General features: G+C 41.3%; 2 protein-coding genes and 1 pseudogene across 3 annotated transcripts; all 3 read left to right on the forward strand.

Moving 5' to 3' along the window:
* The first annotated feature begins 10,757 nt into the window (after nucleotides 1–10,757).
* Nucleotides 10,758–15,739, forward strand: LOC120571502 (CMP-N-acetylneuraminate-beta-galactosamide-alpha-2,3-sialyltransferase 1-like). Of its 2 annotated transcripts, none has more exons than XM_039820481.1 (7): nucleotides 10,758–11,527; nucleotides 11,780–12,050; nucleotides 12,191–12,387; nucleotides 12,575–12,754; nucleotides 14,578–14,623; nucleotides 14,722–14,841; nucleotides 14,997–15,739. In XM_039820481.1, exons 2-7 carry the CDS (start codon nucleotides 11,823–11,825, stop codon nucleotides 15,162–15,164), a joined length of 939 nt encoding a protein of 312 aa, XP_039676415.1. In that variant the 5' UTR covers nucleotides 10,758–11,527; nucleotides 11,780–11,822; the 3' UTR covers nucleotides 15,165–15,739. The 2 variants fall into 2 exon arrangements, with proteins under 2 accessions (XP_039676415.1, XP_039676414.1); XM_039820480.1 differs by having other exon boundaries at nucleotides 12,010–12,050.
* Nucleotides 15,740–32,998: 17,259 nt separating this feature from the next.
* Nucleotides 32,999–36,103, forward strand: LOC120571503 (annotated as a pseudogene).
* A 27,671-nt stretch (nucleotides 36,104–63,774) lies between these two features.
* Nucleotides 63,775–70,421, forward strand: LOC120571783. The gene is made up of 8 exons (XM_039820871.1): nucleotides 63,775–64,514; nucleotides 66,222–66,515; nucleotides 66,798–66,961; nucleotides 67,249–67,345; nucleotides 67,860–68,204; nucleotides 69,253–69,403; nucleotides 69,879–69,988; nucleotides 70,092–70,421. Exons 1-8 carry the CDS (start codon nucleotides 64,476–64,478, stop codon nucleotides 70,419–70,421), a joined length of 1,530 nt encoding a protein of 509 aa, XP_039676805.1. The 5' UTR covers nucleotides 63,775–64,475.
* Nucleotides 70,422–72,089: the final 1,668 nt, after the last annotated feature.

Consider the following 72,089-nt stretch of genomic DNA (forward strand, 5'->3'; position numbering starts at 1 on the left):
GCCACTTACTTGTACTCTTACCTACATCTCCTTTTACCTAATAATGTAGGAAGTAGGCCAAAGCATGTTGGTGGAATTGTTACATCAATACAATGTTGGTACGGATGTATACATTTTAAGTCTTTAAAGCCTGTTAAAAACGAATTTCTAGTGTGTGAGTGCCCCCTAGTGGATATATTGCATTATGTTTGGATTGTGGCTCTTCAAATCAACTGGATGGTTCTATTGGTTCTATTATGTTAATAAAAGTAGGGGGAAACACAGACATTATTTAATTAATATGTAGCTACAATACAGTGATATCAATCAAAACTAGCTCATTCATTTTGCTAGATGAAAGTCAGTGGTTTTAATTATTGGAGGTTGGTGCACTTATTTTACCAAGAGTGAGTTAGGACAATATCAGTGGCCTTTGGTTAATTATAGCTGCAGAAAACCTTCCACAAATGATAACCTATTCAATGAAAACACAATTCAGTTTATCTGCCAAACTAATAGAAAAATAGACTGAAAAAAACAACAACTCCCAAATCCACTGAGCTTTGTTCATACTTGTGCTGGGTTGGATTCATGTGGTCTGTTGTTGTTCTTTACTGATTGGGTGATTAACAGTCCAAATGTATTGGCTTTGGAAAAGACAGGGTGGAACTCATTATCATATATACTGTTGAGTAAAATAAAGTTGTAACAGTGCTGATTCTAATATCCATGTATGCTTTATGTTTTAAGTAATAAATTGTATGCTGCAACCGGGTTATGAAAATAGAATGAATCTGACTGTTAATGTCAAGACTGATCTGGTTATCACAATCACCACCTTTTGTCTCTGTAAACAATAGGTAAAGACAGACCCTTTCTCTCCCCCTCTCTTCCTGTCTTTTATCAAATTGATTAGGTTAAAACCAACTAATGTAGCTCAGCGCAAATTCTTTCAGGAAGACCTAACAAGTAATCAGTCCCTCCTAAGCGAATCAGGGCTGGAGGCGTTCACCTTCTGATAATCCAATCAGGATCAGCCAAGGATCCCATAGGCCAATCACAGCGTTACATCACTGTTTTAAAAGCTGTTTCTCTCCCTGTGCTATCAGCTGTCATTTCAGGAAGACGTCGTGTTGTCAGTCGGACGGCTGTATGGCAAGCGTTCCTGTGCTGTTCTGTATTTTGCTCTGCGGTCTCTCCATGTCGGATTTCGAGTCTGATCCCGCATCGGACCCAGGTCCTTATCCCTTCTCTTCACCGGCGGCTATTCCTGCTTCTTCGGACAGCGTACGCAGGAGCTCTCGCCTGGCTACTCTAAACAGTCCCTGCTCACAGGCTGACAGGCTCATTCTGCACCTTCGGAATCGTGGCGGCTTCAGGCTTACCTTCTCCGGACCTCCTCGAGCTGGCTGCCCAGGCGGGCTGTATTTCACCGGTTCCCTCGCCTCCTGCTCCCGCGGCGGGTCGAGGTTGGAAGCGGTCGCCGAAGGCGGTCGCCCCTACCCGTGCCCCGCCGAAGAGGCGCGGTGCGGCCCCTCTCAGCCAGGCGGCTGCTGCGGGCGTCCCAAGTGGGTCATCCGAAACAAGTCTTATCCTTGCTTCTCTTCAATCCCTGTCCAGCTCTCTTTAGTCCATGGACGCGAGGCTGCAGTCCATCGAAGCTTCGCCCGCTTTCGTCGGGTCCACGACCGCCGCCACCGCTGTGGCCTCTGTCTCTGCCGGCGCACGGGTATCCTCTGCCTGCGCCTACAGCCCCGGGAGATGCCGAGTTTTCCCTGGCCACCTCTGCTCCGGCGCCGTTTTTAGGTAGGCCGTATATTCCCGCAGCCGCCAATATCTCTGCCCGCTTGCGGGCAAAAATCTTGCAGGGCAAGGACGTGAATTTGGTGATCCTGATTCTGCCTTCCCCAGAATGCGAGAGGAATAAGGTGACCGGGGATGGGTTCTCAGTGGTGTTCAAGTCCGCAGACCCCAGGCTGTGCAAGGAGCTGTCCATAGGACGGTTCCTGGTTGCTTTCGGGTTGTTTCGGGATGTTATCTGCTCCGTGTACCCGGGCCGGAGGCCTGAACTGGATTCCTATTTGGCGCTGATTGGCGACCTAAACCTGAAGTAGGGAAGGAATATTTTCTTCCAATACCATAAGCCGTTTTCTAGCAAGGCTGCGTTGCATCTCCCACGGTTTAACGTCCGGGTGGACTGGTCGGTGGTGGATCTCAAGCTCCTCGTGATGCTCGTGGGCAGCGCGCTGGTCATTGCTTGCTCCGCCTGCGGCGCTCAGGGCCACATGGCCTCCCTGTGCCCCGTGGCGGCATTTCGCCCGGTCCCCGGTGCCGCCTCTCAGCCCCCTCTCCGTGGTTCCCCGCCCGGCGGCCCCTCCCGCAGACGACAGGTTCCTCAGAATCAGGGGCGGATCTACAGGGGGGCAAGGGGGGGCAGCTGCCCCCCCACTGTAGGGCCTTGCCCCCCCAGCTGCCCCCCTAACTTTGGCATTCAAAAAACTTTGCTTGTAAAAACAAACTGCCACTATGTGCACAGGCTTCTTAAAACATTGAAACAAACAATTAATTTATATTAATTCATAATAAATAATAATTGTAGATGTAATCTTAGCCCCTGCCCCTCAAATACTTTGCTACGTCCCTGCATCGAACGCGCAGCGCGCGTTCGCACATTCAAGGCTCTCGCACACCGAGTCTGCTGCCGGTGTGGGGCCCTGCATCCCGGCAAAGACTGGAGCGACTGAGCTGCCCCCTCCCTGAGCCTCTCAAAGTGAAGTCTGTTTCCCCAGGTGAAGTTAAAACACACGTTTCATCTAAAGTTAAATTTGTAATAATTATAATGTCTGCTAAAGGCGAGTCAGTATCAACAACAGCGCGTCTGTTAGCCAAAAGTCAAATTGCTCCCTCGTGGGTTGTAAGCGCATTCTGCTGTTTGATTAGTTTGATTTCAGTAAAGACAAGAAGAGCATAATACAGAATATTACAAACTGGCATGTTTGAATTCATAACGTTTACAGAGGGTCGCCGTTTCGGTGGCGTTACGTTACAACACACTACACAGTGCTTGCTGAGACCGATCATTTGTATATGAGTAGTTAAGGAGTAGGCTACTATAAAATCAACTTCCTCTCACATAATTTACTGTCAAACTGGGAAAACAACAAATACAACGGGATTAAGAAGGCTAGTCTAAACATAACTGATGTGTGCATGTAATAAATCTCGTCTGATGTTATGTTTTTTAGGCTACTTATTAGCTACAGGGCCCTACAGTGTAATGTAATACAAGAATAACAAGAGCTTTTCACATCTTGACTTTTGCAGGCCAGAGTAGCTGGAGATATTAGCTGAAGCCTAAAAGTGGGGATATTGCCAGCCAAGAAAATCCTGAGTAGTGCACAGGAGGAAGAGGAAGAGGGAAATGAAGAGGAGAAGACAGTAAACTGGAGAGACCAGGCAGGTCAGAGCAGGAGAAGACCACAGAAGGAGATGCAGAAATGAGTGAAAGAGAAGAGGGAAAGGAAGAATTGACTGTGAGGGATGAAGAGGAGGCTGCAGGTTCAGAGAGAGGGACAGAGGCAGAGAGTGATCAGGAGGATGAAGATGACAGAGAGGAAGAGGAGGCTGCAGTAACCCCTGGACCATATGGTTGGTTTATATTCTCCTTACATATAAATTGCAGTACAGTAACATAACATGTCCTGTGACATGATGTGTTTTCAGTTTTTGGCTATTTCCATTCTGTTGTATATGTTATAGGGTTAGATATGTAAATATTTAAATATACAACAACAGTTCACTCTTCTCAAGACACTTTACAGATAGAGTAGGTCTAGACCACACTCTTTAAGTTACAATGACCCAACAATTCTCCCAAGAGCAAGCATTTGGTGCAACAGAAACATCAGACATATCCAGGGTCTTGGTGGTCGCTGGTTACATACAGATGGATACAGATATAGAGAATTATGATTCATAATAATGGTAATTATAGTAACAAAAAAGATAATGGAACTATGAATAGAAATAATAGTTGTAGCAGTTTAGGGCGTAGCAGTTTAGGGCATAGCAGGGCGTTGCGGGGCGTAGTAGGGCATATCAGTTTATGTATGAGGGTTTCCATGTACCGTCTTCCCCTGCCACCCTACCAAGATCTCTTGCTACCCCTTTGCCCCCCCATGTAAAATTTTCTAGATCCGCCACTGCTCAGAATTACAATCCTCCCATTTGCAATAACTTTAACGAAGGTGTATGTTCTTTTCCCAATTGCATTTTTCTCCATGTCTGCAGCGCTTGCCGGGACGCGCAGCCCCGGTCGGTCTGCCCCCGGTGGGCGGGCCCACCCCGGGCCGCCCTGAACAATGGAGTTCAATCTCCAAAACATTGTACACTACATGCTGTTGTACATTAAACCTTTTGCATATCTGCAAACAAGTCTCTCCTGATTGAATTATCATATAAAGAGAAACCTTCTGCTACAAAGCAGGAAATAATCTTCTGCCTCTATCAGTCTCCAACCCCTGGTACTTTAGTCTGGGTTAGGACAATAGAATGTTAATTCCTGTAAACTTGTAAAGACTTGAAATCTGCATGATAGAACATATTGATGCAAATGACCCCTAGGGGGCAGAGTTTAGGGCATGTCCTTCCTAATTGGACAGCGAAGAAACCAACAAGATGCGTCCAACCTGTCACCATGCCAACAAAGAGCCTATGAGGAAGGCTCTTACTCACGAAGGAGAAAAGTAACCGCCCCTGGGATTGGAGGAATAAAGCAGGGGGGCGACAGGGGTTCGGGGCGAAAATAAATGTGGGAACTTTAGGGTTAAGCAACTATTATCAAGGCCCGCTGCAGTGTAATTCTCTGTATTTTGACTTATCATTTTTATTAATAAATCTTTGTGTCAACCCTTCATTTGGACCATGCCTCTCCTTCTTCAGAGATTCTAAAACACGTAAATTCTCTACAATACTACGTGTCTTTTGACGCATTATGTTACATGTACTGAGCCACATTAAAAGCGGCGTTAGATGAGCATTCTACGGCGCTTTTTACGGCGTTTTGCATGGTACGCGTATTGAGCCACGTAAAAAATGGCGTTAGATGAGCATTCCACGCCGCTTTTTACGCGTTTTGTCATTAGACAAAGTTAAAAACGACGTCCTGACCGTAATGTGAGCGTTTTGGCGTTCCATAGAGCTTATGCTGCGTTCATGCCACCTCGGAATAACAGGCACCGCCCCCCTGGTTACGTTGTTTTTCCGACTGGAAGCGTTCACATGGTCGGGATGCGCGTTCTACTTCTGTTATATTGGCGTTTGGCATAACAACTTTTTGCATGACTGCCACCAACGGTTGGCCGTAGCCTAGAGCATCAGGTGTGTGAAAACATAGGCCACAATAACAAAATATTTTCTGTTGTTTTGTTATGCGAGCATCCAAACAGCACATCGCCAGGTGTTTTTTTGTGTTATCTGCAGGACAATGAACAGGAAAAGACACGGATAATGTTGTTTTTTTTTATACATAGGCCTATTTATGAATAATTTGAAACCTGTTATGTCTGTGTATGTTTCTTGGCAGAGGCATTTGTCCACAATTTTTATTGAACCAATAATATGTTCAGTGAACCAAAGTCGCCTACATCAGACGTCAGTTGTCAACAACGCGTCACCAACTGGGAAACTCGGTTAGCAAAATCCAGCCCGAGTTTCCCACCTCTGATTCCCACAGGAAGTTACGTGAATGGTGACGTTTTCACTCGGAAAAACGTTTTTCCGCACGGTTACACACTGCCTGCGTGACACGTGCGTCAGGCTCGAATCAATTCGAGCCGCGCTGAAAACGCGTACATGCTAGAAATAGAACCGACACCTATTTTTCACGTGACACGCAAGCGTGTTGGAAGCGTTTCCAGGCAAAATAGAATAGAAAAAGATGTTTATATGTCGTTTAGACATGAATACATATTAATAAATGACATGTTGATGTTTGAAAGTCTCTAGGTTTTGATATAAATGTAATAAAAAAGACAATCGATTTTCTGATATTGCACCTGTCAATACAGAACGAAATATTCTGTAGCCTATTTTGCCGTCAATACTGCCGACGTTGTCTTTGTTGCAGGGGCGGATCTACAGGGGGCAAGGGGGCAGCCTGCCCCCACTGTAGGCCTTGCCCCCAGCTGCCCCCTAACTTTGGCATTCAAAAACTTTGCTTGTAAAACAAACTGCCACTATGTGCACAGGCTTCTTAAAACATTGAAACAAACAATTAATTTATATTAATTCATAATAAATAATAATTGTAGATGTAATCTTAGCCCCCTGCCCCTCAAATACTTTGCTACGTCCCTGCATCAAACGTGCAGAGCGCCGTTCGCACATTCAGGCTCGCACACCGCGAGTCTGCTGCGGTGTGGGGGCCCTGCATCCCGGCAAAGACTGGAGCGACTGAGCTGCCCCCCCTCCCTGAGCCTCTCAAAGTGAAGTCTGTTTCCCCAGGTGAAGTTAAAACACACGTTTCATCTAAAGTTAAATTTGTAATAATTATAATGTCTACAAAGGCGAGTCAGTATCAACAACAGCGCGTCTGTTAGCCAAAAGTCAAATTGCTCCCTCGTGGGTTGTAAGCGCATTCTGCTGTTTGATTAGTTTGATTTCAGTAAAGACAAGAAGAGCATAATACAGAATATTACAAACTGGCATGTTTGAATTCATAACGTTTACAGAGGGTCGCCGTTTCGGTGGCGTTACGTTACAACACACTACACAGTGCTTGCTGAGACCGATCATTTGTATATGAGTAGTTAAGGAGTAGGCTACTATAAAATCAACTTCCTCTCACATAATTTACTGTCAAACTGGGAAAACAACAAATACAACGGGATTAAGAAGGCTAGTCTAAACATAACTGATGTGTGCATGTAATAAATCTTGTCTGATGTTTATTTTTTTAGGCTACTTATTAGCTACAGGGCCCTACAGTGTAATGTAATACAAGAATAACAAGAGCTTTTCACATCTTGACTTTTGCAGGCCAGAGTAGCTGGAGATATTAGCTGAAGCCTAAAAGTGGGGATATTGCCAGCCAAGAAAATCCTGAGTAGTGCACAGGAGGAAGAGGAGGAGGGAAATGAAGAGGAGAAGACAGTAAACTGGAGACCGCGCGAAGCAGGTCAGAGCAGAAAAACACACGAAGGAGATGCAGAAATGAGTGAAAGAGAAGAGGGAAAAAGAATTGACTGTGAGGGATGAAGAGGAGGCCGCAGGTTCAAGAGAGGGACAGAGGCAGAGAGTGATCAGGAGGATGAAGATGACAGAGAGGAAGAGGAGGCTGCAGTACCCCTGGACCATATGGTTGGTTTATATTCTCCTTACATATAAATTGCAGTACAGTAACATAGCATGTCCTGTGACATGATGTGTTTTCAGTTTTTGGCTATTTCCATTCTGTTGTATATGTTATAGGGTTAGATATGTAAATATTTAAATATACAACAACAGTTCACTCTTCTCAAGACACTTTACAGATAGAGTAGGTCTAGACCACACTCTTTAAGTTACAATGACCCAACAATTCTCCCAAGAGCAAGCATTTGGTGCAACAGAAACATCAGACATATCCAGGGTCTTGGTGGTCGCTGGTTACATACAGATGGATACAGATATAGAGAATTATGATTCATAATAATGGTAATTATAGTAACAAAAAGATAATGGAACTATGAATAGAAATAATAGTTGTAGCAGTTTAGGCGTAGCAGTTTAGGGCATAGCAGGGCCTTAGTAGGGGCATATCAGTTTATGTATGGAGGGTTTCCATGTACCGTCTTCCCCTGCCACCCTACCAAGATCTCTTGCTACCCCTTTGCCCCCCATGTAAAATTTTCTAGATCCGCCACTGCTTTGTTGTAATCAAATCAGTATATATTTATGTTTAACATGGTACTTCATTTTATCAATGGGAAACACTACACACACAACACACACAATACATGTGTCCAGATAAGGCTAGCAGCAGCAGCACCGCGTCAGACACGTTTCTGGTGTGTAAAGACATAGAAAAATCCACGCAGCTGACACACAACAGAAACACCACGCTCACGCCTTAGAGTTCCCGTTGAGCTGCAACAGCCCCATGTTTCTGTTGAGTTGCAGCTCCAATCAGACTTAGCTGTGCCTCAGAAGCCACCATTAATCCCACTGACTGATATGATCTACTGACTCGTCATCATCAGTGTACAGTATGTATAAAATAGGTGACAGGACACAGCTCTGCAGTGTTGTATTTTAATGTCGGGCTCCACATAAATATGACACAGAGCTTTACCCATTCTCCTGATCTTGAAAATTATCCAATGATATTTTGTCATAATTTACGTCTCATATGGACGGCGCACACACGCCTCTGTCTGCACTCAGCGTCTCCTCTCTTTATCCATCTGTGTGCTCACACAAAGCCTTAATGCCTCGTTTGCGAGTGCTCCCCTCCTAAACTGCGGCGTTTTGAGGCTGATGTCTCCGCGCCTTTCGCACCGCCTCTTCGGCTGTGCCTAGCATCAAGCCCGTGCGTAATGCAGCCCCCGTAGGCTTCAGCTCAGCCTTTCGCCCCCAGCCCTCGATGGGTTGTATCGGCGAAACAAGCAACGACGGCGAGGGTTCTGGCTTGGCTCGTCTCCATGACAACCAATAAAAACCAACATGGGGATTATGACGTTACACTGATGCAATGCCTGAATTAATGGGATATTATTGTGTCACAATCATAACTTGTGTATTCTACAGTTGGCTTTATAGAGTACCTATATATAAACACATCTATCTTGCACCCGGCGGAACACGGCATGTCTTTGCTATTTTAAGAACCATCCAGCACCCAAGTCGTTTAAATAGCAAATACATCTGCGCCCATCTTTGCGCCTATGGGCGTGCTGGTCTTACAGGGAGGTGTGTTCAGGTGCATTCTGGGCGTATTGCTATCTTGAGGCAGCGGGAATGTCCGCGCCATTGACCAACAAAAACCTGGTCTAATGTCAATAACGCAGCATTTCATTGTTATTTTAACAGCAGATTAGTAAAATGCGCCTAAGCTTATGCACAGTGCACACTATGCTTGATACACACACACAGAGGGAAGCGCAGCAGCACACCAACAAATCTGCAATCATAATACCAATGTGCCAAGGTACAATGCGCCTGTCTTTTAAAGGGAATGAGAGATGACCTCTGATTGGTTACGCCCAAAACACACTAAGTACAAAGACACTAATTACAATACTATTGAACAATGCGGCCGGCGCACATACCCTTTTTTCCCCCCATATACTAGCATAAGTTGATATGGATATGCCCTAAACACACCTGCACCATGCGCTTCACGCCGTTCGCTTAGATCGTTAAAATAGGGCCCATAGTGTGTCTACCAGTTAGTAACGCATGCAAATAATCCTTCAGACGTGGCATCTGCCTTGTAAACCCAGGAGATTTACATACACATGCAAAAACACAAAGATAGGTATCTGTCTAAACAGTGGAGAAACTGCAGTTCAGGAAGCACTTCAGATTCTAAAGATATAAACAAATGAAAACAGTGAAAAACCAGAGGTTGTTTAGCAATCACAAAGAAAGATATGTGTAGATGCGGCTTGACTGAGAAGATAGTTTAACCTTTTTTTTCAGCCATGCAAGTGGCTTGCCTCTAGATGGCACTGTCGGCCAGTCTGTCTGTCCACCACTCTGGTACAGATCGAAATAGCTCAACTAATGAATGGTCTAAAAATCACAAATGCCCTCAGGTGACTTGTTCTTAGCCACTTTGTTGGCTGTTTCCACAGCCTGTAGGAACATTTTGCTCTAAGGAACACTTAAATATGAGATGGAAAATTTAACAGAATTCATCTGCACAGTTTTTTTTAGAAGGTGACCCTGCACATCGAGTTCAAGCTGTGGATATAATGGTATAATCACATTACTTTTCTCCTGCATACCTGTCATGACTGACATACCATTACAGACACTTTCTTAAGCATTACCTTTAAACTTCATTTATCATTTCTGCAACTCATAAAATCACATGTAGCCTATGTCCCCATGAGGAAGTTAATACAGGAAGTTATATGTGTGTGTGTGTGTGTGTGTGTGTGTGTGTGTGTGTGTGTGTGTGTGTTGGTTTAATAAGGGCATTTGTTTGTTGGTTTAATGGACGTCTGTTTTCTCTCTACTGGCTGATCCATTAAAGTTCTTAATAAAAACACATAGTGTATCTACCAGTCAGTAACACAGAAGTATCCTTCAGAAGTAGCATTTGCCTAGTAAACGCAGGAGATTTACATACACATGCAAAAACTCAAAGATCTGTATTCGTCTAAACAATGGACAAACTGCAGCTCAGGAAGGCCCTCATGTTGTTCTACAGTTACCTACTACTAACCTTCCTTTAAATGCTGAGAGAAACATCAGAACCCTGTATAAAACTTGAGTTTCTGTTGCTCATCTAGCTCCTGGATCATTCTGTACTCAGTATCTCCAGGATGTGCTCCAGTTTTGAACTTTTTGTTCATTAGTTTTTCCCAGTAATGACTCCAGTTTCCATCACTGTCTGCTCCATAACCAAACACACTGACCTAGGACAACAACAGTTAACAATGTTAGAAACTGAGGACGGAGGGGTATTAAAACTAACATAGGTCAAAATCACCACTCAAACACCCCGGTACATACAGGCAAGCAAATGCACTCAATGAACACTTTGCGAGATGGGAGAGTGACGTGCCAGTCAATCCAATCAGCCTCGATGGAAGAGCAAGTGCACCAGTCAGGGTAAGCTGTGAGGAAGTGGGGTGGATCTTCTCCCATATAAGGACACGGAATGCTTGATATGGAAAACAATTTTTGACCAGTGGCACTTACTTCTGTTGCTATGAAGTGCTTTGAGTGGATCATTTAATACAAACCCAAGCTCACATGGACACATTACAGTTTGCTTACAGAGAGAAAAGGGGAGTGGAAGATGCTGTCACAACCCCCCTGAATGGAAACACCTTGAAACACCTGCCTCTCATGTACGCATCCTGTTTGCAGACTTCTCTTCAGTGTTCAACACCATCCAGTCACACATGTTGATAGAGAAGCTTGACAAACATGGGTGTAGACCTCACTCTTGTAAAGTGGATTCAGGACTTTTTGACAGGCAGACAACAGTACGTGAGGGTGGCTCACAGTCAGTCAAGAACCATCCAATGTACAAACCACACCCCTCCTCAAAAGTGTTCCACTTATCTGAGACTCTATCCTGGCATGGATACAAAGCACACAACATTCAAGATTAACTTGTCCCACATCGTTGGAAATTTGTCTTGGGCACTTAAGTCATGCTGCAGCAGTAGTAAAAACAAATATACGCAGACAGCATGTACAAACAGATACTGTACAGTAACAGACCGTACTATGGATTCAAAGCATACATATGGCATTCAGCTAGTTGATCTTCAGCCTCCGATACGTTTTCTCAATATAACTGGAGTAGAAGCGGATTTACTCTCATCAGGTAGGACAAAAATAAAACATTAATCCAATTTTAACTTATTATTGTGACTATTATTAATTTAACCAACATATTTCTTATCAATTTTATTTATATTTGGCCTTATAAATAAATGGAAATATGACCACAGGAATCAAGGGAAAACATAAAAGGCATATTATTATGAACTACTTTAAATAAACAATATGACAAGTTTTTCCACATTTATGATTTTAGTCTCTCTTGTGTATATTTCACCACATATTTTGTCTAAAGATGGGAGCTGTTGTTACCAAATCAGAAGCGTCACACAGCCAAGATGAAATTTAAAATGAGGGCCCTCATTTTCCTGCTGTGTGTGACTACTATCTGTGTGTCTTGGAGAGGATATATGTCATTCTCCCTGCCTCAGAATAAAAGACCCTGTGCTTGTGAGCGATGTTTATCTGAAGATGATCCGTGGTTTATGAAGCATTTCAACAAATCTGTTGAACCATTTTTGTCAGCAAACTACAATATCTCAGAGGACATTTTCAACTGGTGGAAGGTACGTTGTTAACTTGCAAAAAAACAGTCTCTCAACCTGCACTTCAGATCAGGGAATTAAATATAATCAGCCATCACCATGGTGACAACACCTGCCAATGTGTTAATATAGTCAATCCATTTGTTTGGTGTGCCTGACAGCCCTTACAGGGTGCAAAGGGCAACTTCAGTACCTTCAGAAGAAAAGTGGAGAGGCTGTTTCTGATGGTCCCACCCAGTCCGGAAGTTCTAGAATCCAGCCCTGACCGCTGCAGGACTTGCGCTGTGGTGGGGAATTCTGGTAATTTGAGGAAATCACATTATGGACCTCTCATAGATTTCCATGATGTCATCATAAGGTAAGTCCTCAGGCTAAAGAAAGCAGTTTTCTTCGAATATTGTCTTTGTCACAATGAGTTGAGTCAGTGGAAAAAAAACTCAAAGTTGTTTTCTCAAAAACAACTTTGAGTCGAAATTCAAGCAGTCCTCTGCTGTATTTCTGCTAAGGACAGTGACGTGTGAAATATATCCATTTGCACTATTTAGAGTGAACGCTGGTCAAATCAAAGGCTATGAAGCAGATGTTGGGACCAGAACAACTCATCGTGTCATGTATCCAGAGAGTTCGGTGGATTTAGACAACACCACTCATTTTGTGCTGGCTCCATTTAAGACGGTTGATTTTGACTGGCTCACAGGGGCCCTCACCACAGGATTCAATGGAGGGTGAGTAAATTTTCTATGGACTATGTGATCATTTGGCCCATGCAGTGTTTATTTTGTAAACAAGAACTATGGCGCTAGGTGTTCGTTAACACCTTTTATCCAATGGTAACACGAGACAATACCACCGTTGACAAAGAAAAGACGAGACTAAAATGTAGTTTAAAAAAAAAGTTCTCTCTTCATTTTCAGGAAATTCCACCTTTTCTTCCTCCCTCTCTCTCTCTCTCTCTCTCTCTCGCTCTCTCTCTCTCGCTCTCTCTCTCTCTCTCTCTCTCTCGCTCTCTCTCTTTTCTGCGTAGTGTCACACACCCTCAGGTAATGCTGGCAAACTGAATGAGATATAATAAATGCACCCAGAATTCTGCTGACAAGCCAAATACCACACCAAGAAAATGTTTTAAAATGAGTTGATCTGTTATCCAGAAGTAAGCACAGCACAGAACAAGCCTCTGCTAGAGAGAGAAGAAAAATAAATGGGGAGAGAACCCCAGCAACATGTACAAACATCTAGAGTCCGGACCGGGCAAATTTTTCTGTCCGAGGCCAGCCAGGCAGGCCCGACAGGTATTAAGAAATTTGTGTCCGAGCCCGACACAGTTAAAATCTCATTTTTTTCCTCATACTTATGACACATGTAGGCTACGTTTGTTTGTGTGGAAAGCACGCTTTTATTAAGCAACTGTAGGAAGGCATTCGGAAATGTCAACAGATGAGCGCATCAGCGCACACGGGGCAACAAGCGCACGTTAATCAGCTGTTGCCTTATCGCGCTGATGTGACCGAGCCCTACCCGACCCCGACCATGATTTCTAAATATCTGTCCGAACCCGGCCCGACCCGTCGGGTACCATCGGTTACCGTCGGATACCGTCGGGACCTGTCGGCCTCGGGTCGGGTATCCATGCCTTACAAACATCAGTGTTGGAAATAGCGATCAGTAGATTGTGGAGTGCATTCAGCATTATTAAAAAATAGCACAATACTGCAGCATTACTTTATAAGACACCTTGACAAAGACAAGTTTCTTGTTCATCGCTGAACACTCAAAATGGCCGCCACGCCCACAACGTTCAACGAAAACTCAAGTTGTTAATAACTTTCATTGGAGGGGGCTTCAACTTTGAAAACTGTTAGGGGGGGCGCTAGTCTCGCAGACCTTCCTGTACAGTGCTACGGAGGAGGATCTTGCTAGTTCACACAGCAATCCGGGATTGGAATAAAAAAACGTCCTCTGCTTTATTGCCATTTCTTTAAACCAATCACAATCGTCATGGGCAGCGCTAAGCTCCGCACGGAGCCACTGCAAAATAGCCTCGGGAAGGAACTTGTTTTGGTGGAACGTGTACGTTCAAAAGTTGTTTTAGTCGTGCAACAGAAAACTCAGATTGGACAGATAGTCTAGCTAGCTGTCTGGATTTACCCTGCAGAGATCTGAGGAGCAGTTAACCATAGTCCTCATAAATCCACCGGAGTTTGAAATTACAACACAAAGAAAGCGGAAGGAAACGGACATTGGCAAAAAAGACATGCGTCCGGTGGAATTTCCTGCAGCACCGGAGCAATCCCGGAAGTGGAACGTCGTGGATATAGACTGGCGGGGCACGCCTATTCACAAAACCCTTGGAATACATATATTTACACCAGGCCTGATGCGGCCGCAACTTCTGGCAAGTTTTTGAGTGTGTTTAGGCCCTCAAAAAGGTAATTCGGTATAATAAAAATAATAATTCCATCAGTTTCAAGAAGGCCTTCGCTGGCCCGACGGATGTCGGCGCTCGGGCCCTAATGATATTAAGAGTGACATTTCATGTTTGTTTCAACAGACCACATTGGGGTGTAAGATCAAAAATCAAAGCTAACAAGCATTTGGTGAGTATTATTTTGAATGAATTTAACAATAAACCTTTTTGGCTGTAAAGGTCATGGTTCATAAAATAGGTTCAAAGCTTAATTCTGATTCACAACAGGTGATGGTCCTTAATCCATCTTTTATGAGGTATGTTCATGACATGTGGCTGGAAAAGAAGGGTGATTACCCCTCCACTGGCTTTCTGGCTTTGATTCTTGCCCTGCATATGTGTGACGAGGTAAGTTCATTTTTAAGTCCGAGTTCTACTTGTAAATGTCACCAGTGTTGCTGTAACACACTAATGAATAACAAGTGGCTGCAAATAATGAATGACTTGTTTAATGACTGGTACTAGTCCTCGGTTTCTAACATTGTTTACTTTTGTTGTCCTAGGTCAGTGTGTTTGGTTATGGAGCAGACAGTGATGGAAACTGGAGTCATTACTGGGAAGAACTCATGAACAAAAAGTTAAAAACTGGAGCACATCCTGGAGATACAGAGTATAGAATGATCCAGGAGCTAGATGAGCAACAGAAACTCAATTTTTATACAGGGTTCTGATGTTTCTCTCAGCATTTAAAGGAAGGTTAGTAGTAGGTAACTGTAGAAGAACATGAAGGGCTGTATTTTTTCCACCGTTAAGACGGTTAAGATACCAATCTTTGTGTTTTGCACGTGTATGTAAATCTCCTGGGTTTGCTACTTCTGAAGTATTATTTGCATGTGGTAATGACTGGAAGACACACTATACAATTACAGTATATGTTTACACTATAGATAGCCAACTAGAGTAGAATGCACAAGTAGGATAAAAGTTAGGGATAAAAAGCTGTGTCAAAATGTCTTCTTTTTTACATTGAATAAATAAGGTTGGGGTAATCGTGCAGTATACTGTACCATTCACTGTATTTACTGATGTGATAATTGAACAAATATTTGACATGAGCTTATGCCCAAAGCAAACTACAATAAGTGCTTTCAACCAACCAGGAACAATGATGGCAGAAAACAAGTCGTATCACAAAGATAAAAAGTTTAAATTGTGCAACACAGAAACTAAATTAGCAATAAATATACAAATGTCCTCAGTCCAGAGGTCCTCTATGTATTGTCTTAATAAAAAGGTGCAAAGATGATGTGACAAAGATGTGTGCAGTGTTGAGCACAGTTCCCAGCCAGTGGAGGGAAAAAATATGGCCATTAAACCCACACATGCACGCACACGCACACACACACACACACACACACACACACACACACACACACACACACACACACACACAAAATAATAATCCACATGCTAAACACAGGTACCGTAAAAGAGCGATAACACACCCCAGCAGCATTCAGCTGCAACATACCATGTCTGGTGTAGCCTAAACTTTAGAGCTCTACAGATCAGCAAAGCAGAAACTGGTATAACAAACTCATCTTCGGGCGCCGGTGTTTGTCAAATAAATTACATGTTGATATTGGCACAATTAGTGTTTCCATTGACCAGCACTTACACAGACAGCCAGGTCGCCTCTTTGATGAAACCACTGCAGTGCATACTGGAGAGAAACTAAAACTAAAGTATCAATCTCATTACACTGGTAATACCTACGTTGGTATCAATATTATCGATATTTGGATCGATCCGCCCACCACTAATATCAACATGCAATGTCGTTGATGAAGAAAAATAAAAAAGTTTCTTTATTTATTATCAGCAAGTTCCACCTTTTCTTCCTCTGTCTCTCACTCTCTCTCTATTGTCCGTGTAGTGTCACACACCCTCAGGTAATGCTAGCAAACTGAATGAGATATACTTTATGCACCCAGGATTGTGATGACAAGCCAATTACCACATCAACAATATGTTTAAAAAATTATCCAGAAGTAAGGGCAGCGCAGAACAAGCGAGAGAAGAGAAGAAAAATAAATGGGGAGAGAACCCCAGCAACATGTACAAACATCAGTGTTGGAAATAGCGATCAGTAGATTGTGGAGTCATACCCGTCGCTATGGGCGGGCCATAGGGGGCCGGGCCCGCCCCCAAAAATGCTTGTGCCCCCCCCACTTGAGGCACAGATCTCTTAAAAAAATTACTTTAATTTTATATTATCATAGTTGCTAATTTTGTGTTGCATTAATGTTGCATTCTTTATCATTAAAACATTATAAATATAAATAAACAATGGTGTGATTGTTTGTGATTGATGGGAATCTACACTGCAACAGCCTATCACGGCCTTACTAAAAGAAAGTTAGGCTCACGAACGTGGTAGCCCAACGTCAGTGTAGCTGCTCAACAGTTACCGCACATTTTTGAAAGCTGGATGAGTTTTCGCCGGCTTACTCGCTTCAGTTCGTGATGGTAAGTGGTTGAAAAGCCCACCAACATTCTCCTCTGCCAAACTGGATACGACACCGACGCCTCCTGATGTTGTCGTTGGAGAAGGAGCCCCTGGACGACAGTCTGAGCCTGATGCTAGTAGCTCCGTGGAGCCCGACCCTGGGCCTGGCAGGACCTGCAGGTCAAGTGCAACTGCGACATCATTTGGGCCACAACTAACTGTTGAATCAGGGGGTGTGACGGACAAACCCAAACAGGTTGTGTTGAGGAAATATCCAGTCAAAATGTTTGGTTAAAAAAAAAACGTAGCTGTAGCTGGCATTTGAACAGAGACTGGCTTGCGTAGGCTACTCGGTGGAAAAGGACTCCGCATTTTATTATGCCTGCAGGAAATTCACATCTGTATCATCGGACGCGACCTTCTTCATTAAGGGGTTTAAGATTTACAGACAAGGGCTTAAATAAGCATGCAACTTCAAATGACAGGAAGGACTGGAGAGAGGACAGGCTGCCTCCACTCAAAGTACCGGTAGGTTCAAAGTCTCTGTGTGTGTGTGTGTGTGAGTGTGTGTGTGCGTGCGTGCGTGTCTCTCATGGCACATACATAGCAATGCATATCCTTCTGTTGACTGCTTTAAAATGCAATGTTTGAGAGATGCTTCTGGTGTTACATCTAATATGTTGTATAGTCAATTGTTTTATGGATATTCATAACATTTCTTCTATGTAATGTGTTGTAGGCTATATAGGTTACCTGGTCATATTGCTGTTGGTTATGTTTAACGTGATGATTACGTGCGAATAGTATAACAAGAGTATATGATTATTATACATATACGTACTGTACGCCAATAATAATTGTGCCCCCCCATGTATTTCATGTGCCCCCCTTAAGACTGAGGTCTAGCGACGGGTCTGTGTGGAGTGCAAACAGCAGAATACTGCAGCATTACTTCACAGGACACATTGATAAAGAAATGTGCTCCTTTTATGAAGACTATAGCTCTTGACAGCTCTTCCTAAAAATATAATGGGTACATTTTTGCTTTGTCTGCAAAAGGCGGTGTATGGGAGGTGCTGAAGTTTTCCCTCCTGCAGTGTGTGTGCGTGTTCGTCAAAGATATATCATGTTGATATTGTCAAAGTTAGTGTTCCCGTTGAGCTGTTGAGCCCCATGTTTCTGTTGAGTTGCAGCTCCAATCAGACTTAGCTGTGCCTCAGAAGCCCCTTGTTTCCACAGTTGCTCTGACGCCGGGCTACAGCCCAGCTGACCTGTGGCGGTCTCCAGTCCTCCAACCCACCTTTCGGGCTCAGGTCTCCTTGTTGACCTGCTCAGCTTCCAGAGGCTCTTTGTCTTTGACGTCGGCCTCTGTAGAGGTTTCACATTAATTGCCGACCTCCAGATGGGTTCCGCCCTCATCGCCGGCCTTGTGCTCAACCTCTGGAGAGAGCCTCTGTTGTCCCAAGTTCCAGAGCCTCTGCTGTCCCCAGTTCCTGTGCCCTTCCGGTCATCAGTTCTTGTGCCCCTAGTTCCACCGGAAACCGTTCGTGACCACAAATCCCTAGGCCGTCCACCATAGGTGCTGCGGCAGTCTGCGCTGCCCCGAGGCCGTCCAAGAACCAATGACACTCACTTCAGAGAGGGAGAGGTGCTTGCCAAGTCCAAACAAGTTCTACAGCAGAAGATACTAAAGATATAAACAAATGAAAACAGTGAAAAACCAGAGGTTTAGCAATCACAAAGAAAGATATGTGTAAATGTGGCTTGACTAAGAAGATAGCTTAACCTTTAATTTTAGCCATGCAAATGGCTTGCCTCTAGATGCCACTGTCGGCCAGTCTGTCTGTCCACCACTCTGGTACAGATCGAAATATCTCAACTATTGAATGGCCATGAAACTGTGTACTACAGACATTCATGGTTCCGAGAGAATTAATCCCACTGACTGATATGATCTACTGACTTGTCATCATTGTACAGCATGTATAAAATAGGTGACAGGACACAGCCTTCTCCTGATGTTGAAAATTATCCAATAAAAATATTTTGTCATAATTTACGCGTCATATGGACGGTGCACAGACGCCTCTGTCTGCAATCAGCGTCTCCTCTCCTTATTTGTCTGCGTGTGCTCACACAAAGCCTTAAAGGGGTGATAGAATGATTATATAGGGTATTTCACACTGTTCCTTAACCCTTGTGTTGCCCTTCGGGTCCCAGTGACCCGAAGGACAACACAAGGATTATGTACTTCCGTTTACTTTGTTAAGAATTGCTCTCTAAACAAGGGTTAATACAGCACCTTAGTTCTTGTTTGTACAGCATTTTGGTCAGCTTAAACTGCGTTTAAATGTGTTCTAGAAATAAACTTTACTTACTTACTTTACAAGAAACAGGGTTTAGAGAGCAATTCTCAACAAAGTAAACGGAAGTACATAATCCTTGTGTTGTCCTTCGGGTCACTGGGACCCGAAGGACAACACAAGGGTTAAGGTCTCCTAATGTTAGGCCTGCTGCTGCTAGGTAGCTCTCTGTCTCTCCCCTCCCCCTTCCCTCTGTCTGTCTGTCTCTAATTGCAGGAGTGGAGTCTGGTGTGCGGGTGTGAGGTTTCCAGCTGCAGCTCATCTACCACAATCACCTCTGCTTCATATACCCGGTCAACCTTCCACTCTGTGTCAGATCATAGTCAAGATGGCCACAGTCAGTTTATCGCATGACCCAGCTTGTTACCTGTTTGCTCATTGTATTTTGCCTGTCCTGAGTTTTTTTTCCTGTGCTTCAGCTTCCACTGGAACCTGACTGCTGCTGCTGCTGCTGCTGCTTCACCCCTGCCATCCACTAGTGTTGGGCAGATCCATGCTTCGTGGAACAATGTAACAGTTGAAGCAAATTGTGCCATATTGTGTCGAGGCTTCAAAACAATCCGACACCCGTCTCAAAGATGACACCTAGTGGTCACTTGCAGGTGTTGATCTGAAACAACCTTGACAACGAGCCATTAACACATTTTTTTTATTATTGTATTTTTCTAATATGTGAAGCTTGTAACCTGTAGGCTTCTCACTGTGCATAATGTTATTTTGGTCATGAAAAATGAATATTAATAAAAGAAATCAAGCCACAATGTCTCACTTTTTTATAGATTTTTTATTCAAAAATAGTAATTTCTCTGCTGTGGAAGGACTTAGCCTACTTTTTTTTTACAGATAATTTCTCCAGCCTTTGAAAAAATACTCTCACAAGGGACACTTGTTGCTGGCATGCAAAGATATTTTTTTAGCAAGGACATACAAATGAGGAAAGATTATTGCTCTCTCTTTCCAGTAAGTTAGGAGATCATGAGTTCTGGGCAAAAACGCATCGTTGAGGTATTTTTTCACTTCCACTGTGGCATCAGCTGTAGCATTGTGTATCATCTGGGTTTCACGGATACGATCATCAAACAGTTCCCATAAACTGTCCTGTGTTTCTGATGATGATGATGATGATGGGCCTGATGTTGACATTTGTGGCTCTGAATGACAATGAAAACAGCAATTGGTAACAAATCCTAAACTGACGGCATATTTGAAGTATAAATTACATGAATCAGAGAACATAACATAGACTGAAACTGCTCACCAGGGGTCTCATTTATAAACGTGGCGTACGCACAAAACGGGGCTGAAAATGTGTGTATGCCACTTCCCACGCAAAGGTTGTGATTTATAAAAAACAAACTTGTCGGGAGAATGTGCGGTCCTCCACGCAAACTCTGACCCATGCCTACACACATTTTGGAGACAGCATAGGAATTGGCGACGCAGATGGTGAGGTGGTGAACTGAAGTCAGACTGTAGAAAGTACATGTGGGAATAACGATTAGGCTACTCTTAATATATTTAAGTATTAATACGTCACGCACATTTCTTCACACCATATCACAAAGGTTAAATCCAGCAGTGTTATTTGCGCTTGTACTGAGTGATAATTGTTCCATAAACACCTCAAACTCAAATCTTAAATAAAAACTCTTAATATTTAAGCTCTGTCTCGCAATCACATACACTAGGGAGCGCAGGAGGATGAGATGGCCCGACTGCATGGAATACAGGATATCATCAAATACCCTAGCATATAACTGCAGAACACAGTGTAAATAACAATATATCTGTCTTTAAAACTGTGCATATATCATCAAATGTCAACGTCTGGAAATACAGCCGTTAAGCTCTCGCGCAATCGTTACGCTCTATGTCCTCGTTATCGGTCTAAACTTTAATACTGTTCATAACAAAACCTGCATGAAGAAGAGTGTGTTTGCCTATTACATTTCGATTTCTAATTGTATCTCGGGGTGGGGGATACCACTAGTTGTTGCTAGAGATGGTCCGATACCACTTTTTTGCTTCCCGATACCGATTCCGATACCTGAACCGCGTATGACGCCGATACCAACCGATCCGATACCAGCGTGTCATATATTTCATTATGTTTTAACATCTGTATACTACTATCTCTGTATGGATGTAATATGATTTATTTCTTTGTTGTCGGTCTGGCTCAGGTTAAACTCTTTGTGAAACATGAACAAACGCAAACAAGGAATGCCCCAGAACTTTCTTTTATAGTTTTAATGAAAAGAACATAAATAAACTACTTTAACGTAGATTTTCTTTAGGGCTTCATATGCGGGTATCGGATCGGTGCATAAACTCCAGTACTTCCCGATACCGATACCAGCGTTTTAGGTAGTATTAGACGATACCGATACTGGTATCGGTATCGGAACATCTCTAGTTGTTGCTGTGGGTGAAACCGGCTGTTTCCAGAGGGAAATGGCTGACAGCTAAGTGTTTTTTTAAAATAAATATTATATATAATCTTCAACTTCATCACTAAGGCTTGTTTGGATATAATATATAGTTCTGTTAAATATTATAGACGTCTGGTATATCGAAGCTGTCCCCGAGTGCCGTAATGCCTGCTGTTTTGGAAGATTTTATTAATAAAGGTAGTCTATAGATCCGGTTTCCCTACACTGTGCGACAACAGGCCAAAATTATAATTCAATTGGCAGCAATTCCCGAGCGTCTGAGAGGTTTTATTTTATTTTATTTTTTTCTCTGCCAGTCGTCATGATTCGGTGTAACAAAAGAACAACTGCAAGGGTCATTAACATACTTATCAGCATTCACGAGGTGCTTTACATTGACTATTTATGGTTAAAAATGGGCGTGTACAGGGCGGGATAAGAGGCTGATCCACGTACACACACTTGTAGGTAACAAGATAACAAACGCTGATTCGAAACACTTGTGAAACACTCCGAAGCTTCATTTAGCCTTAGTCATGTGACATGGGTGTTTTGAATCACGCTTTGGATCAGTGTTTCGAAACATCTCCGGGATCTCGACAAAGCTTCGGGAACATCAGTTTTGCTTCAGCCATCCATACCATCCACCAGACCTGCTCTCCATCTGGACCTCACCTCAGACTGCTCACTGGATATTCTGACGGAACCACTCCTGCTCGGAACCCCTTCTGCTCGGAACCCCTTGACCTGTTTGCCTGGACTTGTTTTCCCTTTCTGGAAACCAGGGTCCTGTTTCACAAAACCAAGATGAGGGATTAAGCCCGGATTTCCCCGTTATCCTGGATGAATTTAGCATTGACTCGGTTTCACAAAAGCGGAGGCACATAAATCACCATGTGTTTGGGGCGTAACAAAGATACAGACCGGAGCCAATTAAGGTACAGCCACTGAGTTGACGTCAACTATTAGCTTTATTGGGATTCACCGGTTTTCAGAGGCAGTTTCAAATTGTGAGATTTGAGATTAGGAACGAGGTGTCAATGGGACTTTGAGGTTCTATGCCTATTTTACCCACCGAATTGTCGTTATTTAACTATGACAAGGTTAACTCAGTTTTTCATTCTATCACCCCTTTAATGCCTCGTTTGTGAGTGCTCCCCTCCTAAATTGCGGCGTTTTGAGGCTGACGTCGCTGCACATTACGCATCGCCTCTTCGGCTGTGCTTAGCTGTAAGCCTGTGCTTAATGCAGCCTCCGTAGGCTTCAGCTCAGCCTTTCGCCTCCAGCCCTCGATGGGTTGTATCGCCGAAACAAGCAACGATGGCGAGGGTTCTGGCTTAGCTCGTCTCCATGACAACCAATGCCTGAATGAATGGCTAATTATTGTCACAAGTATAACGTATTCTACAGTTGGCTTCATATAGTACCTATATACTGTATAAACACATCTATCTTGCACCCGGTGCAGCGCGGCATGTCTTTGCTATTTTAAGACCATCCAGCACCCACAACGTTTAAATGGCAAATGCATCTGCACCCATCTTTTCGCCTCTGGTGATGACATCAGCGATGTTTTGCGGACCAGGAATCCACCACCAATCCTTAATGCTTGTGCTGTTTTGAATCCCTCCAATCCTATTTGCGAAGAATGTCTGATAGCCTGCACCAAGGATTGTTTGGCTATCCACAAGATGATACCACTTCTCCACTTGGATTCAACTGTGTAGCTCGAAATACTTCCTTAAGCGTGAGGCAAACACTGCTCCACAAATCTCTGCTTTTACAGCATCTCCTCTGTGGTCCAACGGAGTTAACTTGGCCTTAGACTCCACAAGTCGGACAATTTGGCCGCTGTCAGACTCCCACCTTAGGTACATAACTGCCCCATAGGTGTGCTCACTTCTGTCAGAAAAGGTGACTGCCAAGGGTTTAGTTGTGGAGCAAGAGGTAGTCAGTGCCCTTTTAAACTTAATTTTGCCCAGTTGTTCATCCTCTTCAAAGAGCTTAATTCCATCCTCCCTGAGTCCGTCTGAGAGTGCTGTGTCCCATGAGTCTCTGGCCGAACAGCTTCCCACTTTTGCTTCTTGGAAAGCTCTGCGTATAAGAATCAGCAGGCTTGTCACCGATGTTTACTCTCGTAATAGCATATTCTCCTAGCTCCTCATCCTCTGAGTCTCGCCAGAGGAATCTGTGTAATACTTCGCGGTCCTCCAGCCAGACTGAGTTATACATCTTCTTTATGTCTCCCAGAGCAGCATCTGAGGAGGACGGAGCGAATCTGGTTGAGGACGTCTGGACCTTTCATTAGCAGATCATTCAAGCTGACGCCATTACACTTTTGACTGCTGTTCCACACAAGTCTCACTAGGGTGGTGACAGAGTGGGGGTTTGGAGCAATAAGGTGACTCACATACCACACTGGTCCCTTCCAGGTGATAATGTTGTCTTCGGACAATTTCAATGCAGCTTTCCGTCTACCATGACGTGCACCTGAGCCGTGAAGGCGCTTTTCCATTCAGGTTCTCTAGATAGCTGTTTCTCTGTCCTGAAAAATGTGGTTTCAACTGTCCTCTTGTTATTTGGTAGAGAAGCTGGGTCATCCAACCAAGGATAGCTAGCATGCCAATGTGGGTCTTTGCTGTGGCTGTCTCCTGTGACATAGGTAAGGCCTTCCCTTACCACCTCGAGCTCTCTTTACTCAGCAAGGGTCATTTCTTTGCCGCCTGCCTGGCAGTTTCCACAGCGACACCCTCCGCACTTTGGCTCGCATGCTGCTCCAATACTATCCCACTTCCACTAGTCCAAGAAGTCCCGATTTATGGTTGATGCACATGACTCATGGACCTTGACCACGACCTCTTTGCTTGGTGGGGGATGTTCAGGCACTCCATTTGTGTGCCCCTGATACTTTTAAAGCAGCTGCTCTCATTGACCTTACGTTTTGGACCTGTGGGCTGACATGCTAAACTCCTCAAACAACTCAGGATGACACCCTCCGACAATCTTTCCTAGTGGTCCCTCGCACAGCATGAGATCTCCAACAGTTCTGTTCCTCTGTGGCGCTAGCTGACCTTTTCCTGTGGCTTATGAGCAAATGTATTTCTTTTGGTCTCAGAAGGTCCTCCAGTGGGATGTCTGGAAAGAATTTTCGCAGTTGCTGTGGTGTCACATGCTTGTGGACATCTGCAATGCTGTCCAATCCATAACAAGCCAAATGGTGTGACTTGAGTGTGCCCTTGGGAGTCTTTACTCAGATTTTTAGAAGGTAGCGCCTTGTCTCTACATGGACCTTCAATCCTCCAACTCCATGGACAATGACAGTGATGTCTTCACTCCTGAGGTTCAGCCTACTTGCAGCTACAGAGCTCACAGGAGTTATGTAGTATCTGAAGCCAAGTCAATTCATGTTCCAACTTTCTGTCCAGCATTTGCTGTAACCTCCAAAAGCATCATTATCTCTGGGTGCTCTTGCAATCCATCATGCTTCAGGAGGCTTGACTGATGTTTTGCAGTGTTGAAAGCTCTGGATGCAGTGTTGGACAACACATTTTGGCATAGTTTTATCACACCCATTAACATATTTTAAAATGCAATTATTTAAAATATGTTAATGATTATGATCAAATGTTTTACTACTTTTACATATGGGTAAAACGTACTATAAGAAATGTTAAATTGGGTTAAAAAAATGGTTGAAAAATGTTACAAATATTTTCTTTCTTTGTGTTTAAATGTTTTTCACCTGCTACTGCTACTAACGACTAAACTTTTAAGCATCTTTAAAGACCTACAAAAATCCAAATGCCTTCCTTGGCTGAAGCAATCATTGAAATGGAATTGTCAAATTTAACTGAAGTATGCCAAAATAAAAGGAGGAAAAGAAGTGTTTGGTCACTGAGTGAAATCCAGTTCTTTATTTCGGGGTGGATGCATCAAATCCCTTTCAAGTGGGGAATCTGCACAAAAACTAGAAGATACTTGACAATGCTTATTACACACACAGGCAGGGGCGGATCTAGAAAAATATTTATGGGGTGGCGAGAGGGGGGCAGGAATTTTTGAGGGGTGGCAACATATGTCAGACGTATATTTACTGAATTTAATCAGTTATCACAGTTTGATGAGAAATAGTATGTACACACTACAGAAGGGCACAGCTGCCATTTACAAACTCATACAGACAAACTTCATCTCATGCAATCAATGTCCTGCATTTGGGGTTTCATTTGAAACAGTTCATATTAGGAATAAGTGACCGTACAATGTGATCTCACTTAATAGGAGATATAGAAGTATGATAGAAGTAAGGGGCATTATCACAGGAAAGGCATTAAGGTAAGACACAGGTGATGAGAGGCAGATGTGTGAGAGGGGAGGCAAACTGTTTTCGACTGTCAGAGAGGAAGCATTGCAGGCAGCATTTGCACAAAATTAGGAACTGTCATTGATTAGTTCTAACCATCAGACTGTGTTAACACACACTAACATTTTAGCCTGGGAGAGTATTTTTAGGTTCATTTGTTTATTTTTTGTTTTATTTATATATATTTTTTATTTTTTATATTTAATCTGAGCAATAGATCTAAAATACATTCTACACAAAATATAAAGACTCATCTCCCCATCTCATCAAACTTTCACACTGACAACTTTCCCTAATTATTCATATTTAAGCTTTGTCATTTGTTGTTCTTATTCATATCTAACTTAGTATACTATGCATCAACAATTTCCATACCGTGTGGACCAGCTTGACTGGAGATGGTTGGTGATGGCCCAGGCACTCTGCTTTCCCTTTCACTGTCTGAGCCCTGCACCTTATCTTGTCTCTCGCTTTCTCCCTCCTCCTCTCGGTGATGCTCTCCTTCCATATCTTCACCGCTGTGGTCTTCTCCCACCTCCCGTCCCTGGTCACCTTGGCCTTGTATTATTTCTGTCGCGTTTCTGTTGCACTTTTCTCTCTCCTTCCACCTCTTCTCTCTCTCCTTCCACCTCTTTTCTCTCTCCTTCCACCTCATCTTCTCCATCTACCTTGCTCACTTGTTCATTTTCTATTTCTCTCGCCTTTCTCTTTGGAGACAAAAACTGAATATGTTACCTTTCCTCTTCATTTCTGTACGATTCAAAGTAATGTTTTCCTTGGACGAGCGTTGAATCAATATTAGCTTTTGTAGCCTACTTTACACAGAACAAACGTCAGATCCTAAGTAACATTGTATAGTTGGCGAAACTGCGCGTTCTTCAACCTGATTTTTATCATCTCAAAATCAGCATCGCAACTATGCTAGCACTGTGCTTTCGTTATAATTTCATTTCTTGATAGATAGTTAATCCGTTTTGACCTCTTTCCTCCTGTGTCTCCATTCATCGCGACTCCTGGCTACCTCGCTTTGCGCCACTCAGTTTTCCAAACAAAACAGGCTCTCTCCGCTCTGGCGTCATCTTATGCTGCATTCACTGCAGTCGGACATTGGAGACGCATGCTCGTAAATTGTCAAATTGGCCATAACTTTTACCGTAACTCGTTGCTGCCAACTGGGGTGGCAGCAGGGGTGGCAAGGCTTTCTTTTAGGGTGGCAGTTGCCACCCTATGCCACCCCGGTAGATCCGCCCCTGCACACAGGGAAGCGCAGCAGCACACATACATGCACAAGATTACAAATACAATTATTACTGTGCAAATCCGCCATCATAATAGCAATGTGCCAAGTTACAAACGAGCCTGGCTTTTAAAGGGAACGAGAGATGACCTCTGATTGGTTTATTGCATGTTACGCCCAAAACACGCCTCTGAATTAATGATGACACTAAGAACAACCATTTAGAACCATGCGCCCGGCGCACAGACCCTTTTCCCCCCCTTCATACTAGCACATGTTGATATGGACACGCCCTAAACGCATCTGTGCCGTGCGCTTCGATCGTTAAAGTAGGGCCCATAGTGTGTCTACCAGTTAGTAACGCATGCAAACAATCCTTCAGAAGTGGCATCTACTTAGTTAGCCCAGGAGATTAAATACACATGCAAAAACACAAAGATAAGTATCTGTCTAAACAGTGGAGAAACTTTTTGAGCGAATCACATACAAATACATTGGAGACGAGACAGCAGGTCTCATATTTTAGACACTGCAAAGTTATACATTGTTTGTCTGCTATTTCGTTATTAAATTCACTTCTGAGACTATTTTATGCGAGAACCCACTATATAAAGCTCAAATATGGGTTGTTTTACGAAAATTTATGGCTAATATCAAATTTGGCAAGACGTGTCGGACTTTAGGAGCTCCACACAGTCTGATGAGAAAGCAGCTACCGCCATACACAGTGAAAGTCACCGTTTCTCGGTTACTGTGCTCACTACCGGGAGCCCCGAATTGAGAGCTAACTAGAGTATATTTACAGTGTGAATTCCGTCACGGCACTTTATTACAGCTACCCCAAGGTCACAATTGTGTCCGATTTCAATTTATTGCATTTTTGTGAATATGAGGGGTTTCGTTAGCTGCTAGTGTCTCTTCAATTCTATGTGTACAGATCACAGATAGTTAGCTAGCTACACTTTCGGCATAACTAGAGTATATTTACAGTTTGAATTTCGTCACACCACTTATATAACAGCTATCCTAAGGTCTTACAAAGTTAAGGCTTGTGTCAGATTTCAATTTAATACATTTTTGTGAATTTAAGAGGTTTCGGTAGCTGCTAGTGTCCCTTCAATCCTACGTGTACAGATCGCGGCTAGTTAGCTACCTTTTCGGCATAACTAGAGTATATTTACAGTTTGAATTTCGTCACGACATGTATATCACAGCTACCTTAAGGCCTTACAAAGCTTAGCCGATTTCAATTTAATGCATTTTTGTGAATTTCAGAGGTCTAAAAGGAGGCTAATTAGCTCTCATTGATAGAGCTCCATCCAGCCGCGGGCTCTATCAATGAGACTCACGGACAAGAAGCATTTATTTTCCTGATCGTTTGTTTAAATAACTCAACACACATATCCATTATAAGATTAACTGGAACCTGTGGTAAGAAATTTCGGCCGTAACAAGCTCGCCGACTAGGCTCTCACTCACACACACCGACCATTTAGCACAAAGAGGGGAGGGAGAGCAGCGAGCTACAGGCCCTGGAGCTCCGTCAAGGCAGCAGCGTTTGGTAGTCCAGTAACCCAGAAACTGTGACTTTGCGCGGGTATGGAGCACCGTAGGCTGCCAGCCGTGACGGAGCTCCATCTAGCTCACAGCAGGCCGGGGTCTGTGAAGGAAGGCAGGCCGGGCAGTGAGGCAACAACACAGGCAACAACACAGGCAGCACCAGCCACAAAATTTGCAATTAGCCATACATTTTTGTAAAACGCCCCATATTTGACCTCTACATAGTTGATTTCTCACATAAAAAAGTGTCAGAAGTGAATTTAGTAGTAAAATAGCAGATGAACAATGTATACAATTTCTGAGATCTGCGCGACCTATTCAGAAGACTACCTGATCTCAGATCAGTGGTGTAGCCTATGTAAATGTTGGGGCATGACAAAGATAGGGACAAGAGCCAAATAAGGAGAAGCCACCGAGTTGACGTCAACTCTGTGGTTAGTTGAGATTCGCCCGTTTTCAGAGGCAGTTTCAAATTGTGACATTTGCAGAGGAAAGAGGTGTCAATGGGATTTTGAGATTCTATGTATGTCCTATTTACCCACCAAACTGTCGTTATTCAACTATGACAAGGTAAAATCGGTTTTGCATTCTATCACCCCTTTAAATTAAATAAATACACATACCAACAACTTTAAAATTGCTTGCTTTACAAAAAAAAGTAGTTGTATAAACACTCACAGGTAATGTTAGGTTGTAGAAAAGTGGGCAACTGAATGTAGCTCTGCTGTCAGCTTGCTTCGGTGTTTGAATAATGTTTGGCGGAAGTATTTCGGCGAGGCAAGACATCTTAAATCCAGTGTTTTAATCATTGCTCTGAACCCTTTGTCAAGGTTCTTTTTAATTGTAGATCAGTAATCTCTCTCTCTCTTTCTCAAACACACACTATAGGCCTGTAACAATTATAACAATTGCTTTAACATAATTGCGGTTTCTTTGTTTAATCACAATTACTTGCCAACAATAGCTCAGGTCCTAAGGGGTATTCCTGTTGATGGTAATTGTTGATTTTGTTTAGATGTGCCAAATTGTAATTATATAAGTGATTATTGGTCGGACCATTGAGCTATGCTATGCCAGCAGCAGCTGTCACTTGTTGCCATAAGAAACTTGAAACATCCTGGGCTGTAGCTGACTCAAGCCAGAGAAAGTGAACGTGCTCGTGTTTCTGGCTCAAAATCTGCCCGGGAACCCGCTAATTAAACAATCTTTTTTTTGCCCATCTTTACCACTCGCCACCTTTTTTTTCTGGAGGACTATATAATACTGTACTACTGTCAATTTTATGTTCATTTAAGAAAATAACATTTTTAATGATAATAAAGAGGTGTTGTTTACTTCATGGGTGGTGTACCTGTGTTATTACATTGTCTGGGTGATGACAGTGATATAGCCAAACAATGTATCCTGGAATTCATTCATATTGTAAAATTGTTTAAAAAAAAGTAATAAATAAATAAATGAAAATGTTTTTATTTGATACAAGAGACAATTATATTGTTATTCGCAATTAATTCATCGTACAGCAACATTTGTAATTGTAACAGCTCTACACACACACATCACACACACACCAGGGCGCTCAGTCCTCAGTCCTGACAATTGTCCCACTATAATGACCCCGGCCCTCTACACACAACAGACAGCACCTCATGGTTCTAAAACAACAGCGAACGATGTGGGCTCTGGATCTCCCAGTGCAATGGTCGATATAATAAATCGTATTCCTAACATCAAACTACTGAGTGAAGTGACAAGTGTTGAGTACAGTTCCAACACATTGACCTGTTCTGAGCTTACAGCTCAGGTACGTAAGCTTGCCTGCTGTTTCACCTCTCTGTCTGTTTGCCTGCCTGCTTACTCAAAAACTTACACCTGTTCTCCTTGTCTGCAGGAATACCTGTCTACCAACCCACTTTGCTAGTTTGCCAAGCCCACCAGCCACCTCTCTTTTAAAGTGCTCATATTATGCTTTTTGGCTTTTTCCCTTTCCTTAATTGTGTTATATGTTTTTTTGTGCATGTTATAGGTTTACAAAGTGAAAAAGCCCAAAGTCCACCCCAAAGGCACTTACCATCTCCAACAGAAAACACTGTTCACAAACTGCTCCAAACGGCTCTATTGTAGTCCAGCCTTTACTTCTGTGACGAACATGCGTCACTTTGTAACACACGTTATAATGCTTGCCTAGCTGCTAGCGTGGCACGCCCTCATACTCTGCTTCTGACTGGCTAGTAGTCCTTACCTAGTTACTGCGCATGTGCGACTCCCAACAAAGATGGAACAGTGAGATGCCTCATTCTGTAGCTAAAACAGAGAGCTCAACACACAGTGTGAAAAGAGGAGCTGCAACAATGTGCAGTACAACAAAAATATGGTGTTTTTGAAAATTAAACCATGTAAACCTATTCTGATATAACCTCTAAATACAATTATGAACCTGAAAAAGAGCATAATATGACCACTTTAAAATAAGAAAGCTAAACTTAGGTAAACGGAAAGAATTGAGGAGAAGTTTAAAGGTAATGCTTTTGAAAGTGTCTGGAATGGTATATATGTCATGATGCAGGAGAAAGGTATGATGATTATACCATTATATCCACAGCATGAACTCGATGTGCAGGGTGTTGGAACTTGGAAACCGGAGCTGGGAATGACACCACACCCAAGTTGAATGCGTTCTATTTACAATTCGGATTTTGATTGTGGGGATTTAGCTCTAGCCGGATTAGCCATTGTTAGAAATACCAGTTGATAACAATGCATTACACTGTTTTTTGTGCATTCAAATAGCATAGCAACATGTCCACAGATAGAAGTCGGTCAGGCCTGTGTACGACTGATTTAGTGAGACACAAATGAGACAGAAGTGCTAATAACTGTATGTTACTACAGCTTTTACTGCTGTTGATGCACGGGGCAGATACAGCATTCAGTCTGTGACATCTCGCCTTCTGTCTGCAGCTAACTTAAATTGATTTCATTTCCATACAAAAAGATGACTAAATACCCATTCAGTCGTGGATTTGTCGCTCTGGATTTACTCTTCCAAAATCTCAGAAATGTCACTGACATTCCAGGACGGATTACTAAACTTGTGACAGCTGTTAGCTACAAAGATAAAAAAACACGGCAAGATGCTGGGTTCAAAGGTTGTAGAGCAAATCAAAGATTATGTGAGTTGATTTTTGGATTCATAATTATTTATTTATTTTGCAAAGACACTGTAATTCACTTGGTTGAAACAGCACATATCACTGCTTCTAAACAAAACAAAACAAAAGTCTCTACACTATGCTGATCTGGAGATATTAAATATGACATAAAACATGTAGTAACAATATGCCATTTGCGTTGTAATGTGTCACAAATTACCCTCTAATAAGATTTAACTGGAAAATTTAGTGTTTGGGGTCTATAGGGTATAACGTTTTGAATCATGTCTAATAAAGACAATATTATTTTAGTTTTGGTCTAATTTGACACAATGTATGGTTATCTTTCAGGTAAACTCATGAAAGACATTACTGTATGATGTAATGATGCCAGTTTTTAGAGAGGGTTGTGGGTCCAGAAGACTGACGTTGTCTCCAGATTACATAAAAATATCTCTCTCCTTGTATTATTTGTTTTTAAATACAAACCACACCCCTCCACCACAGTGTTCCAATTATCTTAGACTCTATTCTGCATGCATACATATGGCATTTAGCTAGTTGATCTTCAGCCTCCGATACTCTTAGAGTCAGACGTTTTCTCAATATAACTGGAGTAGAAGCGGATTTACTCTCATCAGGTAGGACAAAAATAAAAAATTCATCCATTTTCACTTATTATTGTGAGTATTATTATTAATTTAACCGACATATTTTTCATTTATTTTATTTATATTTGGCCTTATAAATAAATGGAAATATGACCACAGGAATAAATGGGAAACAATAAAGACGTATAATTATTAACTACTTTAAATAAACAATATGACAAGTTTTTCCTCATTTATGATTGTAGTCTCTCTTGTGTATATTTCGCCACATATTTTGTCTATAGATGGGAGCTGTTGTTTCCAAGTCAGAAGCATCAGACAGTCAAGATGAAATTTAAAGGGAGGACCCTCATTTTCCTGCTGTGTGTGACTACTATCTTTGTGTCTTGGAGAGGATATATGTCATTCTCCCTGCCTCAGAATAAAAGACCCTGTGCTTGTGAGCGATGTTTATCTGAAGATGATCCGTGGTTTATGAAGCATTTCAACAAATCTGTTGAACCATTTTTGTCAGCAAACTACAATATCTCAGAGGATGTTTTCAACTGGTGGAAGGTACGTTGTTAACTTGCAAGAAAACAGTCTCTCAACCTGCACTTCAGATCAGGGAATAGAATAGACTCAATAGCCATCATCACTGCGGTGACAACGCCTACCAATGTGTTTATATAGTAAATCCATTTGTTTGATCTGCCTGACAGCCCTTACAGGGTGCAAAGGGCAATTTCAGTACCTTCAGAGAAACAGTGGAGAGGCTGTTTCTGACGGTCCCACCCAGTCCAGAAGTTCTAGAATCCAGCCCTGACCGCTGCAGGACTTGTGCTGTGGTGGGGAATTCTGGTAATTTGAGGAAATCACATTATGGACCTCTGATAGATTTCCATGATGTCATCATAAGGTAAGTCCTCGTTTTCTTCTGATGTTGTCTTTGTCACAATTAGAACTCAAAAACTCAAAGTTGTTTCCTCAATGTCAGAAACTAAAAGTCAAAATTCAAGCAGTCCTCTGCTGTATTTCTGCCAATGACAGTGACGTGAAATATATCCCTCTGTACCATTTAGAGTGAACGCTGGTCAAATCAAAGGCTATGAAGCAGATGTTGGGACCAGAACAACTCATCGTGTCATGTATCCAGAGAGTTCTGTGGATTTAGATAACACCACTCATCTTGTGCTGGCTCCATTTAAGACGGTTGATTTTGACTGGCTCACAGGGGCCCTCACCACAGGATTTAAGTCAATGTGAGTCAATTTTATGGACTATGTGATCATTTGTCCCTTGCAGTGTTTATTTTGTAAACAAAAACTATGGCGATACGTGTTCGTTAACATCCTTTATCCAATGATAAGTCTAGACGGTACCACCATCATTAAACGTGTGACAATATCAACATGCAATATCGTTGACAACGAAAAGATGAGACTGCAATGTAGTATACAACATTTTTTTATCATTTTCAGGATCTCTCTCTTGCTCTCTCTCTCTCTCGCTCTCTCTCTCTTTTCTGCATAGTGTCACACACCCTCAGGTAATGCTGGCAGACTGAATGAGATATAATATATGCACCCAGAATTCTGCTGACAAGCCAAATACCACACCAAGAAAATGTTTTAAAATGAGTCGATCAGTTATCCAGAAGTAAGGACAGAGCAGAACAAGCCTCTGCTAGAGAGAGAAGAGAAGAAAAATAAATGGGGTTCTCCCCAGCAACATGTACAAACATCAGTGTTGGAAATAGCAATCAGTAGATTGTGGAGTGCAAATAGCATTATTAAAAAATAGCACAATACTGCAGCATTACTTTATGAGACACCTTGACAAAGATATTTCTTGTTTCTTGTTCATCGCTAAACACTCGAAATGGCCGCCACGGCCACAACGTTAAAAAAAAACTCAAGTTTTTAATAACTTTTCATTGGAGGGGGCTTCAACTTTGAAAACTGTTAGGGGGGGGCGCTAGTCTCGCAGACCTGTGCCCTGTGCTGTGTGGCTAGTCCACACAGCAATCCGGGATTGAAAAAAATAAAAAAAACATGCTCTGGTTTATTGGAAGGAACTTGTTTTGGTGGAACATGTACGTGTTCAAAAAGTTGTTTTAGTCATACGAGAGAAAACTCAGATTGGACAGATAGTCTAGCTAGCTGTCTGGATTTACCCTGCAGAGATCTGAGGAGCAGTTTACCATAGTCCTCAGAAATCCACCGAAGTTTAAAATTACAACACAAAGAAAGCGGAAGGAAACGGACATTGGTGAAAAGACATGCATCCGGCACCTGAGCAATCCTGGAAGTGTAACGTTGTGGATATAGACATGGGGGGGGGGCGCGCTATCGAGCCATTTTTGCACGCCTATTCGCAAAACCCTTGAAATACATCAATAAATATATTTGCACCAGGCTTGATGCGGCCGCGACTTTTGATGAGTTTTTGAGTGTGTTTAGGCCCTCCAAAACACAATTGATTTGGTATGATGAAAATAATAATAATCTATTTCAACAACCGGCATGCAACGAGGCCCCGCGGCGGATATTATTCAGCGTGAGAAAAAGATGTTTATTTAAGTGTACATTACATGTATGTTTAGCACGGTGTAAGATCAAAAATCAAAGCTAACAAGGATTTGGTGAGTATAAAAAAAAAAATTTTGACAATAGCTTTGTAAAGGTCATGGTTCATAAAAATAGATTTAAAGCCTAATTCTGATTCACAACAGGTGATGGTCCTTAATCCAGCTTTTATGAGGTATGTTCATGACATGTGGCTGGAAAAGAAGGGTTATTACCCCTCCACTGGCTTTCTGGCTTTGGGTCTTGCCCTGCATATGTGTGACGAGGTAAGTTTATTTTTTAAGTCAGAGTTCTACTTGTAAATGTCACCAGTGTTGCTGTAACACACTAATGAATAACAAGTGGCTCCAAATAATTAATGACTTGTTTAATGACTGGTACTACGTCCACGGATTCTGACATTGGTTACTTTTGTTGTCCTAGGTCAGTGTGTTTGGTTATGGAGCAGACAGTGATGGAAACTGGAGTCATTACTGGGAAAAACTCATGAACAAAAAGTTAAAAACTGGAGCACATCCTGGAGATACAGAGTATAGAATGATCCAGAAGCTAGATGAGCAACAGAAACTCAAGTTTTATACAGGGTTCTGATGTTTCTCTCAGCATTTAAAGGAAGGTTAGTAGTAGGAAACAGTAGAAGAACATGGAGGGCAGCATTTTTTCCACGGTTAAGATACCAATCTTTGTGTTTTTGCTGTATGTTTTTGTGTATGTAAATCTCCTGGGTTTGCTAGGCAGATGCTACTTCTGAAGGATTATTTGCATGTGTTAATGACTGGAAGACACACTATATAATTACAGTATGTGTTTACACTATAGATAGTCAACTAAGTTATGATTGTGACAAGTAGGATAAAAGTTAGGGACCAAAAGCTGTGTCAAAATATCTTCTTGTTTACATTGAATAAATAAGGTTGGTGTAATGGTGAAGTATACTGTACCTTATTTACTGATGTGTTAACTGAACATACATTTGACATAAGCTTGTGTCCAAAGCAAACTACAATAATTGCTTTCAACCTCCACAGGAACAAGAGTTAGATGGCAGAAACAAGTCGGATCACAAAAATAAAAAGTTTAAATTGGGCAACACACAAACTAAATTAGCAATAAATATACAAATGTCCTCAGTTCAAAGGTCCTTTGTATATCTTAATAAAAAGGTGCGCAGATGATGTGACAAAGATGTGTGCAGTGTTGAGCACAGTTCCCAGCCAGTGGACACACACACACACACACACACACACACAAATCATAATGCCTGTATCTATTTGGAGACATAAGTGTATTTTTATAACATGTAAAAATGATAAATGATGAGTGAGGGAAAAAAAATTATAATGTCAAAATGCTGATGAGAATCCCATTGACTGAGGGATGAATGAGTATAAATTTAGGCCTATCATGATAATATTTTGCTTTTTTACATCTGGCTGTAAAAAGTGGAAGACACCATGACTCCACTGATGTGTACAGTGGAGTCAGGGTACAGGAGTACACCCCTGTTTTGACAATTTGCAAATACAATGAGAAGAACATTACAGAAATATTTTAATATAGTTTAGTTTCCCCTAGAATTCCCCTCTACGCTGACATGCCACATCCACATGCTAAACACAGGTGCTGTAAAAGAGAGGTAACACACCCCAGCAGCAGTCAGCTGCAACATACAATGTCTGGTGTAGCCCAAACATTACAGCTCTACAGATCAGCAAAGCAGAAACTGGTATAACAAACTCATCTTCTAGCCAATGACACTCACCTCATAGAGGGAGAGGTGCTTGCCGAGACCAAACAGGTTCTACAACAGAAGATACTAAAAATATAAACAAATGAAAACAGTGGAAAAAACAGAGTTTGGTTTAGCAATCACAAAGAAAGATATGTGTAGATGTGGCTTGACTAAGAAGATAGTTTTTTAGCCATGCTAGTGGCTTGCCTCTAGATGGCACTGTCCACCACTCTGGTACAGATCGAAATATCTCAACTACTGAATGGCCATGAAACTGTGTAGAATTAATCCCACTGACTGATATGATCTACTGACTTGTCATCATCAGTGTACAGTATGTATAAAATAGGTGACAGGACACAGCTCTGCAGTGTTGTATTTTAATGTCGGGCTCCACAGAAATATAACACAGAGCTTGACCCATTCTCCTGATCTTGAAAATTATCCAATAATAGTATTTCGTCATATTTTACGCCTCATGTGGACGGCGCACACACGTCTCTCGGTCAACACTCAGTGTCTCCTCTCGTCATCCATCTGTGTGCTCACACAAAGCCTTACCCTACGGTCACACTAGCTACAAGAGACGGAGACAAAGCGACAGGCTACCATTCATTTTCAATGGGAGTGGCCATTTGCCAGCAACAAGCGACGAGCTCGCCGCTGCCATGAGCAAGGCGAGGCCAAAATAGACAAGAAGTCTATTTTATGCAAATTCTGAGCGATGCGATAAAGCGACTGCCAATCGGAGTGAAGGCAGCGTGAAGGCAGCGTGACGTAGGTCAGTGGCTGTAGTCGAAAAAAGTAATTCAAGATGGCGGAAGGACATCGTATTTCTGTATATATCGGATATGTTTGCCATTTTATCTCATATTTTGTTACATTCATCGAGAAATAAATACTTTTCAATCCAAAAACATCGTTCTTGTGACTTAACAATACCTCTGAAGTAACTTTTAAAGGTCCCATGACATGGTGCTCTTTGGATGCTTTTATATAGACCTTAGTGGTCCCCTAATACTGTATCTGAAGTCTTTTTCCCGAAATTCAGCTTTGGTGCAGAACTACAGCCACTAGAGCCAGTCCTACAATGAGCTTTCCTTAGGATGTGCCATTTCTGTGTCTGAAGCTATTGAGGAGGAGAGTGGGAGTGGCAAGGTGGATGGTGGGGGTGTGGCCTTGACCAACTGCCACTTTTCTCATTTGAAAGCCATGATGTCTCTCTCTCATGGGTTGGCCAAATTCTCTGGGCGGGCAAAGCAGAGAAAGGGGAGGTAACCTTGCTTGTTATGACCTCATAACAAGCAGATTCCAAAACGGCTCATCTGAGCTTTCATTTTCTCAAAGGCAGAGCAGGATATATATATATCACCATTTCTAGCCACTGGGGGACCATAGGCAGGCTGGGGGAACTCATTAATGTTAAAAAACCTCATGAAGTGAAATTTTCATGCCATGGGACCTTTAAGACGTGCTTGAAGGTAGCGCCAGAGAATTTCTGTTTACTGTTGCCAAGTAACCAGGGGTAGGCTAGGCACGCCCAGGAGCGCCCACAAGCGAGTGCATGTCGCTCTCTTTTGTAGCTAATGTGACTGTGGGGTGAATGCCTCGTTTGCGAGTGCTCCCCTCCTAAACTGCGGCGTTTTGAGGCTGATGTCTCCGCATTACGCAGCGCCTCTTCGGCTGTGTCTAGCTGCAAGCCCGTGCGTAATGCAGCCCCCGTAGGCTTCCGCTCAGCCTTTCGCCCCCAGCCCTCGATGGGTTGTATCGGCGAAACAAGCAACGACGGCGAGGGTTCTGGCTTGGCTCATCTCCATGACAACCAATAAGAACTAACATGGGGATTATGACGTTACACTGATGCGATGTCTGAATTAATTGGGTAATTATTGTGTCACAATCATAACTTGTGTATTCTACAGTTGGCTTTATATATATAAAGCTTTTATATATATATAAACACATTTATCTAGCACCCGGCGCAGCGCGGCGTGTCTTTGCTATTTTAAGACCGTCCAGCACCCACGTCATTTAAATAGCAAATGCACCTGCGCCCATCTGTGCGCCCATGGGCGTGCTGGTCTTACAGGGAGGTGTGTTCAGGTGCATTCTGGGCATATTGCTATCTTGAGGCAGCGGTAAGTGATCGCGCCATTGACCAACAAAAACCTGGTCTAAAGTCAATAGCGCTGCATTTCATTGTTATTTTAACAGCGCATTAGTAAAATGCAACTAGGTTTGTGCACAGCGCGCGCACAATATGCTTGTTACACACACACACACACAGGGAAGCACAGCAGCACAAAAACAATTACGGTGCAAATCCGCTATCATAATAGCAATGTGCCAAGGTACAAACGCACCTGTCTTTTAAAGGGAATGGGAGAGGACACTCTGATTGGTTTATTCCATGTTACGCCCAAAACATACCTATGAATTAATGAAGACACTAAGTACAACCCTTTTGAACCATGCTCCCGGCCCACAGACCCTTTTTTCCGTCCTCATACTAGCATACGTTGATATGGACACGCCCTAAACGCACCTACACCATGCGCTTGACGGTGTGCGTTTAGATCGTTAAATAGGGCCCACAGTGTGTCTACCAGTTAGTAACGCATGCAAATAATCCTTCAGAAGTGCCATCTGCCTAGCAAAACCAGGAGATTTACATACACATGCAAAAACACAAAGATAGGTAACAGTGGAGAAACTGCAGGATCGTTTGCTGTGGTTTCAGAACTATGGACAGCGTTGTATGTTTGTGCCGGGGGGTGGGGGGGGTGTGCTGCGCTGTCCATAGTACTGAAATGGAGACTGATAATGGGGACACAGCGGCGAACTGCAGCTCTAGAGAATGTCAGTAATATTTTCCTCATTTATGATGTATTATTTCACCTACCTGCAACGCATCCACTACAGCTAATAATCACAATTTTAATGTGTATGACCCGATCTAGTCTCGCTTTGCCAGACCTCCCTCCACAGCGTACTGGAAGAGGGTCTGACTAGTCCACACAGCATACAGGGATGGGAGAAAGACATGCTCTGGTTTATTGGCATTTCTTTAAACCAATCACAATTGTCTTGGGTGGTGCTAAGCGCAGAGTGGAGCCATGGTTCCACTGCAAAATAGCCTCGGGAAGGAACTTGTTTTGGTGGAACATGTATAGTTCAAAAGTTGTTTTAGTCAAGCAACAGGAAACTCAGAATGGATGGTCTAGCTAGCTGTCTGGATTTACCCTGCAGAGGTCTGAGGAGCAGTTTACCATTTAGAGTTTAAAATTACAACATAAAGAAAGTGGAAGGAAACGGACATCCGGCCGGAAAGAGTGACATCCAGCGGATTTTCCGGCTGCAACGGAGCAATCCAGGAAGTCGACCGTCATGGATATAGACTAGACCCAATCCAATCGGGCACGTGTGTGTCTTGGTCCTGGCTGTGTGTGGTGTATTTGGCCTACTGCATGACTCTACTCTAAATATGAGCTGCTGTATGTATGCTAGAGGAGTTGCATTATGATTGTGTAAACCCAGCCTGCTGGCTGGTATTTGAAATGTGTGCAGTGGGCTAATCCTAGGAAATACTTTTATGAAATGTTTTATTTAAGAGTCAAAGGTTTTCTACAGCTCTCAAATGAAGATAACTGGGAGAGGACGCTAAGAGCTGGCAGCAGTCTATGGCTACGTTCACACTGCAGCCAAATGTTTTTTCTCATGTATGACTCAGATCTATTTCATTTATAACAGTGTGAACAGCACAAACCACATGGCATCTGATCTTTTCAAATACATATGTCGTCTTAAATCAGATATAAATCAAATTTTTTGCAGTCTGAACAGTCATAGACTTTACGGCACTCACTCAAACGCCCTGTTGTCAGCCAATAAAACCCAACTCCAAAAAGGCTTTCTCAGGGCAACGCCTGAATTAAGTGTCTTGTGGTGAGAGTCTTTACATTGCGCTAGCAGATCAAATTAAAATAGCCCTTGACATCCTGAAAATTTGTATGAAATATATCTGTCTTAATGAAGCCATTCATTTCAAGATGCCACCACTCCTGGCTCAGACTCCTCATTCCCACACATCTCTGTATAGAAGCAACAGGGCTTTTACAGGGCTCCCTTGTAAAAGAGATTTGACTATCTCAATGGGACATCACCTGGTAAAATAAAGGATAAATAAAAATAAAAAAAAAACAGCCATTGCTCCACAAAAAGCCATACTTTTTCATCTTTTACCACTAGCATTCTGTAGCATATATATTTTTTTATTTATTCTGTGCAGTACTTGTTTTACTCCAAAGTGAGCCAGTAGTACGAAATGTTGTGCATATGTGCGGTTAAACGTGGATCTCTGGGCCTACTGTCACCATTCATCTGCATGTACGGCAGAACAGAAAATCTTATTTCGTATTTTTGTCAACCTGGAACCCATTTCCCCATGCATTTGTGTCTAATAGACTGATGTGACCAAAGATCTTTGAAAGTGGTCCAGTATTGAGTGAGATTATAGCGACGGGCCGGTGTGAACCGAGCTGCAATGCAATCTAATGAGGCAATTCGTCCACTAAAAGTGATTGTTTATGCCACTGACAAGCTCAGATTGTTATTACAAGTGGATGACAGCAACATCGATCTCACGTGGTGACTTTTTGGCCGAAGACAATGCTCTGGAAGGTGGAAAAAGTCGGGCAAAAGGTGCAGAAGGCTAGAGAAATTATAGGTACGTGTTGTTATCTAAAAGATTTCCAGTGCCATGGCTCAATATTTAGGCCTAAATGATATTGACAATGTGGATGAGGTCATTATAATTGGATTCGATTCATTTGAGCAAGAGTATGTGTAGGGATCTACAAAAACACAGCTAAATACAAAAGTGTTTATTTCATACCGCTAAACACATGAATGAATGGTGTTTCATTTCATATCTGGGTAAATTGAATGAAAACTACATTTCCCATAATCCTTTGTTTTGATGTGAATTGTAATGTATTTTCTGACTGGGTAATCTAGCTAAAAACTAAAAGTGGCAACAGTACTGGAAACGACAACAAAAGGGAAGACATTTATATAACATCCAAAATAGTGTTGGCAATGTAAGGGAAATAGGAAAAAGGAGTCATCACCAGACTGAGAACTGGGCATACTTATTAGTACACTTTTCATCATGGGGAAACATCCAACATGGTTGTGTAATAGATGTCAAAAACCAGAAACTGCAACATGTTTTAACTGAATGTAGGAAATATATGTTAGAGAGAAGGATCATGATGGAGGGAATGAAAAGAGCAGGAAAAACGAGTAAGTCTGATATGACAAGCAAGTTTGAGAGATAATTCTACTCTATTGGAATTTGATTTATAAACACAATTTTACTCCTCAGAATACACCCCTATGGAACAACAGGTACATCTTATTCAATAGGAAGTCATTGTTTTTAGGCACCTGTCTCAATTAATGGATGGATCTGGTCTTCATTGTTCGTTTAGAGACTACACTAAAGTAATTCAAATTCCCTTCAAAGCAATGACCCAAAAACTTTTGGTTCATTCAAATATGTCAGAGATGAGGCCTCTTTGTGTTGAAGGTGTCAGTTTGAACAGCGAACGGTTCACTAACAAGTTTGTTAGAAAAATCTATTATGTATAACATATCCCCTTCAACTGAAAAGAAAATATATTCTCCAAGACTATAGTGATGAAGAGGCACGGAAAAATAGGAAACAATCCTTATCCTATCCTCTCCCAACAAAAGCCAAAGAAGTGACATTTAAAATATTAAATGATATTTATCCATCAAATCACTTCTTACATGTAAAATTTTATTGGGAAAGTAACTCTTGTGTTTTTAGGTATAAGTATTGTTACGACCGGATGCCTAGGGGTTATGTGGACGCAACATAACAGGTGCTGACTCAAAACAACCATCTTTACTCAAAGCTGCTAACAGTACTCACAATAACTTGGAACACAACATAAAGGTTACACAGGCACATGTTGGAAAATGGCAGGGTGAAGAGAGGGAGGGGGAGAGCTCCTGTCTGATGAGGCTTAAGATGGCCGCTGTCCTCCCAGTGACCAACCAGGAGACCGCAATCAGCTCTGCTGGACCAATCCGGTGCTCACACCGGCTCCTCACCACCTGTGTACCCTCAGGAGAAAACAGGTGACAGTGCAGGGCAAAACAAATCACAAAAATATGACCTCAGGGTCATAACACCTCCCCACCCAAGATCAAACATTTTCCTCAAGAAAATGTTTGACTCAAAACCGAGAGAGCATGGGAACGAAAGGGGGAATGACAGAGGAAGGAAAAGGGAACGCGAAGGGGAACGAACAGGAACTCGAAGGGGAACCAAAGGGAACTTGAAAGGGAACAAAAGGGAACTCGAAGGGGAACAAAAAGGAACGCATTCGTCCTCAATTGGATGTTCAAAAAACTTTACCACCAGCCAAATCATTCCCGAGGATAAAGTCTACACCGGCTATCGGTAACTGAGGACGCTTGGCGATACTAATGTTGCCCGACACAAATCTGGACGACAACTGAATGAAGTGCAACGGCGCCCGCACTGCACACATGTTAACACCCAATGCCCACACATCTGCCCCACAATAGGTCTCAGCTGAGAGGGGCAAAATACCATCTTGAATCAGTGTTTGTTTAGCACCAGTATCCCGCAGGATAGTGATAGGGACCTGGTTTTCCTCACCCACTAGAGAAACAAAACCATGCGAAATAAATGGCCTAAAAGCCTCATCGATTTGGTCTCTTTGAGCATTAACCAGATTTTGTGGGGTGTAGTGTGAATGAGACCTATTGGAGAGGCTGTTGTGGCATTCTCACTGTGCTCTCTCTTTTTAAGAACATGGCAGGCAGCGATAAGATGTCCTTGCTCATGACAATAAAAACACTCCCCTGGCTTCGGTAGCGGCAGGGGCGGCAGCGGGGTTGCGACAAGAACTCGTAGGAGAGTTACCCTCACGGACAACTGAGATTGGCTCCCTACGAACAAAGGGGGAAAAAACACATTTATGAGTTAATGTGAACTCATCCGCCAATACAGCAGCAGCCGCAAGGGATGAGACTTTTTGTTTATTTAAGTAGATAACAATCTTATCGGGGAGCCGATTCTTAAATTCTTCCAACAACACAAGTTCACGCAAATCATCCAAAGTGTCCACCTTTCTAGCCAGACACCATTTATCAAACAGAGTGCCTTTCTGCCTTGCAAACTCTACATACGTCTGGGTGGCAGTTTTGCCTATATGCTTCTGGCACTAACTCATAGGCACGGAGGACAGTGGCTTTAACAACATCATACTTCAAGCTGTCTTCAATGGACAGAGAGGTACAGACTTCCTGAGCTTTGCCCACTAACCTACATTGGAGCAAAAGAGGCCACACACTCTTCGGCCAATTCAGTGTAGCAGCAATACGTTCAAAAGCATGGAAATAGGAATCTACCTCAGATTCTCTAAATGGTGGAACCAGTGCAATGTGCCTACTCACGTCAAAGCTGTCTTGGAGCGGGTGACTGTGAAGTAGGAGAACTGGCAGATGTAGCGACTCCCCGCTCTATCTCCAGAACTCTTATTTTCAAATGCATGGCTTGTACCTCCAACTCCCGATTCCTCACCTCAGCCTCTCTGATCTGCAGCGTTAGCCTCAGCTCTTCTGTAGTCAAGTTTGCCTGTGCCGCAAGGCCTTGAGGTGGTATTACTTGGAGTGGGGCAACACTACCAGCCTGTTCACCCGGAACTTCCTCTGAAGGAGCCAACTCCCCAAACAATCCCCTTCCAGTTAACTCTGAGCAAAGGAGCTCTTTCAACTCTTGCTTCTTAAGACTAGAGGACACATGCACATCATAAAAGTTTCCCACCAAAATTAGGTCAGCCTTCTTACACCTATCTAGTTTATCAATTGCTGGACTAGTAGCAAAATCCTCCAATTGAAAGTCCATACCTGCCCCACCACCAAAGAAAACTAGACAAAGACAAAAAAACAAAAACAAAAGAAAACTCAGCCAAAACAACACCGAAAAAGGAAAAAAAGAATGGACGAGCCCCCAATTTATGCTACGACTGGATGCCTAGGGGTTATGTGGACGCAACATTACAGTTGCCCCCTTAAGCTTTTTACATCTCTTCAATGCATGACAAAGGAAAACGCCAAGAGACTCTTTTATTTGTTGGACTTACATTCCCTACTTGACTGAAAAGACCCCAGTATCTTTATTTTCTCTATTTGTTATGTTTTGTTGTATATATTGTCTCTATCTCAAAGCTGTCAACACTTTTTTTTGGACAAATGTACAAATACATTGTGCCTTGATTGTTTGTATCTCTAATTATACAATAAAGAATAATAAAAAATAAATAAAAAAAACGTTTGAGAGAGAACCGTGGTGAGCAAAGCAGAGAAGAACTAAGTTTAAAGTCGAGGTGACTGATGTTTGTAGACTAAAGAAGCCTACTTTCAAAGTATTGGCTACTTGATACAAAGTATAATTTTGCAGTCTTGTGCAACTTGTGCGGTTGGTAAAGGTAACTTGTGATCCCGTAGTTTTAAGTGAAGTGTATGCAAGTTAGCCAGGTTAGCCGCGTTTGTCGTTTTCACTAGCTTTCAGAATTTTTTTTAATGTTAACTGTAAAACGTGTAGGTTTAAGCTAGCACCGTCTGGAGGGACGGGACAGTCAGCTGTAAACGCCAGCCGCAGCTTGGACCGAGGACCGGGAGAGACGAGGACATAATAATAATAATAATAATAATACATTTTATTTATATAGCGCTTTTTGCGCTCTGTCCTTGCTGGAGGAGAGTGTAATAAGCCGTTAAATAATAAATAATAAGCTTTTAAAGCATCTGAGGCTGTTTCTTCATATGTGTACCAACTTAAAAACCTAAGCGCCTGGTAACGTTAATATTCTGAACATTTAAAAAGGTTGAACTGTTAAACACAATTATAATTTAATTGAGTGGTAATTGTGTTGAAATAAAAGTCTTTAGTCTTTCATATTTGATAAGCTTAAACCCTCTTAGGCATTCGTTTACTCTGATGTGTTTTGTATGAGAGAAAGAAAAGAGTATTTCATTTTAAAAGGTAACGTTTGTTATGGTTTCGGTATTTTGCTTTGTATTTTGGTTCTATGTCTTGTCTCCTTGTGATTGTGTAATTTATGGTCTTGTTTTGTATTATGTTCTGTTTCCTGTTTTATTGTGATAGTCTGGTTTTCTGTGCTGTCTTGTCTAGTTTTACTTCCTGTGTTTTCCCGCCCTTGTGATTGCTTGATGTTTCTCACCTGTTTCCCAGCCCTTGTGTCACCTGCCTGTTGTTACCTCGTTACCCTGTTTATTTAGTCTTTGTCTTCCTCCTGTCCTTTGTCAGATCATTTTGTGTTTGTTCCTGCCAGTTTGTCCATTCCCGTCAGTATTCCCTGTGGTTTTTGGGTTCGGGTTTTGTATATGCTGTTCTCTGGTCCCTCCACTTTTGGAGTGAGTTTTTTTTGCTTGCTTTTGTATGAACTTTGTTTTTGTGAAATAAACCTTCAAGTAACTGAACATCATCCTGCTCTCCGCATTTGGGTCCTGCACTACAACAACATTACTACATAAAATTGCAGTATAGGCTACCAGAGTTTCATATTAAAGTAATTAGGGTTAAAGGAAATTTGCTCAAAACTATTTGTAGCTATTACTTTCTTTTACTGCGTCGTACGGTTCACGCCTCGCCGTCGTCCATTAATACCTGACAATGGACACCTCGTCGGGCATTAACCCTTACTTAATCCAGCTGCTAGCTAACAGTAGGCTAACAATGTCTTTGATGCCGCTAACGTCAGTTTCGGAGCATCAGAGGGCAGTGCAGGCATTTAAGTGGCACCAAAATGAGGCGCTGAAATCCACATTGCTATTCGGTCCGGTAGATACCGATTGTTAATGCCCCGGTATCGTATTAGCATCGGGTCTTGGTACCCAACCCTAGTGGGAACTGTACTCAAACCTGCAAATGTCTTGTTCACATTATCTGTACACCTTTTTATGATGACAATAAATAGGACCACTGAACTGAGGACATTTGTATAGTCATTGTTAATCTAGTCTAATTTAAACCCTTTATCTGTGTGATCAGACTTGTTTATGCCATCTAACTATTGTTCCTGTCATGAATGCACTTATTGCAGTTAGCTTTGTACACAAGCTTATGTCATATGAAAATCATGCAACACAATATGATGAACTTATTTTATTTATCTTCTGAAGCTAAATGTTTGGGACACAAATTCATATTTTTATTGGAAACGTCATTGTCAATTTCATTGACGTATCTTACTTCAGTACATATAAATTCAAGTGCTTAAGGTTAACACATATGGGTAAAATACAGGAAAGTTCACAAAAAAAACCTGATAATGTGTTCAGTTATCACATCAGTAAATGCATTTAATAAGGTACAGTGTATTTCACCCTTACCCCAACATTGACTAGTTACCAGTTTAAAGTCGGAATTCTGACTTTTTTTCTCAGAATTCTTCAAAGTAGAATCTGTCTAGTAAGCTCAAGAGACTTACATACACATGCAAAAACACATATCGGTATCTGTCTAAACAGTGGACAAATTGGAGCTGAGGAAGCCCTTTACATGCTGAGAGAAACTTCAGAACCCTGTATAAAGGGTTTCTGTTGCTTATCTAGCTCCTGGATCATTCTATATTCATATTTTCCAGGATTTCCTCCAGTTTTTAACTTTTTGTTCATTAGATTTTCCCAGTAATGACTCCAGTTTCCATCACTGTCTGCTCCATAACCAAACACACTGACCTAGTACCCAGAAACCGAGGACGGAGTACCAGCCTGCCTCAAATCTCGCTAAATTAAAAAAGATTACTTGCTTTTTCATCATTTATTTGCATCAACTTGCTAATCATTAGTGTGTTTCAGCAACACTGGTGACATTCACAAGGAAATCCATAATCTAAAAATGAACTTAACTTGTCACAAATATGCATGGCAAGAACCAAAGCAAGAAAGCCAGTGGAGGGATACCTGCCCTTCTCCAGCCACGTCCCATGAACATATCTAATGAAAGCTGGATTAAGGACTAAGGGTGTCACGATTTTGATTTTAATTCAAAATCAACCGAAATTAAGTCACAATCTCGAACTTCGAATAAAAAAATGTAATCGTCGATGCTGCCACGTCCGGTCGGCTTTCCAAGCGGAAAAAACACACGTGTTGAAGTGCTGCGAGTTAAACTCCTTTTAACTTAGCTACAGCCAGTCAAACTAACGACCTTCTAACTGCTGCTGACAAAGGACTTGTTTTATTAGATCTTAGTGCTGCTTTCGACACTATTGACCATACCATCCTGTTACAGAGACTGGAACACTTAGTTGGCATTAAAGGAATCGCACTAAGCTGGTTTAAAGGTCCCATGACATGGTGCTCTTTGGATGCTTTTATATAGACCTTAGTGGTCCCCTAATACTGTATCTGAAGTCTCTTTCCCGAAATTCAGCTTTGATGCAGAACTACAGCCACTAGAGCCAGTCCTACACTGAGCTTTCCTTAGGATGTGCCATTTCTGTGTCTGAAGCTATTGAGGAGGAGAGTGGGAGTGGCGTGGTGTGGCCTTGACCAACTGCCACTTTTCTCGTTTGAAAGCCATGATGTCTCTCTCTCATGGGTTGGCCAAATTCTCTGGGCGAGCAAAGCAGAGAAAGGGGAGGTAACCTTGCTTGTTATGACCTCATAACAAGCAGATTCCAAAACGGCTCATCTGAGCTTTCATTTTCTCAAAGGCAGAGCAGGATACCCAGGGCTCGGTTTACACCTATCACCATTTCTAGCCACTGGGGGACCATAGACAGGCTAGGGGAACTCATTAATGTTAAAAAACCTCATAAAGTGAAATTTTCATGCCATGGGACCTTTTTAAGTCCTATTTCTCTGAGCGATCTCAATTTGTTAACATTAACAATAAACCCTCCAAGTACGCTAAAGTTAACCATGGCGTTCCTCAAGGCTCAGTGCTTGGACCAATTCTATTTTCCTTATATATGCTTCCTCTAGGCAATATTATTAGGAAACACTCAATTAACTTTCACTGTTATGCAGACGACACCCAATTATATCTGTCAATTAAGCCAGACGAAAGTGGACAGTTAGCTAAACTTCAAGCGTGTATTAAAAATATAAAATCCTGGATGACCCACAATTTCCTGATGTTAAACTCAAACAAAACTGAAGTTATTGTGATGGGACCAACCCCACTAACACAGAACTTTTTGGGAACGTTGGGGAACGTTAGTTTTTGGTTCTCTAAAGGTTAGTTCGAACCAAACCAAAAACTAACGTTTAGGGAACGTTCCCTCATGGTATAACATTCCCTAAACGTTAGGAGTACCAACCAACTGAAACTTTCTCTACCTCCACACAACGTTCCCGTTTGGTAGTTTTTGGTTGTTTTTGGTTGTTCCGAGTGTGGTTTTGAAATGTTTATTTAAACCAGCTACATTTAAGTTTTTGAAGTAGCATATAAAAGGTTTGCAGTCACTTGATTTAGATTCACTCAAAAATGATTAGTCTTATAAAATCTAAGTAAGATAAACAACATAGCAAGATAATATATTTACTTTTAGGCTGAAATCAATTTAGCTAAAAACTATACTTTTGTGCTTGATTTCGTTTTTTTAACTGTATTAAATGAAAATACTCAAAACAAGAATCTTATTTTCACAACTAAGACAATTCACTTCTTCCATTTCACTTCTAACAAGTGTCTCTGTTCAGTCAGTGTTTAAATCCAACTGTTACACCCCCCCGCCACTAGGGGAAGACCGTGCCTCTGCTCTCAGGTGACCGATTCAAGTCCTGTCCTCCGGACTTCCGTTTGCGTTTGATACGATACACCAACGGACAAAGAAAGAAGATTTTATTTGCTTCGCCAAACGATCTCACGAAAAAGTAAGTGAAATACGTTACAGTTTCATGATGTTATTGGGGTTTAACCGTAAGCCCTTTCCCTCGTAGTGCTTTGTTATATTCCGGTTTTGATCAGGTTGACCAAAAAAGGTTCAACAACTCACTTCAGCATTTGTTTTTCCCCTCGTCGCCATCTTGCCAGTCAAGCAGCGACTTGTTCAAAACCTTTTATTTTTGGTAAACTCTTTGTGCACAAACAATGTTCTCAATGCTGGAGTTCATGTGTAAATCCCCTGGTGAGACTTTGTGCAAAGTTTCATGTTGTGTCGAGCCTTCTTAGTGTTTTACATATAGTGATTTTGATGCGATAAAAGTAGCCTCTAGTTCTCCCATTCAAAAGGCCATTTGACCAGAAAACGACAATACGATCAATCTTAAAAGTGGCGTTTCTGTCCTAATTATGCTTTTAAACGAAATTTGACTCTGGTACATTCACAAAAAGATCCTAGGTTGCATTTTGGCGAGAGTTACGCTTTAAATGGACTGCATATATATTGCGCTTTGCATATATATTGCGCTTTGTTTGCTGCTTAGCACGACATGTATGCTTTGCCGCATTGTATGTTTTGTGTCATTGTGTTAACCTGCTTGCGTTGTTGTTGTTACAAATAAGACATACCAGTTCTTTCAATTAGTTTTAGTGTACAGTACATACAATCAGTCATTTTAGGCAAGTACTTTGGGCAGTTATCAGCAAGCTATTTTCCTATTGAAGTGAATGGGGAAGCATACAGGAAGAGACGGAATATGTTTAGGCTACACAGCTGCCATACTGGCTTAACAAACTAACCCCATGCATTTCTATGGATGCTGTGTCTCCCCATTAGAAAGTCTCTGGGCTACAATGCAAAAGTCCTGAGAAATACCGTCAAATACAATGTTTATGTTGTAATGTTTGTTTACACTACATTCAAATGTTCTTTTTGCAATCAGTACAAATTGTATGGTCTTTTATTTCAGATGACTCCGGTCCACAAGCAAGAAAGCAGTCCAGGACAGAGTGTGTGTCTGGAAGCCCTGTCTGTAAGTTAACATTTATACATGCATTTAAGAAACCAGAGTCATATTCCTACCATGGAACTACTGACACTCAACTTGGTGCTTATCATGTGACTGTTCTGATGTGTTTGTCTCTTCCTGCCTTTTTTCAGGTCAGTAGACATTACTGCCACCACCACCTGCATATAAGTTAATTTTTTTTTGCAATTGTCTAATGTAACAGAGTAGTTATGCAATGGCATTTGCAAGAAACCTACCATAAATGAACTGACCAATATTCATATCTACTTTTTTAGATGAGTCAACACCACACAGGAAACCAGATGGTTGCCCAGAGCTGGATGGGTTTATTCTAACGCAAGTTCGGCCTGCCACTTCATCTTGGGACCCAATTGAAGGTACAGTGGCTTTTGCATAACTTAAATTATAACAGAACTGACTTCTCTTACAAAATGAGATTGTACAAGCTCTCCACTATGTTCCAATTGTATTTCCAGTTTGTATTTCTATATGTTTTACAGCAACTTTTCCTGACAAGCCCGGAGGTTCGACCGGAGGTACTGCCATCCGTCGCATGCTACGGCGAGTGGCAACAAAATTATGTTCTAAAACTGTATATTCTGCAGGGCAGAAAAGGAAAGAAGGCCTTCCAGGACCTGACGATCTGCAGGGTTATAACAGGCAGGTGTTACTTTATTGTTCACATCAGTATTATGCTTAGCTTTGCTAATAAAAGGTTTTAATTTGACTTGTAACGTTGCTTCATTTTGACTTCTACTCTAGCGGTCTCCCAGAAAAACTTCCCCGTGCTGACTGCAGCAGATGCGGAGGACTTGATTGGTGCTGAAGTTTGCCCCACACAGACGGTAAATTGAAATTCTTCTGTGATGTTAATAATAATCATAATAATCAAAAACTATCTATTTGTGATCAGAATAAAAACAGGGTTGTTAGTCAGGCAATTTGTCTTGCTTTTGTTAATGTGTTTATTCTTAGTATGACATATCAAACTTTTGTTTCTTTCTTTTTAGGTCAGCTGAGAAGGACTGAGCCTTTAAAACCATGGAGCTCTATTTTTTTTTTTTTTTTTGCAGAAGCAAGAGCTGTTGGCCATCTTCTACACTGCTGCCATCCTCCTGCCTCCTCCCCTCTGGCGGGCGCTACAGATCCCTGCACACAAAAACAACCAGACACAACAACAGCTTCTTTCCCTCTGCCATCACTCTCCTGAACTGCTGATAAGTGGGGTCATCCCTACTTTAGCCATTCACCTACACATTACATACTTTATCATTCCAATATGCATCTTGCACAATACATTTGCACTATTACTTTGCACTCTACATCCTTATCTATTTTGTATTTTGTTTATTCTTCTTTGTATATTGTAAATTAAAGTTTTAAATCCAATCAAGTTTGACTGTTCATTCATTCCTGCTAATATATAATTCATTCCTGCTCATGCAGACGGTTTAAAGTAATAATAAAATTAGTATCATTGTTGTTAAAGTTTGTTAAAGGTTAGGGGAATGAACATTCTCTAAAGGTTGCAACGTTCGGAGAACGTTCGATGTAACCAAAAACGAACGTTCCCAGAACGTTCAACCAACTTTCCATAATAACGAAAACACAACCAAACCTAACCTTCAAAGAACGTTCGCGCAACCAAAAACGAACGTTCCCAGAACGTTCTGGCAACCAAAAATTGTTAGCTGGGAAAGCACCTCCGAACTTCATTATCTAAAGATATAGCTACTCTGGATGGTATTGCCCTGGCCTCCAGCACTACTTTCAGAAATTTAGGAGTTAATTTTGATCAGTATATATCCTTCAATGCCCACTTAAAACAAACCTCAAGAACAGCCTTTTTCCATCTTCGTAACATTGCCAAAATTAGGAATATCCTGTCTCAAAATGATGCTGAAAAACTAGTCCATGCATTCGTTACTTCTAGACTAGACTACTGCAATTCCTTACTATCAGGTTGCTCAAATAAGTCCCTTAAGACTCTCCAGCTGATCCAGAATGTTGCAGCGTGTGTTCTGACGAGAACTAAGAAGATATCATTTTTCCTGCATTAGCTTCTCTGCATTGGCTTCCTGTGAAATCTAGGATCGAATTTAAAATCCTCCTCCTGACCTACAAAGCTCTAAATGGTCAAGCACCATCATACCTAGAAGAGCTCTTAGTACCTTATTTTCCTAGTAGAGCACTACGCTCCCAGAATGCAGAGCTACTTGTGGTTCCTAGAGTCTCTAAAAGTAAACTGGGGGCCAGAGCCTTCAGCTATCAGGCTCCGCTCCTGTGGAACCAGCTCCCAATTTGGGTTCGAGGGGCAGACACCTTCACCACATTTAAGAGTAAACTGAAAATCTGTTACGCTGTAGCAGGGAGGAGTAGGGAATGGCGGACCCAAAGTGCAGAGAGAACAGGCAGGCAGGCAGGCAAACGTTGAAGGGGAGGATTTAATAAGAACAAAAAGCAGCAGTACAAAGACTGGAAAACTCACAAAAAGACACTAACGGGAAAAACATAGGCAGGAGCAAATTGACACAGGCACAAACACAAGGCACAGGGGGGAAACACAAGGGCATGGCTACAAAACAATCTGACACAAGACAAGGGGAACACAGAGGCTAAATACATGAGGTGATGGGTAAATCAGAAACAGGTGAGACAACAGGTGAAGCACATCAGGGCGGGGCAGGACAATCAACAAAGGCGGGAAACAGAAAGCAAAGCTAGACATGACAAGACAGAAGACCAGACTATCAAAATAAAACAGGAAGCAGGACAAACAGACAAAACATGACATAACCTAAATACAGACACTTGACACAACACTAGGCAACACAAGGGATAACAGAGAACACAGGAATAAACCAAAACACAAGACACAGAACAGAGTACATCAACACAACAGGGAACAGAAAGTTACAGAAAGTGCAGACACAGAAAACATACAGAAACCAATAAGGCAACAGAAATGAACAAACAGGCAGCAGAAACGGAACAAAATGCAAAGCAAAACACTGAAACCATAACAAAACCCTCCTCTTTGATAAAGCTTATAGTTAAGGAGTGAGGAGTTGCAGCGTCCGCCTAACCGGCCCATCTGCTCCTCTTCGTAGTCATCAGTTTTATTTATCATATAATCAATAGTATAGCGAAAGTAGAGGGAGGCAGGCCAGTACAGCCCGTTCCGGTTGGGGAGAGTTCTAGCCCGACCAGGCATCTCTCTTTAACCTGCCTCTCTTAGTTATGATATTATAATTCTAGACTGCTGGGGAAGTTCCTTCCTTCCTATGACACACTGAGCTGCGCTCTCAACTCTGTTTTCACTTGTTTCCTTTTGTATGCATCCTGTCCCAGAAATGCTTGTTACTAACCTATCTCTGGGGAGTTTACTCCCCGGAGTCCTTATGTTTCTTCTTCGCAGAGCTATGCTCTGCGATTCTCTGCAATTTCCCGGCCGCGTCCTGCTGTGTCCTGCTGCGTCCGCCGCATCCACCCATGCTCTGCAGCGCCACGTTACATCCCGCAACGCCCTGCTGTGATGTTTATACGCACAGAGTAGTCAGGATCCGGTACTGGAGACTGCACTACTCAGTATGACACAATGTGCCCTGCTATGACATGAACTTCCACGATGACCTTCAAAGTCACTGTTCCATTATCTTTAATGTGACTATTATTTGCCACTGTTCATCACACCCCCAACCGGCCCCGTCAGACACCGCCTACCAAGAGTCTGGGTCTGCCGAGGTTTCTTCATAAAAGGGAGTTTTTCCTCGTCACTAATGCTTGCTCTTGAGGGAATTACTGTAATTGTTGGGGTTTTGGAATTTATAGAGTGTAGTCTAGACCTACTCTATCTGTAAAGTGTCTGGAGATAACTCTTGTTATGATTTGATACTATAAATAAAATTTAATTGAAAAGATAGCATGGCAATTGCTGATGCAGGAGACCCATTCACTGAAGTCGCGTGTGGAAGTATTTTAGATTTCCAATAGAGGTGTGAATCTTCAGTGATCTGCCGATTCGATTACAATTATCATGTCTTCAATTTGATATCTCGATGCATCACGATGCATCACAATGCGTCAAATAAATGTTTCTATTAAAGCCATATATGATATTTTACAGAATGCATTAAGATACTGTATAGGTCAATATAAAACAGTTTTCTATATTACTTCATATGGTTATGTTTTCATCCAAAAATACAAGTAGTAAGATATAAACATAACAGAATATTTAAAGGGCTGATAAAATGCAAAACTGATTTTACCCTGTCATAGCTGAATAACGACAGCTCGGTGGGTAAATAGGACATACATAGAAGCTCAAAATCCCATTGACACCTCTTTCCTCTGCAAATGTCACAATTTGAAACTGCCTCTGAAAACGGGCGAATCTCAACTAACCACAGAGTTGACGTCAACTCGGTGGCTCCTCCTTATTTGGCTCTTGTCCCTATCTTTGTCATGCCCCAACATTTACATAGGCTACACCACTGATCTGAGATCAGGTAGTCTTCTGAATAGGTCGCGCAGATCTCAGAAATTGTATACATTGTTCATCTGCAACAAAATTCACTTCTGAGACTTTTTTATGCAAGAAATCAACTATGTAGAGGTCAAATATGGGGCGTTTTACAAACATGTATGGCTAATTGCAAATTTTGTCTGACTGTGTCGGAGTTCAGATGGAGCTCTATCAATTAGAGCTAGCTAGCCTCCTTTTAGACCTCTGAAATTCACAAAAATGCATTAAATTGAAATCGGCTAAGCTTTGTGAGGCCTTAAGGTAGCTGTGATACATGTCGTGACGCAATTCAAACTGTAAATATACTCCTAGTTATGCCGAAAAGGTAGCTAACTAGCCGCGATCTGTACACGTAGGATTGAAGGGACACTAGCAGCTACTGAAACCTCTTAAATTCACAAAAATGTATTAAATTGAAATCTGACACAAGCCTTAACTTTGTAAGACCTTAGGATAGCTGTTATATAAGTGGTGTGACGAAATTCAAACTGTAAATATACTCTAGTTATGCCGAAAGTGTAGCTAGCTAACTATCCGTGATCTGTACACATAGAATTGAAGAGACACTAGCAGCTAACGATCCCCTCATATTCACAAAAATGCAATAAATTGAAATCGGACACAATTGTGACCTTGGGGTAGCTGTAATAAAGTGGCGTGACAGAATTCACACTGTAAATATACTCTAGTTATGCCGGCAGCTGGCAGCTGGCCAGCTCCGTGGGGCTCCCGAGCCCTGGTAGTACAGTAACCGAGAAACGGTGACTTTCACTGTGTATGGCGGTAGCTGCTTTCTCGTCAGACTGTGTGGAGCTCCTAAAGTCCAACACGTCTTGCCAAATTTGATATTAGCCATCAATTTTCGTAAAACAGCCCATATTTTAGCTTTATATAGTTGAGTTCTCGCATAAAATAGTCTCAGAAGTGAATTTAATAACGAAATAGCAGACAAACAATGTATAACTTTGCAGTGTCTAAAATATGAGACCTGCTGTCTCGTCTCCAAGTATTTGTATGTGATTCGCTCAAAAAGTTTCTCCACTGTTTAGACAGATACTTATCTTTGTGTTTTTGCATGTGTATTTAATCTCCTGGGCTAACTAAGCAGATGCCACTTCTGAAGGATTATTTCCATGCGTTACTAACTGGTAGACACACTATGGGCCCTATTTTAACGATCGAAGCGCACGGCGTGAAGCGCACGGCACATATGCGTTTAGGGGGTGTCCATATCAACATGTGCTAGTATGACAGAGCTCCAGGGCCTGCAACTCCTCTCTTCCTGCTAGCTAAATGCCCGGTGTATGTGAGTGAGAGCGCGGTCAGCGAGCTTGTTATGCCAGCAATCTCTTACCACAGTTCCAGTTAATCTTTTAATGTGTGTAATTATAATGTGTTGAGTTATTTAAACAAACGATTGGGGAAATAAACGCTGCTTGTCCGCAAGTCTCATCGATAGAGCCTGCGGCTGGATGTAGCTCTATCAATGAGAGCTAGCCAGCCTCCTCTCAGAATTCCTCGGAAATTCACAAATATTCATTAACTTGAAATCGGACACCGTTGTTAGCTTTATAAGACATTTAGCTAGATGTTGTATACGTGGCGTGACGAAATTCAAACTGTAAATATACTGGAATTACGCCGAAAATGAAGCTGACTATCCGTGATTTGTAGCTACGCAGGTAGCTAGGATTGAAGGGACAGTTGCAGCTAAAGAAAGCCCTAATCTTCACAAATATTCATTAATTTGAAATTGGACACCGTTGTTAGCTTTATAAGACATTTAGCTAGATGTTGTATACGTGGCGTGACAAAATTCAAACTGTAATTAAAGCTGCGAGCAGCGATGGACGGGCCCTCGCGCCTCTGCGCGCGTCAGGGTTACCGGCGGACGGCGCTCCTTGCGACCGTGCATTCGCGCGGCACTCGGACGCCGCAAATCGTCACCAATTAAAAGGGAACTCCCCGCCGAGTTCAACGATACCTCACACAAGACTCTACGTCATACGGTTCATTAGCTGTGAAAGGGGCGTGGCTAAAGCATAGGGGGCGGGTCAAACCATCAGCAATTAAAAAGGAAGTCTCTGCTGAGTTCATTGATACCTCACACAAGGGTCTATCTTAAAAGTTCAAATTTTAATGAAGGGGACGGGGCTTAGAGGCCGAGGTCACACCATAACCAATTAAAAGGAAGTCTCTGCTGAGTTCAATGACACCTCACACGAGTCTCTACCTTAAACGGTTCAAATGTTATGAAGGGGGCGTGGCCTGAGTAAGTGGGCGTGGTCATATTATGAGGGGCGGCTCAGTATCACATGTAGACCACACATTCTAAGTTTCATGTAAATCGGATGATGTTTGTCATATATAAGGCAGATTTCCTGTGGCCAGTTAGGGCGCTATGACCAAAAGTCAATTTTGGCCTGTAGGTGTCCTCAGGCCCGGACCCTTGTCCATCGTGACAAATTCCGGGCAAATGACGACCAAACGTACACTCAAGTTACAACAACTTCTTTGGTCATCGCTAAACACTCAAAATGGCCGCCACGCCACGCCCACACCGTCTGATGAAAAGTTTTTCTTTTAATAACTTTTCATCGTTAAGGTGTTGGGATGTTACAGACCAAGTTTGAAGTCCATCGGATGAAATCTCTAGGAGGAGTTCGTTAAAGTATAGCACCTTGACTTTTAGGCCTACTTCCTGTTGCCACTAGGGGGCGCTATGACTTTAAGTAAATATCGGCCTTTATTTGTCCTCAGGGTTGGACTCTTATGAATCCTGAAAAGTTTCGAGGTAACCGGACAACGCTACACTCGAGTTACACCCACTTCCTGTTTCGGGCGCGCGCAAAATGCCGCCCATGCAGCCCGCCCTATGACGAAAAAGTTTTTCTTTTAACAACTTTTCATCTTTAACATCTTAAGATGGCACAGACCGAGTTTGAAGTTGATCGGATGAAATCTCTAGGAGGAGTTCGTTAACGTACGACATGTGAAATGGCCCTCCCTTCCATTTAAGATCCATGCCGGCTTGCTGTGGGTTTGGGGGTGGGTTGTAATGGTTTTTCACCAGTCTTCCATTTGTCCACGTTTCGTGTCGTTACACCACTGCGCTCACTTCTGTCCCTTCCTTCACAACAAAACATTTCTTACCCAAAAAAAAAAAAAAAAGGGAGGGAAAAAACAATAAAAAAAAAAGGCGAAAAAAAAAAACAAAAAAAAAAAAAAAAAAAAAAAATGTATATTAGTATATATATACTATATATGCCTGTATATATACTTTGTATTTATATATATATATATATAATTTATAATATAATAATATATATATATATGTGTTGTGTGTTTTTTGTGGTGTATATATAGTTATATATATATATGCCTCTCTCTCTCTCTCATATATATATGCCTATATATATATATACTACTCTCTATCTCTTTCTCTCTGTCTGTTTATCTCTTTTGTTTATTGTGTATATGTGGTGTATATATATATGCCTGTATATATACTCTCTGTATATATATATATTTTTGTGTGTATTTTTCTCTGTATATTTTTTTTTTTTTTTTTTTTTTTTTTTATGTGTGCCTCTCTCTGTCATGCTCTCTCTGTCTCTGTATATCTTTATATATACTGCCTCTGTATACTCCTGTATGTGTCTGTCTCTCTCTGTGTGTATGTGTGTGTGTGTATGTGTGTGTCTGTGTGTCTGTGTGTGTCTCTCTGTATATGTGTATGCTCTCTCTGTGTGCTGTGTGTATATGTCTCTCTGTATGTGCTGTCTGTCTGTATGTTTCTGTCTGTGTGTCTCTGTGTATCTCTCTGTGTGTCTGTGTGTCTCTGTGTGCTGTGTGTCTGTGCCTGTGTGTGCTCGCTCACTGTATATGTGTATATATATGTGTATATGTGTGCTGCTATATATGTGTGTGTGTATGTATGTGTATATATATATATATGTGTGTGTGTATATATATATATATATATGTGTATGTGTGTGTATATATATATGTGTGTATATGTTGTGTATATATATATATGTGTGTATATATGTATGTGTATATATATATATGTATGTGTTATATATATATATATGTGTGTATGATATGTATGTGTATTATGTATGTGTATATGTATGTGTGTGTATATATATATATATGTGTATATATATATATGTGTGTGTATATATATATATATGTATGTATATGTGTATATATATATATGTATGTATGTATGTATGTATATATATATATATATATATATATATATAAGGGCAAGTTCTTAGAAATGTCTACAGAGTTTAGCATAGCATAGCCTTTGTGAAATAGAACTTCCTCCGGAGATTGACATTCAGAATGATGCTTTACTTTCATGCTCTGCTTTACTTTTCTTAAAGGAATGACTTGTAAATCATTTTACTGACAAAAACATACAATCATTTGATGTTGAGTTTGATTTCATGCTATTGTCAACTGATCATATGCAGCACTAAAATCAAAAATCAAAGCTGACAAAGATTTGGTGAGTATGATTTTGAATGCATTAAACAATAAATGTATCTCACACCGATTTTAAGATGACAAAAGGGAAGAAAAAAAATCTCCCCTTCTTTAGTTTCATACTAGTGTTCTTTTCCCGAAGTCTGTATTTCTGTCTCTCTCAGTGTGTTGTGTATTGTCTTCTCAACATCCCAAGTGCTTGCTTTTCTGCAAACACTGAAACACCTATAGGAGCTACTTTCAGCAGTGAGCAAGCGCCTTGTCTTCTTTGTTGTGCTTTAGCGTGTGTGTGTGTGTGTGTGTGTGTGTGTGTGTGTGTGTGTGTGTGTGAGAGAGAGGGGTAGTCTAAAGCAGAATATAACCCTGGAGTGGAATGTAACAAAGTACATTTACTCAAGTACTGTACTTAAGTAAAAATTTTAGATACTTGTACTTTTCCTCTCATGACACTTTCTACTTCTACTCCGCTACATTAATCTGACAGTTTTAGTTACTAGTTACTTTACACATTAAGACTTTTGCACACAAAACACATGCTGTTTATAAAATACAGTGTTTTAATCAGTCCATCCAGGATTTCGCCAATTCACGCGAATTCAACCAATCACCCCAACTTTTCCACAAATTTGACCAATAACCTGAAGTTTCATGCAACTTCAACCAATCCTAGCAGTCCCACATGCACTCTGAGAGTCGCTGACCAAGCGGGAGTGAGAAAGGGTTGATCATTTCCTTGTTTGTGATATGAAGACGAGACGTGTGTGACTCGAACACCTCACATATCCCACGAAAACGTACAGCGAAAGACCCACACACACAGACACACACACAAACACACCACGGTGGATGCAGGAAAAAACGGAGATGAGACGACATAATGACCTAAATTGAGGATAGCTACACTTGTTAATGTAAGTGCAATGATAAGAATAAGTACTTTATCAAACCGTATGAATGTGTGTCCCAGGCCAGGTTAGGAAATTAACTAACAATGTAAAGATCAACAAGCCACTGACACATATGTTCAGATTTGATTCATTCAATAAATTATTTTTTGTCTTAAATCCACCAGCCATTTTCATATTATACCAACATGCAGCATCCTGAGCCTTTTTGGTAAGGTTACTAGGAAAACTCAGCCCAGAGTAATTTTATTCTCCCCAAAAACAAGTTTCCTTTTTATTTTTAAAGGACTATAAAAAAAAAAAAATCGCAACTTTTTTGCAACTTTCACTGTCTCCCGCAACTTTATTGCAACATAGCAACTTTTATCGCAATTTTTTACAAAACCGCCCGCAAAATCAGACCTTTTGGGCCGCAAAAAAAGGCCTCGAAATCCTGGAGGGACTGATTAGTATAAATGAAACTAGCCAATAATATAACAGCCTACATGTCCAGCTGAAGTGATTAGACCATTAAACACACAACTGTTTGGATCGTTTCCGGATTCTAAAATGGGAGGATTTTTCTGCATTATTTTTTTTAGAATATTAGAGTGAGACTCATCCTCAAATTTGGGCACTGTTCAACACATCATAATGGAGAGACGCTTCCAAATGCTGATAATCAAACAGGTGCTGAGATGTGTTCACCTATGAGCTATGACTATGAGCTTCAGTGCCTTGGGCTTCAATGTGGGGCTGGATTGCGTTAAAAGCAGAAGAGAAATATAATAATAAACATGCATGTGTATCTGAGCCTTCGAGGTGTTTACAGTTAGTTAAGATGTGTGAGAATAGCATCAACAACCCCATTTTGTGTTCTTCTATGCAAACTGCAGAGGATCTAGTTAACCCTCCACGACCCTAACTAACTCTTGATAAGCTTTCAAATCCCTTCATAACCAGTGATGTCAGGGCCACAGGTCTAAAATCACAAATGCCCTAAGGTGACTTGTTCTTAGCCACTGTGTTGGCTGTTTCCACAGCCTGTAGGAACATTTTGCTCTAAGGAACACTTTAATATGAGATGGAAATTAAAACAGAATTCTGCACAGTTTTTTCAAATGGTGACCAGAGATATTATGATGGTCGGGGCTCTTACTAGTCTTGGTTTGATGGAGTATGCGCCAAACACCCTGCACATCGACTTCAATTTGTGGCGTGGTGGAGGTGTTCAATCACATCTGGTCAACCTGTTCTTTTGAATTATTAGTATCAAATCTCAGATAGAAAAGTATTAAAATGACCAGCTAGCTCCTTGTCTGATTTCAAACAAATTACTGAAATTGTATAATCATATTACCTTTCTCCTGCATACCTGTCATGACTGACATACTATTCCAGATACTTTCTAAAGCATTACCTTCAAACTTTATTATTTCTACAACTCATAAAAACACACGTATGTCCCCATGAGGTGATAGATACAGTTAGTGTGAGTGTGTGTGTGCGTGTGCGTGCAAGAAAGTTCTTCAGATCTTTAAACCAGAACAGGTCAATGTGAAAACACTGCACACATCTTTGTCACATCATCTGTGTACCTTTTTATAAAGACAATTCATAGAGGACCACTGAACTGAGGACATTTGTATATTTATTTCTAATTGAGTTTGTGTGTTGCCTAATTTAAAACCCTTTATCTGTGTGTGAGACTTTTTTTCTGCCATTTAACTCTTGTTTCTGTGGAGGTTGCACTCATTGTAGTTTGTTTTGGACACAAGGTTCAAGTCAATTGAAAGTCATGCGACACAATGTGTCTCATTTTTTTTATGTAGCTTACAGGTTCAAGTTTTTAACATTAAAATGCATATTGCAACAACTAACATACGTACACAATAATACAACAAGTAAAATACAGGACAGTGCACCGAAAATATATATATATTTTTTTGCAGTAACCATGTCAATAAATGCATTTGATAATGTACAGTATACTAAAACCATTACCCAAACCTTTCCTATTCAATGTAAACAGAAGACATTTTGGCACATCATAGATTTGTTTCAACAAATGGAAGCAGCATGCTAAGCCAAAACAGGGAACGCAATGCAGAACCCCCCTGTGGGTATACAAAAGCAGGCCCAAAGAAAGACATTGAAAACCATTTTAACGTTTGAGTCATGTTAGGACTGTGAACTAAAAAAGGTGGAGGCTGGGGTAGTGGATGCAAAGCTTTGCCAGCAGCGGCAGTGAGAGAGGTAGCATTGGTGTAGCATGGATCAGTAAGAAGGGAGTCATATTTAAATGGACCCCTTTTTGAGAATGGGCTGTGAATAGTGTGTGACTGAAATAATAAATCAATCAGAAAGACTTCAGTGTCCTACATGAACTAATTCTCACCGCCAACCCTGGGTAAACTTGATCACTCTACTTACATCTAGGATTATGCTAGAGCTTGGTTCTACTCGTGCATTGAAAACTGGCATGTCCTCAACTTTGGCGATGGCCTGCCCGCTCTTCTACACTAGTCAGTCTTTGCAGCTTCAAACAGCGTTCACACTCAGTTGACAGTTCATTTGTTTGACACTCAAAATGTGGGAAAGGTCACGAAAAGTCAGAAAACACAATCCTCTCCAGCAGTCTCTCACTGAGCTGTTCCACCACAACGTGTCCCTCGAGTCTGCTTCACTTGTTGCCCGGCGGCCAATAGAAACCAACAGGTGGATTATGACGTGACAATAATGCAATGAATGAATTAATGGGATGTTGGCTTTATAGAGTAAATATAAACACATGTCTACCAGTCAGTAACACATGCAAATAATACTTTCAGAAGTGGCATCTGCCAAGGTAAGCCCAGGAGATTTACATACACACACTCTTAGAAGGGTTGTGTTAAAAAATGACACAAAAAATGTGTTGTTACACATTTTACACATTTTGTGCAAATATCAACATAAAATGTGTAAAAAAGCGTAAAAATATCTTAACACAGTGCATGTGTTGGACAATTTAACACAATTGATGTGTTATTTTCAGTCCAACAACAGCCTCACCAAAAACAAGTATCTCAGTAACTGTGTTGGTCCTGTTTTTAAATTAAATTGTAGGCCTGTTTTTATGTTACTCAATTAAATTGTAGGCCTATATCAACTATAAAAGCCAAATGACATGTCCAGTTATTGGTCTTTTTCTTACCCTCATCATAATCTTCATCAAATCACCAATAATATTTCAAGATTTATTGGGCCAACATGCGTATAGTTTACAAAATTTGAAAAGAGGTGTATCCTAATGTAATTAAACTGATATTTCTCAATTGTGAGTATGGTATTAGTATAGAAACTAGGCCTATATAAATGATGGGCATTGATAACCCCTAACCACACAAAACATAGTTATAATTTAGACATAAACTAGCAAATAAAATCCTAAAAGTAGAAAATGAAATAAATGAAAATACACAACAATTAAAATGCAGATAATGACAAAGCCACAACATGAATCTAATCCTGCCCAGCAACGTGACGTATTAGTGCAGCCGGAACAGAAAAAAAAAAAACTTTCTTCGCGCCACAGAGACAAAGACAAAGGAGACAACGATGGAGGCTGCATCGCCTGGTATGTCGTCAGACACTTCGGTAGGTATCCATTACTAGTTGATCTTAATGTAATTTTTCATGTAATGAAAAATATGTCAACGTTATGAAATATGGAATATATGAGGATTTTGGAGTAAGGACCATACAGTTGGTTAGGCAGAAGGTAATGCTAAATTTAGCTAGCTAACGTTAGCTAGAGAGCCAATGCTAATGCGACCATTCTTGTTAAGTTAGAATTGTTTTTCTTGGTAACGTAACTGTTAGCTAGCTATTTTATTGACATATCAAGTCAATCTGATCATATTTAATTGAGTTTTTATTCAAAGTGTTGTTAATGTTAGTTGTTGGCTGGATTCTCCATTCCACGCAAATCTCATATTCAAGTAAGTTAACATTTAGCTACGCAGGGTTCAATTCCAAATTAGCTTTCTAGCGGGAGGGGCGGGAAAACTGCCATCTTTAGCGTTTCGGGCTTTCCTGATGGAGTTGTATGTATTTTTAAAGTCGATGGTCTCCTCTATAAAACACATCTGGTGTAATTTATTATGTAGGTTAGCTAGTTTCTGACATTTAACTGGCTGGCTGTTCCAAATGTCTCGAGCTAGCTAGCTAATTATTAACGTTACCTTGGCTAAATACAGTAACTTAAAGTAATGTTAACTAATATTCCTGCAGGCTTTAAAAAGCCACACCCGACTGGGGTGTGGCTGTTTAACGTTAACAGTTTAAACAGTTTAAAGTGTCACTGTTTAGTTTTTGCTGAAATCACACGGGTCCAGAGCATGACGCTGCCAGGGACTTCTCACCCAAGCTATAACGCTAACAAGTGTTAAGGTAAAATTCGGCATGTATAACGTTATAATACACCAACTAGGCTAACTAAATACTATTTTAAAGTAAATCCACGATAACCTTTTACGTTTTGTTCAGCATTAACTGTAACATAAAGTAACGTCTACGAAGTTACACCAAACGTCCATTGTGGTTTTAAAGTTTATTTTTGCTGTATTTATTATCAAAATTACACCACGTAAAATTCGTTTGCGAGTGGCGCAAGTTACCAGCTCTATTTATAAAGTCGGCATGAAACGTGGTAACGTTAATATAATAACGTTAGGTTAGAAGTTAGCGGTTCAAAAGCGACTCATAACACAGCCATTAATGTGAACGTTAGCTAACGTCTGATAACATCAAGTTGCTGCAGTTGCTCTGCCGTTATTGGAAACCCCGTAACAAGTGGTGCACCTAACAGTTGAGTTGTTACTTTATTTCGTATCTATGAGCCATATGCCCGTTGTATGCTTGTAGCTCAGCTGTGTGTTATTTTAACCAGTAACGTTATGTTGAACGCGCTGGAAACAGTGTGTGTGTGTGTGTGTGTGTGGTTTGTGTGTGTGTGTGTGTGTGTGTGTGTGTTTTGTGTTTGTGCTCCGTTAGCCCCAAATATCTCATAAAGCTGGGAATATTGCACAGCTAGTCAATGGAGTGCCCATGCCTTGTGTTACTGCCACAAAAACAGGAAGAATTTCTGAGTATGATGTCGCCTCTCTGCCTTCTCTTATCAGACTTATTAAGCTACCAGCAGTTCTGTGTGAGGTAAAAACTAAGCTTAAGCTACAGTTAGCAGTGTTCTGATATTTATATATTGCGGCAGCTGATATGAAATATACATTGGATATAGATGTGAATGTCTGTGTTGACTGTGCAAATTACCTTGCTTATTTAGCTATGTATTACTTTTTTCAGCTCACATATGACAACCTGGAATCTATCAAAGTCCTTGTTACCAGTTTTAAAGATGAGAAAGAGACTTGTAAAAAAATTCTCTATGTTAACAGTGCCATGGATCTCGTAGATCAAAGCCTCGCCCAGCAAACGGGCTGTGTGCTTGATAGATTATTAAAGTATAACACTGATTTCATGGAATATATTGATGTTGACACCAATGTAGACGTAAAGGACTTTGATAGATTCCATGTCTTCATGTCAGCAAGAGGACCCCAGATGGAAACCTGTCTTAGGGAGACTAATCAAAATCAGGTACACTTTGCAATACTACAGTTGCCAAAGGCATCTTTTAAATGCATCACATTGTAGAGGTAATGAATTAAGCATAAATAGATATTCTTTTAGAAATGTACAACTACATTGAGATGAGCATATATTGGGCAGCTGGGTAAGGTGTCGATGAATGACCAGTATGTACTAAAGATAAGAATTAGGCTTCTTGATTAAATGCTTGCCTCTAAGTTCTGTTGAATTTGTTTGTCAAGACCTTGAATATGACTGCAATAAAATGCATCTCTTGTTGCCTCTACTCAGCCTACCACTAACATGGAAGAACACAGTCAGCCCCTCCAGTCACTACTTCAGAAGAAAGCTCCACAGATTCCTACAGAGTATGAGACTACAGGTATCCTGTCAGTGCCATTGAGGAAGCTCCTTGTGAAGACGTGCATAGGAGATTTGGTTGAGAGGTGTGGTTTGTAAGTATCTATTTTTTCTTTAACTGTATTTTAATTTTGTAATTAAGTTTCTTGCTGTTTTCTTCTTATATCTGGTCATTTTGTTTGATGTGTTTTATTGTCTTTGCTCTTGTAAAGGCACTTTGTAACATTGTTTTGAAACGTGGTCTAAAAATTTGATTATTATTGCACCATACCACACTTTGGCATGAATATCTAACTTTAAAAAATTTTTCACTGAAACAAAAACAACCATATACCTGTATCACTGAATGAGGAAGTGGCAATGTTTTTGTCCTATTTTACAGTTACCCTCTTAGTGCAGAGAAGTTGGCTGTAGCGAAAAGCATCATCACCACCTTCCAATCCCTGAGTGTCAGGGTAGAAGGACAAGGGGAAGGATTTGTAAGGTACTGGTTTTAAGTACTAGTATTTTTATAATGTACGTTCCGCACTCCTCTTCATCTAATTTAGAATAATAATACTCTGCTGCCAAGCTTCTAACAAACCAAATGCTGCACTCACATTCCTTTTTGATTTTTGACATCATTATACTGGTTCCCAGTTTGTTTTAGAATTGACTTTTTAAATAATATTAATTTCACCATAAGGCTCTAGAATACATTGTTGAACTTACTGTGCTTCAAGAGGTCATCAGAGCAGTGCAGTATCCTTTGTGAGTGTTTAGTAGGTGAAGATAATCGCATATCTATATTTTATGGTAACTTTAATCTCATGATTATTTTTAAGGGTTGATCTTACTGCTCTACAACATATAGGTTCCATAGCCTATAACCACAGCCTTTGTTCTGTTTAAAATAAAATTGCCTGCAAATGTCTAATCTGTTTGCTTGCGACCCACATTCCACTATGGAGAACTGAAAAATTGTTGTTCACTGATATCTCCTTTCATTCTCAGGAGCATTACTATGATCCAGTCTCTCACTGTGGATTCCTAGAGACTAAACTACGCAACCTTAGACGCAATCTTGAGCAAGGGCAGAGGCGTTACAGGAAGCGAAAAGTGACCAATGACTGCACTGGACCCGAGAAGCCTGATACAACAGAGGATGGGCATGCCAGCAGCACAAATGAGTGGGCCACCTTGATTAAACGGTTGCGGCCCTCAGCTGAGAACCTTTCAGCGATCAAGTCAGGCATGGAGAAAACATACACATGTCGCAGATCCTGGATTACTAAGGACTCCCCCACTGTTGCCGAAATATTCAACGAGTACCCACGGTTTTTGGACATGCCAAGTCTGGTAGGTTGCTTCCTTCCTTGGTGACTGGCTTATTTAGTCCCACTCCTCTCAAATGGGATGAACTCACAAAATGATTGCATGGTTTCTGTGCAGCAAATATAAAACAAAAAGAAACTATTAAATTCCACAGTACCTGCAAAGGGTGACATTCACACCTAACTGTGCTTCACAAAACATCAGCTCTGGGATGGGAGGTGCGCGCAGCTCTACAATTAAACTTCAACCCATTTAAATAGTAAAAAATAAATTCAAAATCAATATATGGCAGTCAGCGTTGATATTGTGGTGGGCCGCCACAAATAAATCAATGTATGGCTATCAATGCACTGCAACACTGTATTTTAACTAGCATGCCTTATGTTAAGGCCGGTTACACAATGGATGCGCCGCGACGACGTGTCAGCTGCGGCGTGGTCCGTTTATATTTCGGTCTCCCATGTTAACACGATGCGCTCGAGCCGCCCAAAACGCTGCGCCTTCTTCGAAAAAGGACAGACGCCTATTTTTCACGCGACACGCCGCGTGTTGGAAGCATTTCCGGCAGGAAAAGATGTTTATGTCTTTTAGACACAAATACATATTAATAAATGACATGTTGATGTTTGAAAGTCTCGAGGTTTTGAAATAAATGCAGATATGTAAATGTAATTTAAAAACTATTTTCTAATATGTCACCTGTCAATACAGAATCAAATATTCTGGAGACTATTTTGCCGCAATACTGCCGACGTTGTCTTTGCTGTAATCAAATCAAATCAGAATATATTTATGTTTCATTTTATCAATGGGAAACATCCATGTGTACAGACGGAGGCAGCAGCAGCAGCGCGCCTCAGACACCTTTCTGGTGTGCAAAGAGATAGGTGTGCAGCACCACATGAATTCAAACGCACCTAATGACAGATGTTTTCAGCTTGCTACGCTGCCAGCAAGTGGCCAAAATATAAAATAAATACAGCTTTACTTTTCAGTTACCTGATTTAATGCTGTGAGTTTGTTAATATTTGGTAGGTTGATTGTAATGTGTTTTTATTCTCCTCTGTGTAAGCTGGACTCAGAGTTTGGCAAACTTACAGGCGGAAAGACGGACCTCTTTTTACGAAGATGGGAGGCCAACATCATTCCCAAACTCAAATCAGTGGCTGCCTTGGAACCAAGAGTGTCCTCTCTGTTGAAGGGTATTGAAGAGAAAACTGAAGGTATTTTTCTGTAAACACAAACTCCTAGAAGCCTTGAGTGTGATGCCAGAAAGTTAAAAAAAAACATCAAATTAAGTTGTCTTGTTATTCTGTTCTTACTTGGCTAATTAACAAGTGAATGTTAAAAATATGTCACGAGCATTATTTCAAAAGGGGTTATATATTTTAAATTTTGTTCTTCTAATAAATATTTTTGGCTGCCTATATTATTAAATTGTTAGACACCCCTCCTATGGTAAATGGGTAATTTTATTATGTTCATTCATGTTGGCGTGGAGTGATCAATATGGAAAGTGAATTAAAGTCATATGTGCATTTTTCACATAGAAGCCAAATGACATTCTCTCTACCAGTCTCTACCAGAGAGGGCACTAAAGAATTCTTAACGTGACATTAAAAGTAGAGACGACAAGTCATTTCAGTGGCACACTCCATTAATTGCATTTCTGTATTTTAATTTGTTTTTCATTGACAGATGACACGTGCTACACTTTCCTAGTGTTGCTAACACACCTGCTGCCCCCGGTTGGTGCCAGTCGTTGCAGTCTGAGATCTGCAATAACCCACCTGGTTGATTTTACACCAGTATGTATTTAGTAAAGTTCAGATTGCATTTACTCAAAGATAGCCTTTGTCGCAACGTTGCTGATCAATTAACTAACATATCTTTTTCTTTACTTTCTTTAAGCCTGGAACAAGTATTGCATCACTTTGCAATGATCCTGCAGCACCATCCACAACTCACCAACCACAGCTGATATGCATCGGTGATCTGAAGTGGTACAACCGAGCGTATGTCATTGTTGCTAAGAATGACAAAGTAACCATTCCTCTGGATGATGGCCTGACGTGTTCTGTGGATAAGCTTTTCAAACTGTACTGGGTGTGTAACTTGTCATACCCAGCACCACTCAGCTCTGTCTTCACCTTCTTTGAGTATGTCTACGACCTGCCATTCTCTACACAAAGGAAAACCAAAGTACTGGAGCTGATTTCACAGCTTAAAGCATGCAAGTAAAGCAAAATGTTCACCTGTCCAAAATGTGGAGAATCTGTGTTCACAGAGGTAAGAAACCTCATTTGGCATCTTCGTGAGATACATTGCTTATCAGATGGACAAAACATGACGATTATATGCAGCCAAGCCGGCTGCCCAAGGACATATCATAATTTACACTCATTTTCAAAACATCTCCATAGAGCTCATTCTACACAATCAACAAACGGTGTCTCAGTTCAACACATTTACCAGGGAGGAGCGTTGAACAATTTAGTTGAAACTGATGATCCTATTTCTGATATTTTGGAGATGTCCACTGATGCTGTAGCATCAGAGTCAAGGAAACGGTCTGATCTTGGTGACTGTGCAGCCTCTTTTGTGGCCCAGATGTATGCGTCGTCAAATGTGACTTTAACAGATGTGACAAGGAGTGTTAACTGTACAAAGGAGTTGCTTGAGAGAACTGTAGACAGTTTGCAACAGTCAACTGCTTCTTTGTTGAGTAGTTTGGATGTACCACATGACAGTGAGGCTGTTCAAGCATTAATGGAGGAGTTTGAACATGCTAAACACATATTTAAAGATGTGGACACACAATATAAAATGAACAAGTACTTCACTGAGAAGTTTTCCTTTGTTAAACCAAAAGAAATGTTCCTGGGTCACAGGTCTGATACTGTAAGAAAGGATGGTCAGATGAAACAGATTTTGGCAGCAGACACATGTCAGTACATATCCATCATTGAAACTTTAACGTTTCTATTCAAACATAATGATATGCAGGACTTGTTTCTACAGAATAAGAAGAGCACTGATGACAAGATGCGTGATTACTGTGATGGCTCTCAGTTCTCCTCACACCTGTTGTTTAATATGTCCCCTGATGCTCTTCAAATACAACTTTATTTTGATGACTTCGAAACAACAAATCCTTTGGGTTCCAAGACAAAAATACATAAGCTAGGAGCTGTGTATTTTACCTTGAAGAATTTCCCAACAGAGTGTAATTCCTCACTTGCGAATATTCACCTGTGTCTTCTTTTCAACTCAACTGACAGAGAGGTGTATGGATTTGACAAGATTTTGCAACCACTTCTGGATGACCTAAGATTTCTTGAAAATTCTGGTCTAACAGTGGAGTTAAGAGGTAAAAGCCATCAACTGTATGGCACAGTTTGCCTGTTAACGGCAGATAATTTGGCCATGCATTCACTTTGTGGATACCTTGAAAGTTTTTTCTGCAAACAAATTCTGTCAATTTTGCATGATTGACAAAAAAACTGCACAATTTAGATATGATGAGGATGAAGTTGAGTTGCGCACCAAAGACAGTTATCAGCACCATGTCAGCCTAAATGAACCAAGCACAACAGGTGTGAAAGGGGACTCCTGCTTGAATAAGCTTCAGTATTTTCATGTAACAGAGAACATAAGTGTTGATATCATGCATGATATACTTGAAGGAGTAGCCCCTTTAGAGGTAAAATTAATGCTGCGCGCCACTTTATTTTTGAGGAGAAGCTGATTACTTTGGAACAGCTGAATGACCGAATTTCAAGTTTTCAGTATGGATATGGAAATGTAAAAAACAAACCAAGTGTCATAATGAACTTGAGATCCAATGAGAATGCAGTTAAACAGACGGCATCTCAAATGTGGTGCCTTTTACTGGTCTTGCCCTTCTTA

The sequence above is a fragment of the Perca fluviatilis genome, chromosome 13, assembly GCF_010015445.1.
Source record: "Perca fluviatilis chromosome 13, GENO_Pfluv_1.0, whole genome shotgun sequence".
Lineage (NCBI taxonomy): Eukaryota > Metazoa > Chordata > Actinopteri > Perciformes > Percidae > Perca > Perca fluviatilis.

Coding starts and splice junctions, on each gene's coding strand:
- LOC120571502 (XM_039820480.1), top strand. CDS start 11,122: ATGGGTGTAGACCTCACTCTTGTAAAGTGGATTCAGGACTTTTTGACA. Junction 11,528..12,009: donor AGCGGATTTACTCTCATCAG/GTAGGACAAAAA, acceptor CATTTTTGTCAG/CAAACTACAATATCTCAGAG. Junction 14,842..14,996: donor CCCTGCATATGTGTGACGAG/GTAAGTTCATTT, acceptor TTGTTGTCCTAG/GTCAGTGTGTTTGGTTATGG.
- LOC120571783 (XM_039820871.1), top strand. CDS start 64,476: ATGGAGGCTGCATCGCCTGGTATGTCGTCAGACACTTCG. Junction 66,962..67,248: donor TTGGTTGAGAGGTGTGGTTT/GTAAGTATCTAT, acceptor CCTATTTTACAG/TTACCCTCTTAGTGCAGAGA. Junction 68,205..69,252: donor TTTTGGACATGCCAAGTCTG/GTAGGTTGCTTC, acceptor CCTCTGTGTAAG/CTGGACTCAGAGTTTGGCAA.